The following is a 72,089-nucleotide window of genomic DNA, read 5'->3' as shown; positions in this document are numbered from 1 at the left end:
AAAACTCAATGTATATGATCATAATTTTTTTGCTTTAACTGCTTGAAAATAGAAAGCTGGTAACTCTGATATAGAAAAATATATGAAATCAACAACACATGTAATGTAAAGACTATGAGATATGGTAAATGAAGTTTGGCATTTGGGTTAGTAATTTTTTGTTTAATAAAATGATCAATGCTTGTATTGAAATATGTAACTAGAGTTTTTTTTTTTTTATGGAAACGCTTATATCTTCAACAGATGAACAAACAAAGTAGAGAAAAAAAAAAACATAAGCAATAAAATCTTACAATATCCATAAAAACACTAAAACGACTACAAAAATAAAAAATAACCATAAAAGATATTAAAAACATAAAATAACAAGAAAACATATCTAGTAAATCCAAATCCGTCGAAAAGGATCTACAATTCAATCATCATTTAAGTCATTCTGAACATTCGGATATGAATCCTCTCTTTTGTTCCAACCACGTAGATCCATTGATCCGCGAACAAGCTAAACTGTTTCCGCTCATACTAAATTCGAAAAAGGCATAAAACCTATGAAGCACGGAAACGTTGTTTAAGCAGCGTTTCTACGTTTCCACAAGATGTGGGAAACGGAAACGCCCGGAAACGGAAACGAACTGTTTCCGGGCACGTTTCTGTAAATAAAGAAAATTGGATACGCGTTTCCAAAATCCAAAATCTGAAAGAGATTCAAAACTCAAACCGTTCATACTGAAATTGATCTGCGGACTTAAACGCATGTAACTCCATGGTTTCTTCTTCTTCTCCTTCTTCTGAGTTTTGTGACTTTGAGTTTGGCGTGGGTTTCTTCTTCGTACAGGGATTGTGATTGTTTCTTCTTCGAATGGTTTGATATCAAGTTCCTGCGTGTTGTTCTCAGTTTTCTTTTTTTATGCATTCTTGAATGGTATGATAAAAAGAGCTTTCTAATATGTTTGAGTTGGTTGCACTAACTCTTTATATTGTTTATTATTTTAGTGTTATTTCTTTTTTTTACTCTCTAGCTAAAGACTTTAATTTTACAAGTTTTGATATTTACGCATATTTGTTTTTATTAATTAATTGGTATTTTATTTTATTAAATTGGTAGGTTTTTCATTAATTTGCTTTCATTTTACCAATAATTAGTTTATATATTTATAATTTATGATTATTTTTATATTTATTATATTTTTTAATATTTATAAATATGCTCCTATATTTTTAATATTTACACGTTTCCGTTTCCTATGTTTTTTAGAAATCGCGTTTCCGGTTTCCGTTTCGGTTTCCGTATCCGTTTCCGTTTCCGTTTTCGTGCATCATAGCATAAAACTGTTTCCACTCATGCTAAATTCGAAAAAGGCATAAACAAAAGAATAATAGAGAGCAGATACAATTCAGACGAATAAAGAGGTAGATGAAATATATGAATACAGACTGAAAAAAAAACAACAACAATAAAAAAAACACAGCAAATCTAATAAGGTGGGAGGAGGAAGAAGGAAGACGAACTTCCTTCTTCCTCTTCAAAGTAGATCCACAAAATAAAAATAAAAAAAATTGTGTATTTGATAAATAATGAGGCTCTGAAAAAAGAGGGGATAGAGATGTGATGAACAACATGAGATTGAGCCGGTTTTTTTTTAAAACAGAGAGAACACAAGGAAATCTTTATACATTGTTACCACATTAACATCCTTCTAATGTTGTATATAAATCTTTATACATTGTTACTCATATTAATTTACCACACGTTCTTCTTTAAATAAAATAATAATAATGTTACCACACATTCTTTATAGCTAGTATCAGAGCCTTCACCGTAAACCTAGCCTATCACATTAATTATGTCTAACTAACTCCATTGTTGCCGCCACTGCAACTTCCAACATCAGTAGTAACTTCACAACTCCCACATCCGAACAACCCTTTTTGTCTTCACAGATAATTCAAGAATTGATGATTGAGCAGGGTATCAAGCTTCCTATATTGCAAGACTGATTCATGCAAAAGAAAGGAGGTGTCGGTTGCACGGCGTAAACACTCTAATATCTAAGTTAGTTTGAGTCTCATACGAAGAGAGATAAACAAAAGAAATGAGGCTAGGGTATTTGTTACAGATTTGTTTCGAACAAGTTGATTTTAATCTTAAATCAATAAAGAAGGTTCTTCTCTACCTAACTAGAAGGAGTTAATCCTGGATTTACGGACTAAATCCGTAGGAAATCATAGATTCCCCATTATTGAAGGTTGGAAACCTTAGCAAAAACTTAGAAGAAGATGATATAATTTTTGATTGATTAAAATATGAATATCCTTACAAAGAAATGAGCTTGTATAGCTCTTCAAATAAAATGTAAAACACTAAAAAGCCTAACTACCCTTACCACTCTTCAATTAATTATGTGTAACTCTATGGACCATCCCCGGCCCCTCTCGGTCTCCTCATCACTAACTTGAAGATTCGCCACAACCTTCTCTTACTCATAGCCTACCTTGAATGGAATCTCCCAACGAAACATATCAACCCAATTTGGTGTGATCCCTTGAGCACTCTTCAAAACCCACACATAACCTTGAATTGAACATTTTCGGACTTCTCTTTGCCTTATCCTCTCAATTTGTACGCGTTAAATAAATTTGGTAACTTTTTGCTCTCCCGCAAAACCTATAATAGTTTGCAGCTTATTTGTTTTCAGACAACCATGACAGTCATATATAACTAGCGCATCGGATGATTAAGTACCTTTTGTTATTAAAATCGCTTTTTTCGGATGACAGACTTATATCATCGTAACGCCACACGTAAGTTGAGGTTGTTTGCACTTAAGCTTTCAGATAATATAAATTTATTATAATATCGCGAAAACAGTCAGACGATACAAAAACAAATTTTTATCATATATTTTGTGTTATGTGAAATAGAAAAAGACATGGTGGTTGAACATGCTAGTTATGTGCATAATAAAAATTCATTCAACATGCGTAAAACTGTCAAGATATCATAGTTCCTCGAAAGTAAAATAGTTAAAAAGTTGTCTAACATGACAATCTATATATTACTTGAAGTGTTAAAGCAGTGACATGTTGATAATTCTATTTGTAATAAATGAAGTTTAAATCGTACACATTACTTTATCGTCCAAGTGTAATGTAATGTGTTAAAAAACAAATGATCAATGATTTAATATCTCCTTTTTAAAAGATTAGACTTTTAATGTGTTTAAAATTAATTGATTAGAAATTTAATGTATCCATTTTAAAATTAAAGATCGTAATCAATAAAAATTAAATTGATTGAGTTTAAATACGTATTTTTTCCATTAAATTATAAATACATAAGTTATATTCCTATTAAAAAAAAAAACAGGTTACAACAAATTAATAAATTTTCTTTTGTCCAGAAACTTAGATCACATCGATTTAAGTATATTTTGCATTCTTAACTAATTATTTATCTTTCTCTTTTTTAATTAATAATAATAATAAAAAAAAGGAATGGAATTGATGTCCATGTCTTATCCTGTAATCTATATCTATCTCTAGGATCGAATCAAATAGTGCAAATATGCCACCCACATTGGGAACAGTACACCCATTCTAATATGCTGTAAAACATATCCATTTACTATATATATATATACATATAAAAACAAACAGCTTCCAAATTATGTTTGTTGCTATTTTGGTATTCTCTCATTTCATTTGTCCCTATCTTCCTCGGCTTCAATATATATAATTTTTTTCAATAAAAGTTGACATCTCAACTATGTTGGCACCCCTAGAAACTGAATTGGCCAATCCTTTATATAAATAAAAGAAAAAAGTACAAAGAGTCAGAGAAAACGTAAACTAGGGATATTACAAATATCATTGAAAATAAAATATTGACAAAAGTCAGGAGCCGAGTGCCACCAGATTACGCCGAAGCGCGCCAGAGAGTCTGCAGCCTTATTTCCCTCCCTATAGATATGGGTGATAATGACTTCCATTGTTGCACAACGGGATAAACATTGTAACCATTCCTCACAGACCTACCACGGAACCTTGTCATAGCGATTTCTAAAGCGTTGTACTACTGTCATCGAGTCTGATTCAATCCACAACATGTGCCAATTTTTCTCCCAAGCCAGATCCACATCAAAAATTACTGCATGCAATTCCGCAATATGTGCAAAATTGTCAGGAATTGGGAAGGAAAAGCAGCCACAAGCGAAGCCTCTACCTATCCTGAAAATCCCGCCAGCACCCACGGCATCCGGTGCTCCCACCGCAGACCCGTCTGTGTTTACCTTTACCCAGCCAGCAGGAGGCGGGGTCCAACATACATGGATGTAATCTCGGGCAGGAGGTGGTCGAAATCTGCCCAGAAGGTTTGTGGGGCTTAAACGGCGAGCCTCCCTGACAAAGCTCTGTAGCCTGAAAATTGTTCTTTGGATTGAAGGGAGATCGTTATCAAAAATTGCTCTGTTATGCACATGCCAGATTAGCCAAGGGCAAGTAACCACTACGACATTCCACATTCCAGCGATTGATTTATGCAAATTGGTATTTTGTAAAGCGGTGAAAAAGTCCGCGAATGGAGGGGATATAGTTATCTCCACACCAAATAGAATCCCAACAGTAGCCCAGATAGCAGCAGTAAAAGAGCAGGTGATAAAGAGATGATCTAGAGATTCAGATTGACACTTACAAAGTTCGCACCTGGAGGCAATATTGAAGCCGCGGGCAACTAGAACATCGTGCGTTGCCACCTTGCCATGAAGTAATTTCCAGCATAAAGCCGACCTGCTCGGTGGAATATGATTTCGCCAAATAAATTTTCCCCAAGACATAGTGACACCAGATTCTAGCTGTTTAGCATAAAATTCCTTAACTGTAAAAATGCCATTACTTGCCGGCTTCCAAACACAATAGTCTGAGTCGTCCAGCCCGCGCTTGATCCGCAAGATGTTGGATCGGACGTTAATCGGCAGCCAATCAATGTTGACCCACGCCTCCCCATTTAGGAAATCCTCCACAAAATTTCTCAAGCTTGCCTGAATTTTGGACGGAATCTACAGCTGATCCGCAATAGAGGGGGCGATCCAGGCGTCGGTCCAAAAATTGAGAGTGGAGCTTCGACCAATCCACCATCTGATCTCACTACTGATTTTATTATAACAACGACGATAGGAAACCCATACAGACGAGTTCACTATGTAAGTTTTCGGCTGCCCCGAGTTAGAGAAGAAGCAGTTCTTGAAAAGATTGATGATGAATGAGTTATCTTGGATGAGTTCCCATGCCAACTTCCCAATTAGAGCATAATTGCACAAACGGAACTGTTTAAGGCTAAGACCGTCTTCACTGGTATCTTTGCAGCATACTGACCACGGGACTGTAGATAATTTTCTAGAGTCTTTGCACCCAGTCTAAATGAAATTTCTAATTGCTCGATTTCTAATTGCTCGATTGAACTTGCTTAGAATTGCTTCAGGCCAGCGGTATACCATGAATGAGTGGACAAGAGCACCGGTCAGAGCGGATTTTACCAAGGTCACCGCTTCAATATATATAATTGAATTAATAGTTATCAATTTCTATCATTCTTTCAATATTTTAATCCTGTTTAGTTCAACTATTTAAATAATTATGTTTGGTTAAACTATATGGTTTTCGGTTTTTTATATAAAAAAAACACTTGCATTAATTGATATGTGATTTAATTAGTGTCAGTGTTGTTTTAAGTTTAAATCCTTTTGATGAAACGATTGCGTTTTGCTTTGTAACCGTAAAGTAGAGGTTGGTAAGTGTGGGTTACGTGTGTCAAAATCTTAGGAGTCTGTTGCTCATTGATCGAGGCGCAACGGTCTATTAAGGGCTGCACTTTTGTATTCGATACCTATGAATGAATTTACCAGAATCTCTTTCTCTCTCAAAATCTTGTGTTTCTTATTCTTTTCCCTCATCTCTTTCTTCTTTGATTTATCTGGTATCATTTGGTATCAGAGCGTTCTTTCCTCATCGGAAATATGCTTCTAGTAACTCACTCTCCCGTCGAATCCAAATCACTTCTGATGGCCGTTGGAACTCGAGCTCAGGAACTCAAACAGATTGAGGATAACCTCAAATCAATGGTGAAGGGCATGTTTGTGGAGCACAGCAAGAAGCAGGAACAATGGCTAGAGGAAATGTTGACCCAACAATAGGGCTCCATTGTTTATGAGCTGAAAAATTACATGGCTACTCTCAACACTTCAACTTCATCACACAATAGGCCTGATCGTAATATCAATATTGGTTCTAATCCTAAGCAGCCATATCAACTCTCCACACGATTTGCTAAGGTGGAATTCCTCGTTTTGATGGAACAGAGCTTGAAGGGTGGTTTTTTAGATGTGAGAGATTTTTTCAGATTGATAGTACTCCACCTGAATCGATGGTCAAGCTTGCTTCTCTTCACTTGGGAGGTCGAGCTTTGGAGTGCCACCAGATATACTTGAAGAATAAAGGGTCTCTAACAGATCCGACATGGAGCGAGTATGTGAAGGCCATCAAAGGGCGATTTGGGGAGAGGATCTATGAAGATCCTGTGGCTGATTTGAAAGGGCTCACACAAACTGGTAATCTCCTGGATTATCTTGAATCTTTTTATGTATGCTCTCATAAGGTATCCCTCTCAGAAGAAAATATCTTAAGTTGTTTCCTTAGTGGTCTTAAAGATGAGATTGGTTATCCTCTACAAATGTTAGGCCCTAAAACTTTGCAGCAAGCTTATGCTCTTGCTAGAATGCAGGATAATTATTTGAATGCAGTGAAGTTGGGAAAAACTTCTACTAATAGAGTTACCTCAAACCCCCCATCTGTTATACCTTACAAGCCACCACCACCCTTACTGCCTACCCCAACTACACAAAAGATACCTTCCCATCATCCCTTACCAACTAACAGACCTCAAATTTTTCCACCCAACACCCCAAAACCCAAGGCTCGGAGACTCACTGAAGCTGAGATTGCTGATAAAACATCCAAGAACCTTTGCTTTTGGTGTGATGAAAAATTGACCCCTGGCCATCAATGCAAGAAGAAGTACCTACACATGATCATGGTTCAGGAATGTCCTGAGGACCTAGAAGAGGCAAACCAGGAAGAGGAGGTCTCTAATGAAGAAGTTCCATTGATCTCTCTGTGTGCAATGGGGGGTCCCTCTACTGGATCACCACAAACAATGAGGCTGGAAGGATGGTTCAAGAAACAATTGTTGCATATTTTGGTAGATTCTGGTAGTACACATAACTTCTTGGATTTGTCTATGGCAAAGAGATTGGGGTGTCAATTGCAGTCAATTATGCCAGTCCAGATTATAGTTGCTATTGGCCAAGTAGTGAGGTGCTCATAAGTTTGCCAGAATTTTTGTTGGAAAGTGCAGAACCAGGAATTTGTGGCTGACTTTTTAGTAATGAACTTGGGAGGTTGTGAAATGGTCCTTGGAGTCCAATGGTTGGTTACCTTAGGGGATATCACTTGGAATTTCAATTCCTTAAGTATGACTTTCCAATTGGAAAATATTTCTTATTGTTTACAGGGTGTTAAGAGAACAAGGGTGCAAGTTATTTCTGAAAGCAACATGATTCGATTTCTTAATCACGGCTATGCAGCTTTCCTGGCACAAGTTCAACAGGCTGAAGGATCACCTCAAGGATCTTCTCATTCAATTCCTAAGGAACTGGAACCTTTGCTGTTAGAATTTCACTTCTTATTCAATAAGATCACCTCACTCCCTCCCCAAAGAGCTCAAGATCATAGGATTCCCTTGATTGAGGGAGCTCCACCAGTGAACATCAAGCCATATAGGCACTCAGCTATGCAGAAGGATGTTGTTGAGGCAATGGTGCAGGAACTACTGGATAATGGCACTATCAGACATAGTGTTAGTCCCTTCTCTTCTCCTGTGGTCCTAGTCAAGAAAAAGGATAACTCATGGAGATTGTGCATTGACTATAGGGAACTCAATAGTAAAACTGTGAAAGACAGGTTTCCTATACCTATTATAGAAGAGCTTTTGGATGAACTTCATGGTGTTGGGGTTTTCTCCAAACTGGATCTGACTTCTGGTTATTATCAAATCAGAATGAATTCTTCGGATATTCCCAAGACTGCTTTCAGGACTCATGAGGGTCACTATGAGTTTGTAGTGATGCCCTTTGGATTAACAAATGCACCTTCAACCTTTCAAAGTTTAATGAACTCCATTTTTAAAGATTCCCGTAGGAAATTTGTCCTGGTCTTTTTTGATGACATCTTGGTTTATAGCAAGGACTTGGTATCTCATCTGCAACATCTTAGATGGGTTTTTATGAAGTTACATGAACACCAGCTCTTAGCTAAGAAGAGCAAATGTGTGTTTGGAAGCTCATCTGTTGAATACCTGGGACATGTTATTCAGGGAGGCGGAGTGACTAGTGATCCTAGGAAGATAGAGGCTGTAGCAGCTTGGCCCATCCCAGTTAATCTTAAACCATTGCATGGATTATTGGGTTTGGTTGGTTACTATAGACGATTTATCAAGCAATATGGGGTAATAAGCAAGCCATTGACAGATTTTTTGAAGAAGGATGGATTCCTATGGGGGGATAAAGCTGAAGCTACCTTCAACAGACTCAAATTGGCTCTCACTAGTGCACCAGTTCTTGCTTTACCTAACCCAGATAAGTTGTTTGTAATTGAAACTGATGCTTGTGATGTTGGTATTGGTGCTATTTTGATGCAGGAGGGGCATCCAATTTCTTATATTAGTAAGGCCTTGGCCCCTAGGCATCACCCCTTGTCTGTGTATGAAAAGGAGCTGCTCGCAGTGGTGTTTGCTGTCAAGCACTGGGATCATTATGTTGCTCACAGGCGTTTTCTTATCAAGACAGAACACAAATCTCTGAAATTCTTGTTGGAACAAAGAATTACTACCAGCCATCAACAAAAATACATTGCCAAGCTTTTTGGCTATGATTTCGAGATATCTTACAAGCAAGGCAAAGAGAATACTGTAGCAGATGCCCTGTCCAGGTTACCTGCAGCTGAGTTGGCAGCCCTTACTGTGTCTACTCCAGTTCATAGCTTGCTCCCTGAAATTGAAGCTAGCTGGTCATAAGATCCTCAATCGCAATCCCTGATTGAGGATTTGAAGAAGGGACAACCAGTCAAAGAAGCTTACACATGGAAAATTCTCTCCTAAGAAGGAAGAGGAGGTTAATGGTGGGCAATGACAAAGAACTGAAGTTCAAATTACTACAGTTGGTTCATGATTCCTCCTCTAGGGGGCACTCTGGAGTTCAAGCAACTTACAAGATGTTGCAACAACGTTTTTATTGGAAGAATATGGAGAAGGATGTGCGTAATTATGTAAGAGAATTCCTGGTGTGCCAGACTTGCAAATATGAAACATTGAGCACTCCTGGGTTGATGCAACCTCTACCTATTCCTGAGAGCATTTGGACTGACATAAGTATGGATTTCATAGAAGGTTTACCTAAATGCAAGGGTAAGGAAGTGATAATGGTGGTAGTGGATAGGTTAAGTAAATACGCTCATTTCCTTAGCCTGGGCCACCCCTACACTGCCATTGATGTTGCTCAGTTATTTCTTGATAACATCTACAAACTTCATGGGTTGCCAGCATCAATTGTCTCAGATCGTGATCCAGTGTTTCTCAGTGTTGTGCTGTCTGAGTTATTTAAGTTGCAAGGAGTAGAGTTGCTTAAGTCTACTGCCTATCACCCTCAAACAGATGGGCAGACAGAAGTGGTGAATAGATGTTTGGAAACTTACCTGCGTTGTATGACTCATGAGCATCCTAAACTATGGGCTCATTGGTTCCCCCTGGCAGAATGGTGGTATAATACCACATTTCACTCCTCACTCCAAATGACTCCTTATGAAGCCGTATATGGAGTCTCGCCTCCTCTGCACATTCCTTATTACCCAGGGGATTCAATGATTACTTCTGTGGATCAGTTACTCAAAGATAGGGAGGTTGCTTTACAGGTCATGAAATTTCAATTGAATAGAGCACAAGATCACATGAAACAGCAAGCTGATGCTCACAGGTCAGAAAGGCAGTTCAGCATTGGTGATATGGTGTTTGTCAAGCTGCAACCTTACAGGCAACAGTCAGTGGTGAGCAGAGGAAACCAAAAATTGACTCCTTTGTATTATGGCCCTTACAAGATCTTGGACAAAATTGGAGCTGTTGCTTACAAGTTACTTCTCCCCCCTAGTTCAACAATTCATCCAGTCTTTCATGTTTCTCAATTGAAGAAGAAGGTGTCAGGCAAAGCTAGCAAGTTTACTGAATTACCAGGGTTGATGCAAGAACAGAGCCCCATTCCCATTGCTGTGCTGGATAGGAAAATGGTAAAACGCTACACAAGTCTTAATCCAATGGGGTGGAACTCAAGATGAAGAAACTACTTGGGAATTTGCAGATGAAATGCAGAAGAGGTTTCCAAATTTCAGCCTTGTGGACAAGGTTCTTTAAGGAGAATGGATTGATATGTGATTTAATTAGTGTCAGTGTTGTTTTATTTAAGTTTAAATCCTTTTGACGAAACGATTGCGTTTTGCTTTGTAACCGTAAAGTAGAGGTTGTTAAGCGTGGGTTATGTGTGTCAAAATCTTAGGAGTCTGTTGCTCATTGATCGAGGCGCAACGGTCTATTAAGGGCTGCACTTTTGTATTCGATACCCATGAATGAATTTACCAGAATCTCTTTCTCTCTCAAAATCTTGTGTTTCTTATTCTTTTCCCTCATCTCTTTCTTCTTTGATTTATCTGGTATCATTAATACAAGAAATTAGGATCATTTTGAATGCAAGGTATACAGATAAGGGCAATCCTCAATAAGGATTTCTACATGTGAAAGAGAAATAACCCATGCTGCCAGGTTATGTGCAACCATATTCGATTGGCGCCTTTCATGAATAAAATCAACATGTGAGAATGACTTTATCTCTTTAAGAATATCATTAACAAGCACACTCATCCAGTTATGAATAATTTCTTCTTTGCAAAGAAGACGGATAGCAGATAGAGAATCTAATGCAATCTGAACTGAATTAAACCCAACTTCTCGAACAATACGAACTGATGATAATATGGTATTCGTTGGAAAATAGATTTATAACAATGAAATTAGTTTAAATTTTGATCGACGCTTCCTTTGATGAATAGTCGTCTCTATTTATAAATAGTTATATTCGTTCACGAATAGTAGTGTCAATTCGTAAACGGTCGTGTTCGTTTATAAATAGTCGTGTTCATTCGTGAACAGACATGTTCATTCAAGTTCTATTTATATATGATGGAGTTGCCAAATTTCACTTACTTGAATTCAAAACATTTTCTGAAATTTTATGCTCTATGTACGTTCATATTTTTCTTATTTTCTACTCCAGTGATAATGAATTTACACACTGTAAGAGTTTGTTTGCATAATCTGTTGTGTCATGGGAGATGATGGTCAATAGCAATGAAATATGTCTTAAAGAGATTGTTAATAAAAGACTCAAATTTGTATAACTCTGTTTTTTAATTTCCAGTTTTATTGTTTATATATTTTTTCTGTGTTTTTATTAATTAAAGAATGTTTGGTTCACCTTTGTGGAAGTATTAACAGATGATAAAAGGTACTTAATATAGATTTCGGCCTAATACATCAGCAGCTCCATGAACTTGTCCATAATAGTAGATTGGCTCCCTGAACTTGTCCATAATAGTAGATTGGCTCCCTGAACTTGCTTTTTTCGTATCACCAGCTCCCTAAACTTGTCCATAAAAATTGATTAGCTTCCTGAACTTTGCAAGTGTCTCACCAACTCCCTAAACTTGCTTATTCTGTAACAACTAAATACAAAAACCATAATACTAACTCGGATTAAGGTGAAAAAATGCCTCTAATGTTTTGGATCAGGAGTAATTTTACGCCTAACGTCTAAAATGGTGCAATTTTACCCCTAACGTTGGAAGCCAAGAGTAATTTTACTCCTAAAATTGATAAATTCGTTTAATTTGAGAATAATTCATTAAACTATCTTCTCGGTCATGAATCTTGGCATCTACACTTTACACATGTGTCATTTTATCAGTAACAAATCACAAACATATGTTGGGATGTGAAAAAAAATATACTGTTTTTTGTACGAATTGGACAAAAAAAATCAAAAAATTCACCAAATTTATAAATTTGCTCTTGGCTACTAATGTTAGGGGGTAAAATTGCACCATTTTAGATGTTAGGGGTAAAATTACTCCTGATCCAAAACGTTAGGGGTATTTTTGCACCTTAACCCGAGTTAGTATTATGCTTTTTGTATTTAGTTGTTATAGAATAAGCAAGTTTAGGAAGCTAGTGAGATACTTGCAAAGTTCAGGGAGCTAATCAATTTTTATGGACAAGTTTAGGGAGCTGGTGATACGAAATAAGCAAGTTCAGGGAGCTCGTGAGACACTTGCAAAGTACAAAGAGTCAATCTAGTATTGTGGACAAGTTCAGGGAGCTGGTGATGTATTAATGGCCTAATACATCACCAGATCCCTGAACTTATCCATAATAGTAGATTGGCTCCCTTAACTTTGCAAGTGTCTCACCAACTCCCTAAAGTTGCCTATTTCGTATCACCAGGTCCTTAAACTTGTCCATAAAAATTTATTAGCTCTCTGAACTTTACAAATGTCTCACTAGCTCCCTAAACTTGCTTATTCCATAACAACTAAATACAAAAACTTACTAAACCTAAATTCTAAAAATACATATTCATCTATTTGTGAGGTAATTTTTTCTTTTCCCCCTACCTTTCAACATATTATAAGAGTTAGTGTTGCAGGATTGAGAGATCGAAATGATGAGGATCGAGAGTTAGTATTATGGTTTTTGTATTTAGTTGTTACAGAATAAGCAAATTGATGGAGCTGGTGAGACACTTGCAAAGTTCAGGGAGCAAATAAATTTTTATGGACATGTTTAGGGACCTGGTGATACGAAATAAGCAAGTTTAGGGAGCTGGTAAGATACTTGTAAAGTTCAGGAAGCCAATCTACTATTATGGACAAGTTCAGGGAGTTGGTGATGTATTATGTCTAATTTTATAAAGGTTTAAATCACTATTTGGTCTCGACCAATTTAGAATCTTGATTTTTTTGTCTATTATCTATTATTTTGTAACATTTGGCTCCTAATTTATTCAATACGCTCATTTTTACCCCCTTACCTATCCAAAATTGGTGAAACCTCAACCAATGTGGATGGTTGAGATTTCATTAATTTTGGATATACCATGAGAAAAATGTTATTAAATAATACGTCAATGGGAAAATACTAACATTTTGAATAGTTTATGGAACAAACTTTACCAATAATAACAGTGTTAATATTAAACTTAATTTTAAATAAAGTAAAAAATAATAATTTAGGCAAGTTCACGTGATGATGAGGAAGGAGTCTTCCTTCAATGTATAAGTCAAATGCATTTATTTTGTTGAAGAAAAAAGAACAATAATTTGATAGGTAAAGACTAATTATGGTGTAGGTATAGATTTGTATGTGTGGTTTTTAGTTTGACAAGTATGTGGTTTAAAATTAATTTATCTGGTTTTAGTTATATATATATATGTATATATATATATATATATATATGTGTGTGTGTGTGTGTGTGTGTGTGTGTGAGTCTTCCTTTTGTATTATGTTGTATGAAAAATAAAGTCTTTCTTTTGTATCATGTTGTATGAAAAAATAAAAATTGAGTTGAAGAGTGATTTGTGCCATTTTTCTTTAAATTATAAGTTCTTCAAATTACATATGCAGTCCTCATAATTTATAATTCAGTCATTGATAAATTACAATTTTAGTCCCTCTATTTCAACAAAGTTGTATCACAGCCACGTTATAGAGTCAGTCTTCCGCAAAAATAATTATATTATCTCAAAACCAAGTGTTCTAAAGACCCTATAAAAATGTCAGACGGTCTCAAACTTCCTTATCAATACCATCAGCTCACCAAAATCCTACGAGTTTCTCTTCAAGGGGAGTAGAAAGTTAAAAAAATTCGTTTGCAGATGCTGATAGGAGAATTTGAGACGATGAGGATAAAAGAGACGGAGGCCATTAGTGATTACTCATCCTGAGTAAAATCTGTCGTAAATTAGATGCGGCAGTATGGCGACAAAATTGAAGAGTCTAGAATTATTGAAAAAATTCTGCGATCACTACTACCAAATTTTGATTACATAGTGGTGGCTATGGAGGAGTTCAGAGACATCGACGAAATGTTTGTTGATGAAGTTGTAGGGTCATTACAAGCACGCGAGGAGCGGTTTGAGAAACGAAGAGAAGATTCCGTAGAACAAGTCTTAGCAACGAAGACTGTCTTTAAAAATGGCGAAACTAGTCATTCCGGTAGAAGACGATGACGTAGCAGAAGTCAAGACATAAATGAAAGTGGCATCAACAACAATGACAACAACACTTAATTCACCAAAGGTAGAGGAAGAGGCTGAGGACGGGATCAAGGAAGAGAAAACTGGGGGCCGAATGAAGGACGCGATAAGCCCATTATTCTGTGTTATAATTGCTCCAAGTATGGTCACTACGCGGTAGAATGTTGGAGTCATGCTAAGGAGGTAGAGGAGACTGCCAATAATATTGAAGATGAGGAAGTAACTGGCACAATGTTACTTACCTATCAAAGTGAAGAAAATCACGAAAATAATATATGGTATCTTAACCATGCGGCAAGTAACCATATGTGTGGTGGCAAGAAGATGTTCGTGGAGCTCTATAAATCCGTTCGCGGTAGTGTTGTGTTTGGAGATTCCTTCAAGGTTCCTATTACAGGCAAAGAAATCATTCTTATTCGGCTAAAAAATGGCGCGCTCACCAGTTTATTAATAATGTTTATTATGTTCCTAACATGAAAAGCAATATTTTGAGTTTGGGACAGTTACTAGAGAAAAAATATGAAGTTCACATGGTGGACCCGAAACTACTCCTGTTGAATGAGAAAAAGGAGTTGATTGCACGAGTTGTTGGGGTTTATGTCCTATAGACAATTGTTTTAGGATATAAATATTAATGAATAAATTGTTTATTTAATCATTTGTTTAATCAGATATATAGCATTAAAATGTAACTATATATAAAGGCATAAATCTTTCATAAAGAAAGTAACCCTAAGTTTATTTAAGTAGTTATAAAGTGTTCATACAAGCATGAAGTGAGACTGCACTTTATAATAGACCAATAGACTTAAAGTAAACCCAAGTCAAGTAATATGTTATAGGGGTTGACATATTACTGTTGAGACTTGCATGTAACAGTGTTTTCTGTCGAGACAAAAAGCTGATCTCACAAGCTTTAGATATTCAGATATCTAGACAGTTACATGGATCCGGTGAAGGAGTTCATTAGGATTGGGACCCGACTTGAGATAACGGAATGGATTGATTTATATAATGTGCCAACTATTCATCTCATTGGTATTAGTAGGTATAACTAATCCTCAGACTCAAACATTCGTTAATTAGTGATTCTGGATTATGGAGTCTGATACTTTGATTCTGTGCGAGCACGATCCAACAGGTGAGAGCCTGGTGTGTGTGAGAGTAGGGTTGGGTATCACACAAAGTAATTGCAGAATAGTTAATGTCAAATTGAGCATTCGTCACTCCCGATAAGTGGGAGATATATCCAAATGGCCGCTTGTGGTGAATTAACTGAAATCCTTGCAAGGTGATAGAGTTAAGAGTAGAAATGAACATTTCACTTAACTTATCTTTTCAGAGTGAATTCAACCTGTACAAGTAAAACCAGACTCTTCGTTATATGTAACCTTGACACGTTCCATGGTTATAAGGAATTGACCGATAGGATATAGTTGATGAAGGATCCTATTACACTGTACCTAATGCAGAAAGGTTAACGTCAGTTATCAACCTAACTTCTTAATTGCTCTGGGGGAATATCATAGGTTCTGCTAGAAACAGCTCGCGACGGTATTCCGTTTTATACATGTTGGAATTAATCGTGATGAATAATTTCAAAGGATATATACGGCTAGTGGAAATAAAGAACCTAATGGGTCGCATATGGGACTTGGAATCGGAGGACGAAAATGTAATTAGTGAGACGCTATATATGGGCCGAAATTTACATATTAATTAGGGATAAATTAATTTGATTAATAATTATTATTTGATTATGATTATCAATTAAATTAAAAGATTATCTGATAATATTAATAAGAAGTTTTTATATGATTGAAACTCTAATTAATTATCTCTAACATTAATTAATTATTAATTTTATTAATAATAATTATCTAGATATAATTATTTATTATTTAGATAATAGTAAAGTGTTTATTTAATTATCTAATTAGGAATCCTATTCCGAATAAGATTCCAATTATTTAATTACCTAACACAACTCGGATTAGGGTTTAGAGAAGTCTATAAATAGACTCCCTAACCCCATAAATTCGACCAACATAAAACAGAAGGGCTAGAGGAATCGTTCCGCAATCGTCTCGGCTAATTACAATCTTTCTTACTCCCTCTTTGATCTCGTATCGATTTCTGTTAGAGGCAATCATTGCGATTGCTATTATTAAGGTTGATTGTTGATTAGTTATTCTTTTCTATGTTGTTTGTTTTGTTGTTCTCATGAAAGAAGAAAAGACAAACAAAAGGAGAAATTCGTTTTGCTCCTCCTACATCAGGTTAGTTCATATTTTTGCGGATTCCCGGAGATTGAACCGTCGGATCGTCACGATTTTTGGACAGGAGCTTCTAGACATATTCTTCCTTGTTTTCACCGTTGGGATTTTCATTTGGAGGTCTGGAAGGTTTGTTCGGGGAGGGGCAGATTTGTTGACAAATTCTATTCTTTTGAAGTTGTGGGCACTTCGTTTGCAACGGTAGATAGATCGTCATAAAGTTGTGGGCACTTCGTTTGCAACGGTAGATAGATCGTCATAAAGGTATTTCGTTCTATTCCTCTTTATATGAAATAACAATTAACAGATCTTGGAAAAGGGAAATAGATAAAATAGATAAAATTTTATAATTCCCATGCGCCTAGGCTTGTCTATTTTCCTTCATTGGTATCAGAGCCTATGTTAATCTGTTATTTCATATATGTAAATAAAAGGGTTTTTCAATCAGATTGAATAGATTTATTGTTAGGTTAATTAATTAATCGGTTAGTTTAATTAATCTAAAGATAAATAAGTTTTGATTACTTGATAATTAAAACTGATTATGCATAGTTCCTAATTGTTTCGGTTGATAATCGTTTAAACAAAACATTAAAGGTTTTATGGTTGGATAATTAAAACGTTTTGTTTTATTAAATCTCAAAGATAAAAACTGATATTCTGAAAAAAAAATTGAAATCGTTTTGAAACAATTATATGTATATATAATTTTAAATAAAAAAATATATAAAATAGTAGCGTCGGGGTCGCTGCCACGACGCAGCCACCCCGCGCCACTGTTGCTGGTTGCTGCCAGCGGCAGTGCGACGCTGCTGCCGTTAAGGCGGCAGCACCGCGGTGTCGGCTGTTGCCCTAGGGCAACGGCCTTAATGTTTGGGTCGGGATGATTAAATCGGCCCGGCCCAATCACTGATACGGGTTTTAAAATTGTTTTAAAATAGGCACGAGTTTTAAATATATATATATATGTATATGTTTCAGAATATAATAATTTGTTTTGATTATCAAAAACCAATATATTTAAAAGTTTGTTTTACCTAAATATTTGATATAAGTAATTCAAATCATTAAATGAATTATACGAATTAATTAGGATATGCATAATTAAAATTGGATGTAAATTAATTTAAGTTGTTAATTTGATTAACTCAAATATTACATAAAAAGTTTATGTATTCAACAAATTAAATTTAGTTTAATTGAGTCTATACATGTTTGGCGTTATGGACATATTAGACCCTCTATAATCGTTATTTAGTCTTTTGGTATTTAAATAGGACCTGCTTGTCCTGCCTTCTCTTACTCTCTATTGTATTTCTCCTCTCATCCAAATCCCTTCAACTAAATTGAAGTTTCTTAGAAATAGAATATTGTTGTAATTCAAGGCGCCAAGGAGAAGACGGATGACCCAAAGAGAAATATGTAATAGTTAGTATTTCCCTAGGGTGACCCTTTATTCCGTTTCTGGCTCAACGGAATAAACTTAGAGATATGTCCATAATTGTCAATGTTGAATGTATGAATGTTTGATATGTTCTAAAGCAAATCAAGACTAGGTTAGATTATGAGACTTAAATAAAATCTCTCACTAATCAAAAGTTAAGTAAATAAGCAAGTTATTAAAATCGGTTGCCCCTCCCTAATATTATAATTCAGCCGGCAGTACTGGGGGCCTTTGGGTTGTTGAGTAAACTCAAGCTCGTGGTCTTATGGTAACACCTAAATTATCGAAAAATTGTTTTTCACGAATATGAGGTAATGCTTAAATTAGGATAGAATAATTGGATGAGTAAACTCATGCTGTTCTAACCTAATGGGCAATATGGTTGGGATTGATAGACGACACATATCAGTTACTAATATGGTTAGTAACCCAACAACCTAAAAATCACATGTTTTGATGTGATTGATTGTATGAATCTACCTAATGAATGAAACTAGCTTGTTGAGTAAACTCAAGGTGAAATTTCGGGAGTTAGGATTCTAGCTCACTAAAGGAATTATGAACATCCTTCGAATTAATGTAGAGGGTTATTAATTTGGTAAAATAGTGGGAGCAATTTAAAACATAAAAGTCCAACGTATTTAAATTGTAAGTGAATTAAGCAAATGAATAACATCCGTCACTCTATCTCACTCTCAAGTAAATACTCTGAATCATCATATCTAAAATGGATCTACGTAATATTTTACCGATAACAAATTGAATAGTTCAAAATTCACCAACTATTTTGGCAAATTCAAAATTGTTTTGAGGATTCGAAATGATTGGGTATGTATTAAAATACACTGATACCCATCATCAAAATTGTTTTGAAGTTCGAAAAGATTGGGTATGTATTAAGATACGTCAATACCCAATGTCCTTGTTGATGATGCTCCTGTTAAGAGGATTGATGTTTACCGGAAGCACCAATCAGATGACGAACGTACAGGATGTATCATACTTGCAGTTATGGAATCAGAGCTACAAAAGCAACATGAGAACATGGATACTTATTCCATGGTTATACACTTGGAAGAGGTGTTTTGAGAAACAAACTCAAATGCGGACGCTATGAGATAGCAATGAATGTTTCGCTCCAAGATGCAAGAAGGTTCTTCTGTTGTGGCACTTTGTGTCAAGATGATTGACTACATCACCAAAGCTTTCTAGTATTAGATTTATGATGGATAATGAATTAAGTGTCGACAGTTCTACAATCCCTCCTAGAGATTTATTCATAAGTTCATCTCGAACTGTCAGATAAATAAACTCAGAGACCTCTCTAAAAGAGCTCTTGAATATGCTCAAGTCAGTTGAGCTCAAATCTTAAGAAAGTGATGTCAGTACTTGTTATTGAGGGATCTCACGAGAGAAAGGGAAGTTTCCCAATTCTAAAGATTCCAAGAAGAACAAATGCATTAAACCCAAGTCAATAAAAGCAAGCAGGGAATGCCACCAATATGGTAAAGAAGGGAATTGGAAGAGGAACTGTAAAAAGTACTTAGACTCTCTCTAGAAGAAGGGTCATGATGGTGCTTTTACTTTTAGAACTAAAGGATAGATAATTCAACTTACTTGTGATAGTCACCTAGGCCATGTAAGCAAGAAACACATGTCTAAGCTTCATCAAGATGGGCTTATAGACTCGGTTGATTTTGAATCAATGGGCACATGTAAGTCTTGTTTAAAGGAAAGATGACAAAGGCACCCTTTAGCAATAAAGGAGAATGTGTATCAGACACTCTAAGACTAGTACATTCAAATGTATATAGTCATACGTCAAACACAAGCAAGAGAAAGGTTCAATCACTTCATTAGCTTCATAAGATGATCATACCAGATATTGATCCATCTACTTGATGAAGCATGAGTCAGAAGCTTTTGAGAAAGTTCAAATGCTTCAAGAATGAAGTGAGAAAAAAAACAAACAAGAAAGAATATTATAGTACTTCGATTAGATCGTCGTAGAGAATATCTTTCTAATGATTTTTCTGAATTATCTAAATTGAATATAGGATTCGCTCATGATGGACTCCTCCGTATACAGCCCGATGTATCTGAAAGGAGAAATTGTACTCTATTGGATATAGTACGATCCATGATGAGCACAACCTCTCTTCCAAAGATGTTCTAAGGCTACGCCCTAGAAACCGCCTTATTTACCTTGAACCGAGTATCCACAAAACTGCCAAGTTCTATTCCATTTGAATTGTTCATTGGAAAGGAAACCCAGTTTCTCTTTCATGAGAATTTAGGGGTGTTCAGCACATGTTAAATACATAGTATCAGATTAAGTTAGACCCTAAATCTGATAAATATTTCTTCAGTGGAATTTCGAAAAGAAACAGTAGGATATTACTTCTATCATTCGGATGATCGAATGTAATAGTATCCAAACACTGTATTTCTAGAGAAAGAGTTTTCTTCTAGAAACACAAGTAGAAATCGTGATTGAACTTGAAGAAGTTCAAGAAGAAGGATTAGCTGACATAGCGAAAGTGATGGTGGAACCCGAATCTGTCTCACAAGATGAGACACTGGTGACATTACTAACTCATAGGTCTGGTCGAGTTCATCAAATCCCAAAGAGATTTGGATTTCTAGTGGGAGCCGATAAAATCCCAAAGAGATTTGGATTTCTAGTAGGAGACAACGAAGAGGTTCACGTGTTAGATGATGAACCTACGACTTATGGAAGGCTCTTGTAAACCTATATATGTAAGCTAGTGGGAGCTTGGTTGTTTACTTAGTATTATATATCAATGATATTCTACTAATGGGAACGACGTAACTATACTGCAATCGGTGAAAATTTTGGTTATCGGATAAAATTCTCCATAATAGACTTAGGAGAAGCAGCTTACATCTTAAGGATTAAGATCTATAGAGATAGATTGAGAAGACTGCTTGACCCCTCCTAGTCTAAACACGTTGACAAAGTGCTCAAAGCGTTTTGCACTAGACCTAACATCACTTTTGCTTTAAGCATGACAAAGTCGATTATAGGTCAATCCGAGTGATTGTCACTGGATTGTTGTCAAAAACATTCTTAAGTACTTAAAATGACTGAAGATATGTTCCGGGTATATGGAGATGAAATTTGAAAGTTGGAGACTTTCAGATATAAGTCATCAAACAGATAAAGATGATCTTACGGAATATAAGTTTATTCTGAAAGAGGTACGATTAGCTGGAATAGTTTCGAGCAGGAAATCGTGATCGAGCCAGTAAATTAAATCAGAGTATATATATATGTGGCAGCTTCGGAAGCAGCTAAAAGGAAGTTTGGAATGCAAGTTCATTAATGAACTAGGCGTGGAACCTGACATTGTTAATGAGATTAACAATAGGGCTGTTGCTCTTGCTAAGGGCCCGCGGTCTCATAATACGTCCAAACACTACCTCAGTCGTTACCATCTCTTCCGAAAGATAACAACAAGAGTAGATGTGAGAATTAAAAGAGTGCCCACCAAGGCACAATCTTATAGATCCATTTAAAAGAATGCCTTACCCCAACAGGTTCATGATCGTCATACGAACGCTTATGGGAATGTTTTTAGAAACAATTGGCTTTAGTCCAAGTGGGAGAATGTTGGGGTTTATGTCCTATAGATAATTGTTTTAGGATATAAATATTAATGAATAAATTGTTTATTTAATCATTTGTTTAATCAGATATATAGCATTAAAATGTAACTATATATAAAGGCATAAATCTTTCATAAAGAAAGTAACCCTAAGTTTATTTAAGTAGTTATAAAGTGTTCATACAAGCATGAAGTGAGACTGTACTTTATAATAGACCAATAGACTTAAAGTAAACCCAAGTCAAGTAATATGTTATAGGGGTTGAGACTTGCATGTAACAGTGTTTTTTGTCGAGACAGAAAGCTGATCTCACAAGCTTTAGATATTCAGATATCTAGACAGTTACATGGATCCGGTGAAGGAGTTCATTAGGATTGGGACCCGACTTGAGATAACAGAATGGATTGATTTATCTAATGTGTCAACTGTTCATCTCATTGGTATTAGTAGGTAAAACTAATCCTCAGACTCAAACATTCGTTAATTAGTGATTCTGGATTATGGAGTCTGATACTTTGATTCTGTGCGAGCACGATCCAACAGGTGAGAGCCTGGGGTGTGTGAGAGCAGGGTTGGGTATCACACAAAGTAATTATAGAATAGTTAATGTCAGATTGAGCATTTGTCACTCCCGATAAGTGGGAGATATATCCAAATGGCCGCTTGTGGTGAATTAACTGAAATCCTTGCAAGGTGATAGAGTTAAGAGTAGAAATGAACATTTCACTTAACTTATCTTTTCAGAGTGAATTCAACCTGTACAAGTAAAACCGGGCTCTTCGTTATATGTAACCTTGACACGTTCCATGGTTATAAGGAATTGACCGATAGGATATAGTTGATGAAGGATCCTATTATACTGTACCTAATGCAGAAAGGTTAACGTCAGTTATCAACCTGACTTCTTAATTGCTCTGGGGGAATATCATAGCTTCTGCTAGAAACAGCTCGCGACGGTATTCCGTTATATATATGTTGGAATTAATCGTGATGAATAATTTCAAAGGATATATACGACTAATGGAAATAAAGAACCTAATGGGTCACATATGGGACTTGGAATCGGAGGACGAAAATGTAATTAGTGAGACGCTATATATGGGCCTAAATTTACATATTAATTAGGGATAAATTAATTTGATTAATAATTATAATTTGATTATGATTATCAATTAAATTAAAAGATTATCTGATAATATTAATTATAAGTTTTTATATGATTGAAACTCTAATTAATTATCCCTAACATTAATTAATTATTAATTTCATTAATAATAATTATCTAGATATAATTATTTATTATTTAGATAATAGTAAAGTGTTTATTTAATTATCTAATTAGGAATCCTATTCCGAATAAGATTCCAATTATTTAATTACCTAACACAACTGAGATTAGGGTTTAGAGAAGTCTATAAATAGACTCCCTAACCCCATAAATTCGACCAACACAAAACAGAAGGGCTAGAGGAATCGTTCCGCAACCGTCTCGGCTAATTACAATCTTTCTTACTCCCTCTTTGATCTCGTATCGATTTCTGTTAGAGGCAATCATTGCGATTGCTATTATTAAGGTTGATTACTGATTAGTTATTCTTTTCTGTGTTGTTTGTTTTGTTGTTCTCATGAAAGAAGAAAAGACAAACAAAAGGAGAAATTCATTTTGCTCCTCCTACATCAGGTCAGTTCACATTTTCGCGGATTCCTGGAGATTGAACCATCGGATCGTCACGATTTTTGGACAAGAGCTTCTAGACATATTCTTCCTTGTTTTCACCGTTGGGATTTTCATTCGGAGGTCTGGAAGGTCTGTTCGGGTAGGGGGCAGATTCGTTTGCAACGGTAGATAGATCGTCATAAAGTTGTGGGCACTTCGTTTGCAACGGTAGATAGATCGTCATAAAGGTATTTCGTTCTATTTCTCTTTATATGAAATAACAATTAACAGATCTTGGAAAAGGGAAATAGATAAAATAGATAAAAATTTATAATTCCGCTGCACCTAGGCTTGTCTATTTTCCTTCACGAGTACCCATGGAGAAAAACAGAATGTTCACAATTAATATTCAAACGGACGTAGCCAAATATTTGAAAGCTTGTGTGCAAAATTCCCAGTGGCTTTGGCATCTACGGTACGGGCATCTCAATTTTAGAGGACTAAAGCTATTGGGACAGAAGCAGATGTTAAACGGATTGCCTCATATTGACCAGCCTCATCGACTGTGTGAAGGATGTCTTGTTGAAAAATAATTCAGAACCAGTTTTCTAAAAGAGTCCATGTGAAGAGCAAAGGCGCCGCTTGAGCTAGTTGACACGGACGTGTGTGGACTGATCACTCCATAGTCATTGGGTAAAAATAAATATTTTCTACTTTTCATTGATGATTAGGGTAAATTACATACGTGGTGTACAACGTTTACCCTAAATCACACTTTGGTGTACAACCAAAATTTTGTCACACTAAACCGTACGAGCTTCAATTGACCTTCCACTAAAGTGTACAGCCGATTTTTGTGACCGGTCAATGCTGGTCAACTATGCCATGTCAGCATTTTTAATTGTAGAATTAAAAAAAGTGGGACCCACTCTTTATAAAATGACTAAAATACCCTCATCTTCTTCCCTTCTCCTATTTCTCTCTTCTTCTTCCCCCAAACTCTCAAAAACCTCAACTCCCCTAAATTCCCTTTAATCCAGCAAGAAATCCTCCCCATCTTCAACCTCCACCACCATAGCTGCGACAATCTTTCTCTTTCACTACCTCGAATCCTTGAATTCGACTTTCCTCGCCGCCTCAACAACATCGGCGTAGCTTATCAGGCCAGGCAACGCATCTCCTGGTTCAATTCCTTGAATGATCTCCTGGTTCTACTGGAATCATTTGCCTTGTATTTATCGGTTGTGACCCAGGCAACGCTTCTCCTGATACTCATTAATGGTGAAGCCAAGGTTTCTTGTTGAGGTTGCAGTTCGCTGGGCTTTCCTGCAACTTCATTTGGCACTTGGGTAGCAACTTCACTTCCCGCTCCCACTCCGCCTATGTTCATCTCATTGTAATTTCTTTTCTTCGAGTTTGAGTTCGATTTTTCTTTTTCTTTCTGACCTTCATTTTTGTCTTCTTTTCCTTTTCCTTTCTTTTCGTTTTCCTTAGTTGACTGGGTTTCAACATTTTGTGGAGGAAACAATGGAGGTTCCTGGCCGCTTAACCAATAAAAAACTCTTTCAACAGTTTCACTTATTTCTTTCCCCAGTCCATTGCCGTCTAAAATCAATTCCCACACGAAACCCGATGCCTACTCCAACACCGGAGTTCTTCTAACCAACAACATAATATCATAAGAAGTGAAAAAATGCATGTAAACTGTTGATCAAAGAGTGAGCAAACGCACTATCAAGACAAGTTTTGGGGAAAAGAACAAACAATAGCATTGAGCAGAAGAACATAATCATATCTGCTATTTTTCGGAAGATAACTGACTCGAAAGGCATGTACAGGACAATGGTGCAGATTCCATCTTAACCATATAAAGGCAATAAAGAAGGATATAAGATCATAATTCTAGTAAACGCTTGAAGCATAACTGACTGACTTCAATGCGTTGTTGAGGCGGTGAGGAAAGTCGGATTCGAGGTAGTGAAGGAAAAAGATTTGGCGTTACCGCCGTCGCAGCCATGGTGGTGGATGTTGAAGATGGGGAGGATTTCTTACTGGATTGAGGAGAATTTGGGGGAGTTGAGGTTTTTGAGAGTTTAGGGGAAGAAGAAGAGAGAAATGGGAGAAAGGAAGAAGGTGAGGGTATTTTAGTCATTTCATAACGAGTTGGTCCCACTTTTTTTAATTCTACAATTAAAAATGGTGATGTGGCATAGTTGACCAGCGTTTACCGATCACAAAAATCGATTGTACACTTTAGTGGGAAGTCACCTGAAGCTCATACGGTTTAGTGTGACAAAATTTTGGTTGTACACCAAAGTGTGATTTGGGATAAAGGTTGTACACCACGTATGTAATTTAGCCTTGATGATTATAGTAGAAAAACTTGGATGTAATTTTTTAAGGAAAAAATAGAAGTTTTTGAGACATTTAAAAAAATTCAAAGTCCAAGTGGAGAAAGAAAGTGGTCATTTTACTAAGGCACTCAGATCAGACAGAGGCGATGAATACATGTCCATCTCTTTCAAGCAATTTTATGAAGAGCATGGAATCCGTCATTTCCTTTCAGTCCCCAGATCACCTCAGCAAAATGGCGTAGTCGAAAGAAAGAACAGAATGGTGCTGAACATGGTGAGGAGCATGTTAAAAAGCAAAAATTTACCGAAGGAGTTATGGGCCGAAGTAGTAGACTGTTTTATCTACCTGTTGAACAGATCGCCAACTGTCAGTGTTTGGGATCAAACTCCATAAGAAGTATGGAGCAGAATAAAGCCCATTATTTCTCATTTGCGTGTTTTTGGTAGTGTTGCTCATGTCCATATACCGTATGAAGAACGCAAAAAGCTAGATCATAAAAGCAAGAAATACTTGTTTGTGGGCTATTCAGAACATTCCAAAGGGTACAAAATGTTCGATCCTCAGACTCAAAAAATCATCATCAGCAGAGATGTCACCATTGACGAAAAAGCGGTTTGGGACTAGACCGGTGAAAAAGAAAACAACTACAATTTTTATCCTTTCATGGATGAAGACAATGATCAGGAAGAACCAGCCACATACGCAGTCACAACACCAGTAACCAGTTCGACATCAGCAAGCTCATCCAATTCGATTTCGAGTTCGAGTTCGTTCTCGAGTGATGAAGACAGTTCAGATGAACATCCGCTCGGAAAGCCAAAAAAAATCATACCTATTAAAGATCTCTATGATGTAACAAGAAATCTCAATGATGAATTAACTCTTTATTGTCATTTTATTAATGATGACCAACAGATCCGGAAGAAGCAATGAAAGATGAAAAATGGAGAAAATCATGGAAGAAGAGATTCATTCGATCGAGAAAAATAAAACATAGGAGCTAACATCACTTCCGAACGGTCAAAAACCCATTGGAGTTAAATGGATGTTTAAAGCAAAGAAAGATGCAAACGGTGAAATTGTCTGATATAAAGCAAGATTGGTGGCGAAAAGGTTCAGTCAACGACTTGCTCCTATTGCCAGAATGGAGAGTATCAGACTGGTAATTTCTATAGCTGCTCAAATGAGTGGAGAATCCATCAAATGGACGTGAAATCCGCATTTCTCAACAGATATCTGGAAGAAATTTATATCCAACAACCACTTGGGTATGTTGTGAAATGGCAAGAAAATAAAGTGCTAAAATTGAAAAAGGCACTTTATGGTCTTAAGAAAGCACCACGAGCCTGGAACAGTTGCATTGACAAATATTTTCAAAAAAAAAATGGTTTTGTTAAATGCCCACATGAATTTGCGACGTATGCAAAAGTGAAAAATGGAGATATGCTACTTGTTTGTTTGTATGTGGATGATCTCATTTTTACAGGGAACAATCCTAAGAGGTTTAAGGAGTTCAAGAAGACAATGACTCGTGAGTTCGAGATGACTAACATTGTTCTAATGTCATATTATCTTAGCATTGAAGTGAAGCATAATGACGATGAAATTTTTATTTCTCAAAGTGGTTTTGCAAAGGAGATCTTAAAGAAGTTCAAAATGGAAAATTGTAATTCCATCAGCACGCCAGTCAAATGTGGGATCAAGTTGACTGAAGATGAAGGTGGAGACAGAGTCAACCCGACATTATTCCCAAGCTTGGTCGGAAGTCTCAGATATTTGACATGTATGAGACCGGATATTCTCTATGCAGTCGGCTTAGTAAGTCGATACATGAAAGCTCCAACGGTGTCACATTGGAACGCAACAAAAAGAATTCTCCGTTACGTGAAAGGTACAACTAATTTGAGATTACTTTATTAAAAAACAGATGATTTCAAATTAGTTGGATTATGTGATAGTGATTGGGCTGGTGACAAGGATGACCGAAAAAGTACAACTGGTTCTGTATTTTTTCTGGGTGATACTGCATTTACGTGGAGTTTGAATAAGCAGGCAATTGTGACGTTGTCAACTTGCGAAGCTGAATATGTTGCTGCAACCTCATGTGTGTGTCATGCGATTTGGCTCCGAAAATTGCTAGAAGAATTTTAGATGAGTCAAAATGATCCAACATAGATTTTTGTTGATAATAAGTCTGCTTTGACATTAGCAAAAAATCTAGTGTTCCATGACCGGAGTAAGCACATTGACACGAGATATCATTTTATTCGTGAGTGCATTGAGCAACAAGAGGTGACACTAAAGTATGTGAAGACATAAGATCAAATTGCATACATTTTTACAAAGCCGTTAAAATACGATGTCTTCAGTCATTTAAAAGCTCAACTAGGAGTCATGAAAAATTAAGTTTAAGGGACATGTTAAAATATTAAACTAAAATTAAACTTAATTTTTAATAAAGTAAAAAAAAAAAGATAGTTTGGGCAAGTTCACATGATGATGAGGAAGGAGTCTTCCTTCAATGCATAAGTCAAATGCATTTATTTTGTTCAAGAAAAAAAACAATAATTTGATAGATAAAGACTAATGTATGGTGTAGGTATAGATTTGTATGTGTAGTTTTTAGTTTGACAAGTATGTGATTTTAGTTATATATATAAGAGTCTTCCTTTTGTATCATGTTGTATGAAAAAATAAAAACTGAATTGAAGAGTGTTTTGTACTATTTTTCTTTAAATTATAAGTTCTTTAAATTACATATGCAGTCCTCATAATTTACAATTTAGTTCTTAACAAATTACAATTTTAGTCCCTCTATTTCAACAAATAGATCAGGAGCTTAAAACCAACATTTTGAATGTATCAGACAAAAAAGTGCTTTAATCATAGATATTAAACTTTATTTGGTATAAAAAAGAGTACAACCTTATAAAATATTAAAAGTCCGTCTTATTTTTTTTTTTTACACTTAATTGCAATTTTTATTATGCAAATAACTTTATTTATGGCGCTAAATAGTCAATTAGCATGCTAAATTAGATAGAAATATGTCACACTTAAACCGACAGACCACAAAATCAATTTGATATCCTATATTTTACTTAATATCGTCCATGTCCACATACCTAACCGTATTCATAATCACAAATTATACCAAAGTTCCTATGTGTCACATTCTCCATCTTTTTTTTTCAAATTAAGTTTATTAGTACTATTGTTATTATTTTCAACACTCCCCCTTAAACTTAATTTTTCATGACTTCCAATGGAGCTATTAGTTGACTGAACAAATCGTGCCTTAACGATTTCGTGAAAATATTTGCAATTTGATCTTATGCATTCACATACTTCAACTTCACCTCATTTTGCTCAATCCATTCTCGAATTAAATTATATCTCATATCAATGTTCTTACTTCGATCATGAAACACTGGATTCTTTGTTAGTTCCAATGTAGATTTATTGTCGATAAATTTTTTTGTTGGATCATGTTCATTTATCTGAAAATTCCTTTAACAATTTTTGAAGCCAAATTGCATGATACACATGAGGTTGTAGCCACATATTCAGCTTTGCAGGTGGACAATATTACGACCACTTATTTCTTAGAACTCGGAGTGAATTTCGTGTCATCCAGAAAAAATGCAAGGCTAGTTGTACTTTATTTTTATCATTATCACAATATCTAACTAATATGAAATCTTCACACTTTGAATAAAGTAAACAAAAATTAGTTGTACCTTTAACATAACGATAATTCTTTTGGCTGCATTCCAATGTCACACTTCAGATGCTTCCATGTAATAACCCATCAAACCAACGATACAGAGAATGTTCGGCCTTGTATAAGTCAAATATCTGAGACTTCTGATCAAGCTTCATAATATCATAAGATTGGCTCTTTCTCCATCTTCATATTTTGTCAACTTGATTTCACATTCAACTACCGTGTTGAGGAATTGCAATTTTCCATCTTAAATGTCTTGAAGATCTTCTTTGCAAATCCACTTTGAGAAATGAACTTCGCATCTTGATTTTTTCATTAATGCCAAGATAATATGGCATGAGATCAATGTCGATCATTTCAAATTCATAAGTCATTGTCTTCTTGAAATCTTCAAACGATTTTGGATTATTCCCTGTGAAAATAAGATTATCCATGTACAATCAAACAAATAGAATATCCCAACTGTCACCTTAGCATACAAGGCACCATGTGAGCATTTGACATGACCATTTCTTGAAACTATTTTTCGATGCGATTGTTCCAAGATCTTAGTGCTTGCTTGAGATCTTATAGTGCCTTTTTCAAATTTAATAATTTTTCCATATCCTTTGACAGTAATCCATATGATTGTGAACATAAATTTTTTCTTCTAGAATACCCGTTCAAAAAATCTATTTGACATCCATTTGATGGATCTTCCATTCGTGTTGAGAATTTACCGAGATCACCAATTTGATGTTGTCATTCTTACAACAGGAGCAAAAACTTCAATGTAGTCAATGTCAGATCATTGACTAAGGCCCTGTTTGGGAATTAGCTGTTAGCTGATTACATTAGCTGATTTGATTAGCTGTTTGTGTAGACCTGTTTGGTAAAAATTAGCTGATTGATAATAGCGGTTTGTGCAAAAAGACGAATAAGGGCATTAATTTTGGCGCAGGAGAAGAGGGAGCCTATCTATTAGGATTAAAGAAGTCCATTAATTTTAATATTGCAAAACGCTAATTGAAAAAGCTCCTTTTAAGAGCTTTTTCTAAATTATCGTTTTCATCCCAAAACTCTCTCCCAAACTTCTCTCCACCAAACACTCCAATTAGCGGTTTCAGAGGTCAAACCTCTAAAGTTGGTCAAAACCGCTCTTTTTATCCCAAAACGCTCTTTACCAAACAGAGCCTAAACCCTTTCGCAACCAATCTTGCTTTGAGTCTTACAATTTCTCATTTTGCAGCCTTCGTTGCCTTGAATAACCATTTAACGTCAATTAGTTTTCGACCAGTTGGAAGTCAAGTTAGCTCCCATGTTTTGTTATTCTTAATCGCATAAACCTCCTCTTCCATGGATTCTCTCTATTGTTCATCTTACATGGCTTCTTCTGCATATAGTATCCCACTATTTGCAAAAATGACAATAAATAGTTAGTTCATCATCAAGATTTCATGTTACATCATAAAGATCTTCAACACATCTAAACTTGTAAGGCCTTTCTCTTAGAATATCATTCAGACGGTCTCATTCACTAGAAGATATTCTCAAACTGGATGTCATTTTTGTATTATGCTTGTGATTGGTTCCTTATGATCATTGTTTTTATCCATGGTGCAAGGATAAAAACTGTAGTTCTTTTCAATTCTCCAATCCTAAACTGCTTCTTCGGCAATTGTGACATCTCTACTAATGATGTGTTTTTTGTAATTATGGATCAAACATCTTGTATCCTATTGAATGTTCTAAGTAGCTCACGAATAAGTATTTCTTGATTTTTTTGTTAAGCTTCCTTATTTCTCTATCTAGTACATGAACATGTGCTACACTTTGAAAGACTCCCAAATGAGAAATACTTGGCTTTCTCCCACTATATGCTTCTTGAGGAGTTTGATCCCAAACACTTACTATTAGAGATCAATTCAATATGTTACTGTAAAATCTATATTGCTTTGGCCCGTAACTCCTTTAGCAAATTTTTGCTTTTTAGCATACTTCTCACCATGTTAAGCATTGTTCAATTCTTCCTTTTAATGACACCATTTTGTTTAGGTGATATTGGGCTGAAAGGAAATGTCAAATTGTATGTTCTTCACAAAATTTCTTGAATGGGTTAGACATGAATTCATCGTCTCTATCAGATCTTAGCGCCTTAATAAAATGACCATTTTCTTGTTCTGCGAGCGCTTTTAATTTCTTGAATGCACCAAAGTTTTCATATTTTTTCCTTCAAAAATACACATATGTTTTTCTACTATATAATCGTCAATAAAAAGTAGAAAATAATTATTTTTTTCCAATAACATTAGAGTCATTGGTCCACACACATCTGTATGAATGAGCTTAAGTGGCGCCTTTGCTCGACATGGGTTCTTTTGAAAAAGTTGTTCTGAATTGTTTTCCAACAAAACATTCTTTACATAATTGATGCAGTTGATTAATATGAGGCAACCCACTTATTATCTTCTGCTTCTTATGATCCAACAACTTTAGCCCTCCAAAGTTGAGATGTACATACCATATAGATGCCAAAGCCAATAGGATCTTTTCACTCAATGTTTCAAAGATTTTGCCACATTCATTTGTATTTTAATCATGAAAATTCTATTCTTTAAAATATGTACTCTAGCGATCAACTCCTTTTCACTCAACAGAAGAACTTTCCACTCCACCATATGAAATTCATAATTTTCTCAATAGTTATCCCAAGCTCAAAATATTACTTTGTATGTTTGGAACATAATAAACATTATCAATAAACTGGTGCGTACCATTTTTTAGCTGAATAAGAATAACTCTTTTACTTGTGATTACAACCTTGGAGGAATCTACAAATACAACGTTACCTCTTACAAATTTGTTCCATAAACATCTTCATATCTCTACAAATATGATTACTAGCTGAATTATCAAGATAACATGGGGTAAATTGTATACGTAGTGTACAACCTTTACTTCATATCACACTTTTATGTACAATCTTTATTTTCACACCCGAATATATATATATATATATATATATATATATATCACTTTATAGGTGACCTCCCACTAACGTGTATAACCAATAAAAATGACCGGTAAACTGTGTTAAACCTGCAACTCAATCCATTTTCAACTCCTCCTTTAAAAAATATAGAACCCACCTTATGTTCAATTACCATTATACTCCTTTATAATTTCAATTGTAATTTTTTATTTACCTTCTCTCTCCAGCGATCCTCTCTTTCTAAATCTAAATTTCTCTCTAACTCTTTAATTCTCCCATTCTTTCTCTTCACTTTTCTCTCTCTTCCATGACCTGCATCTTGTGGTTAGTTTACTTCCATCATTTTTTTTGTGCTCCTCACCTGCATCCTAGCCTTCGTAAACTCTTACCTGGCTACCACATTCTGTCATGGCTCTGCCTGACCCAACAAAGCCTAATCTCATTCATTGTTTAATAGGGAAAATCTCCAAAACTATCTTCAAGGCGTGATTGAAGTTGATGTGTCCATATTTATATACATCTTTATATCTTAATTCTCTATAGTTTAATGTTAGTTTTACTTTATTAGTGCTTATTTATCTTGTTTTGTGTTTTATGGGTGTTTTTGGAGATTCAATTAAAATTGGAGATTAAAATGCTAATTTTATGGAACTTAAAGTGGAATTGGAGAAATCTGTCAGGTCTTAACCCATGTCCATGGCTTAGGCCATGCTGAAGAAGGAAATTATGAACTAAAAAGCTGATTTGTCCTAACCCATGCCCATTGGTAAAGACAAGTCTGAATTTAAGAGTTGAGTTGTGATTAGAAGACTTCTATTTTAAGATTTTTACTCTTTGTAATTTTTATTATTAGTTTTAAATATGTTAAGACATTACTATAGGATTTAATTCTATTAGGATTTCATAATATAGAATCCTAGTAGAAGTTTAATTCTATATAGAATTTTATTATTAGATTTTTATAAGCAGTTATTTAGTTTTCTCCTGACAGAACAACGTGGAAGGTGGAAGAGTGGGAAGAGTGGGTTTATGTTTTTAAAGAGACAAGCAAGGACATCGAAGGATCATCATCTTTCATCATCGACATCTTTTTCTTCAATCAACATCGATTCTTCTTCAAGCTTCTTCATCTTTGGCTTTTTATTCTCTCTTCTATAGTGAATTAAATTCCAACTTCTAGCTAGAGGATTTAGGTCTTGCACAATGGAATTGTGAGATCATTCTGTACTTCATCTTTTTCATCTATTTCAAGTAATTGATTTACATGCTGTTCTTATTCCTATTGCGTGATTTAATTGAATCATTGATTTAATTATTTACTTGCAATCGTTTTGCTAATTAGATGTTTAAATACGTAATCGTTTAAATCATCTGATACAAGTAGCAAATAACATAGTTGATTGTGGACAAACTTTGAACCTATATTGTGAATTGAGATTGATATGCTTTAAATAATCCCGCTTGTGTGGTTGTTGAGTAGAATTAGCATCTCTTTTATATTTAATGCTTTCAATCAAATTAAATTCTAAAGCTTGTTTAGAACTGTTTGATTGATTAGAGGTAATTAGTGAACTTTTCTTGATTATCTAAACGGTAAGAAGAGATAGGTTGTTAATGCTTTTTAATAACCATAGATAATTTATTTGAAGGGTTGAAACTTATATTTTCTGTGATCGATGATTAATTGGTTCAATTCAAGACTCGAACCTAACCTCTGGCTAGAATCTTTCTCATACATATTTCTCATTTATTTAATTATTGATATTTAATTTTTACTTGTTATCTTATATTCAATTCCTTCCACAAACCAAACCCCCCCTCTTTACTTTTAATTGTTAGTTTCAAAAAGTTATAATTCGACCAGTCTCTGTGGATTCAACCCTACTCCGCATTTACTACAGTTTTCTAGTTCCAAGAGTAGGTATTTATTTTTGGTGAATTCGACACTCATCAGAAGCCGAAACTTACGATTGCTAGAGCCCGGATGCCATGATAAAATTAAAGACAACAACTTAAAATGAGGCTATGTATATGCAGAAATAAAGTCTAAAAATGAGAGTCTTTGCTAGTTAGGGAAAGAAAGATGTGGATAAAATAACTTATTTATTTATTTATTTTGAGCCAAGTGACTTATGAGTGGATGAACAAATAAATTGTTCAGTTTCAATCATTTAGAGTTGGGTTCATGGCCTACTGGAATGTTCTTGCTAGTTAACGATTGAAATTGACATGGAGAGAGCATGAAAAATTGAGCATGGAAAAAAAGTAGAGGAGGTTGAGAAATTAAAATTAGAGGAAGGGGAAGAGGAAGGAAAGTGAATCTGAAGAAGAAGAAGAAGAAGAAGAAGAAGATGATGATGATGATGATGATGATGTTGGAGATGATGAAGATAGAATGTGGGTGTCACCATTTTTTGTTTAGTTGTTAGACTGTTAAAAGTTAAAAATAGAGGAGATAGAAAGAGAAAAAATGGAGGAGAGAGAAGGAAAAAATAGAAGATAGGTAGAGTTAGGAGAGAGAGATTGTGAAGGATGAGAAAAAGTAAGAGATAGAAGATGAGGAAGGAGAAATAAAGGTATAAAAGTAATTCTCTTATTGGTGGGGCTTATGTTTTATTTTGAAAGAGTGAAAATCATTGATATAGAATGTTGACCAGGGTTGACCGCTCATTTTTTAATTGTGTACAGTTTAGTGGGAGGTCACTAATAAAGTGATATGCATTCATGTGCAAAAAGGAAAGTTGTATACCAAAAAGGTTGCACACCAGATACCATATGTTGTGCTCATGATTTACTTCCCCTTCATAGGTAAGTAACATTGTGACTGTTACTTCCTCATCTGGGATATTGTTAGTTGTCTCCTCCACCTCATTGGGAGGACTCCAACATTCTGTTGTATAGCGATCGTACTTGGAACAATTATAACATTGATGTTGGATTTGTTGCGTTCTTCATCAACCTCTAGTTGGCTCTTTCATGACCACGACCTCTGCCTCTTCCTCTTATGAATTGAGTGATTTCTTCGTTACTGATATATTTGTTGTCACTTCTTCCCGTATGTTGACTTTTTCCATGTCATCGTCCTCTTCCATTTCCTCCTCAACCTCTATTGCTTCCTCTTCTAGATTGGGTTCTTTATCGAATGATTATGTTGCCTTTAAAGTCTTTGTTGATAAGAATTTCTTAGCTCACTCTTCTTTTCTCTTCTCGAGCCTTTCTTCACGTGTTTGTAATGCACTATAACTTCATCCTCGATCGTCACATTTATGTCTCTCGAGATTTCTATAGTTACCACTACATAATCAAATTTGGGTAGTAATGATAACAAATTATTATTTTTCAATTCTACTCTTCAATTCTTTTGTGATATTGTCGCATTATATTCATGATTGATTTTACTCGGGATGAGTAATCAGTAATTGCCTCCATCAACCTTTTTTACTCTTTCTTCACGTTGAAGAGAAACACGTAGGATTTCTCACACTTGTTTGGAATCCAAGCATTAATGAATGAGAGTACACGTCTTTTGATCATTTTTGTGATTTTTCTACAGGTTGTCTTTTTCCATCGGGGCTACCTCTGATTCGTCTGTTGGAATTATGTAGCCTTGACATTCGAGTAAGGATTTTATTCTAATGCACCAACTTGTATAGTTGGTTTTTATAAGATGAGCATATTGGAAGGAGATGTTGGAATTGTCTGCCATCTTTGAAAGTCTCTCAAACACTCAATTTATGAGAATAAAATTCTCACATCTCTCGCAATACCTAGGCTCTAATACCACCTTGTTGGAGCTAGAGGAAATAGAAGTATATAAACACACAATAGACTTTATTTCATTCAGGAAAAATACAAACTTTACAAAATACTCAAACTCTTTCTTATTTTTCTTTACATTCAATTACATATTTTACAATGCAAATAACTATTTATATTTATAGTGCTAATCAACTAACACCACAGATTTCCCTCAAAAAAAAAAAAAAAAAAAACTAACACCACAGATTATATACAAATATGTCATTCTTCATACAAAACATAAACTCAAATTGGTACCATATAGTCACATAACACCATCTATGTCCTAAATGGTGCCTAACACTTTCCATAACCACAAATTATACCAAATTCTATATGTATCACATTCTTCATCTATTATTTTTCCAAATTAAATTTATTAGTATTATTGTTATTATTTTCAACAGTAGCTGAATAGTTTTTATTGAATATTTAGACTTACTCATGTGAATTTATTTAAAGCGACCTATACGACACTTTCGCCTTCCTAAACCATTTCAATTTGTCTAAATCACTACTTTACTCTACAACAACAACAACATCAAAACCTTAGTCCCGAAATGATTCGGGGTCGGCTAACATGAACCATCATATAAAACCGTGAAATCAAGTCGTGTCAGCGACACAAATTCGCTCCCTCTCACTCCGTCCTATCCACTACCATATTTTCCACAATTCCTAGTAAACACATATCACTCTCTATCACCCCCCTGCAAGTTTGCTTAGGTCTTCCCCTACCCCTCACCACTAAATCCTTTTGCCACTCTTCGGTCCTCCTAACCGGCACATCAAGCGCTCTACGTCTCACATGGCCAAACCACCTTAGTCGGTTTTCTCTCATTTTATTCTCAATAGATATAACCCCTACTTTTGTCCTAATTATTTCATTACTCACCCGATCTTTTCTCGTATGACCACACATCCATCTAAACATACACATCTCTGTCACTGACATCTTATGGATGTGACAGTGTTTCACTGCCCAACACTCCGTACCATATAACAATGCTGGTCTGATTGCCGTGCGGTAGAATTTTCCCTTCAATCTATTAGGCATGTCGGGGTCACAAAGGAAACCTGTAGCACTCTTCCACTTCGACCAACCAGATTTAATCCTATGAACAACATCTCCATCTACTTCTCCATCCGTTTGGATAATAGATCCTAAATATCGGAAGCAATCTGAGGCCTGAACAACTCTCCCATCTAGGGTGATTGTCTCAGCCTCCCTACTCCTATGGCCGTTAAACTTACACTCCAAATATTCTGTCTTACTTCGACTCAACTTAAAGCCTCTAGATTCTAGAGTTTGTCTCCATAGTTCCAACTTCCTCTCCACTACTTTACTCTACCACTTAAAATTTAAGAAATTAATCTAATACTTTAAATAAATTTAGAAAACTAATAATATATCTATAAAGTTCAAAACATCAACCGAATCCTTTAGACGAGTATAGACAAACATGATATATTAATACATAATTCAAATATAATGTTTGTTAAAGCAAGAAAAAAATAAATAATGGAACTTATAAGATTATAATAATCCTGTAAGTGACTTTAAATTGACCAAACACATGAGCAGTCCATATTTCTTAACTCATCTGCAAAGGTGCTCAATAAGATCTCCTAAATCATTTGATAGCGACGAAAAGCTGCTCGAAAAATATATCCCTAATCTATTCTCATTATCCAACTAATCATTAAATAAGATAAGCAATTATCTGATTATATTATGTTTCTTTACAGTTTGATTTGATTGTGCATATGCTTTAATATTTTAAATTGAATGGATAAATTGGATAAGTAATTCAACACACTAAAACATTCTTTTTGACCCAGTCTACATTTTATAATCCTAATTAATCATGTCCTCTACAACTTTCTCTTATCGAGGGATGGATCCAGAAGGATTGAGATTAAACATTCGTTGATCCCCCAAAAACTTAATTGAAAATAATATGTATGAAAGTCTTGAGATCTAATGAGAATTAAAAAGTGTGTTATATAAAAAGTTGATAATTAATAAATAATTTAGCCATGAATGTTTAAAGACTAGTCAATAATAAAATTATTATGATCTCTGACTATGACTATACGAAATATATATTATAAGATATTAGGATTTGCATTACAAATTTTGATGCCACAGAAACTATTTATGGACATAACAAGCCTTGTCTGTTTTGGGGAAGTAGCTAGGCTCTACAGTTTAGAAGTGGGATTTCCTGGCAGGAGCACTAGTTTCTCCTTTTTGGTGGGGTAAATGTGCTAGTGTTCCTCCATCAATTTAATATTTTATTAACTCAAAATATATTCAACTGTCTTTGTCTTTTTTAAATTTTTTAAGCAATTTTATAATCTTATTTATCTCTTTAAGAAATATATTTACCTGGAATAACTAAAAAAACAAGGCTAGACCACTGTTGCAGATGGTTAAGTTAAAGGCCAAAAGAAAAAGAAAAACACAAGCAATTTACTAATTAATATTATTTAACGATCAAAAATATTTGTTTAAATTTCCTTTGTAGAAAATCAAAACACACAGATACTTAATCTAAAACAAAATCAAAACCAGGAGAAATCTTTCTTCCAATTAATCTCATCATTACTGAAATAAAAGCCATCTTCTGTGACTAACCAAGAACATTTCCTGAAAAGGCTGCAGCGATAAATATCTCTTGGAAATTTGAAGGCATCAAATTTTCTTCTCCTTTCTTCCCATTTCATGGTGCATAAATAATGAGTAGTTCCCCAGAAATTAGTCTTGAAATTCCAGCTGAAATCATCGCCTTCCTGGAGAGCCCGGCCACCGAGTTCACCGCCCTCGGCAGTGCACCATATGACTAAAGGCAAGGAGGAGTTGTTAGTGAAGCCATTTATAACACGGACTTCGAATTCCAGACATGCAAATCTTTCTGGTTTTTGTACTGAGAAGAAAGCAATTACTGAGGCAAAGGTAAGTATGCTCAGAATTTGTGTTTTAATGCTAAGTTTCTTCATATCTTATGGTGGAGAAGGTAGGAGGAGATGTGTATGTATATTATATTATATATATATGGAGAATATTGTATTATAATGGAATCCTTTATGCTGTTCTGTTTTTTCCTTTTTTCAATTTTTCTTTTAAGGCAAAAAATCCTATTGTAATATATTTACTTCTTTATTTGTTATGCTGCAATTTGCATATCATTAATGATTACATTATATGTATATTTTGACTTAATATATCAAGGTTTTCTGTATTGATCCAAAAAATGGGAAATACAATTCAAAAAATGAGAGAGTAAAATTGTATAAATGTTGTATATATTTTTGTGTGTTATAGGAGAGGGGTGATGATAAAAGGAAATAATATAAATATGAATTGTATAAATGGAATGAAGATTAATTATAATAATGTGAATGGAAGGAAGATCAATTTTGATAAATGTGAATGAGGTTGGTGAGTCCAACAATATTAATAGTATTATTAAGAGAAATTTACATATAAATTCACTTTTTTTTTAAATATGTATAATTATATCAAATAATGATTTTGAATTATGTCAAATCAATACTTTTAATATATTTTAATAATTAAAATTTGTAAATTACGAATTTAAAATATATTTTCTAGTGTTTATAATTTATAAATTGGGGTCTAGAATTTTTAAATTATGGTGTAAAATCATAATATATAGAAAATAATGATATATTAAGAATTAAGTCTGGTGATATGATTTTCATCAAAAAAATTAGTGATATAATTTAGTTATAATTTTATACTTAATTATGATATTCATGTATTTGACCCTATTATTAATATCATAATTGGTTAACACTTTGAATTTGATTTAAAAATCCATTTAAAATGTGTTAGTCTTTTGAATTTATTTAAAATGATCTTAATATTAGTAGAAAATTTACAAAACTGACCCAATAAGTAGATTCATTTTTTTAATTGAAATCTTGGTGTGTGGGAAAAGAGTTAGACAGACATCCCAGCTAGGCTGGCACCCCCGCCCGGAACCCGAAACCCAGAACCATTATTATAAAAGAGGAAAGAATAAAAAAATAGTTACAAGGAATGTAAAAGAATGCGAGAAAGCTACGTGAAACGGTAATCAGGCCGCTCGCTTAAATTACAGAAGTAATCCGAAACACAAAAGGCAAGGATACTATCCCACCTAACCGAATCAGGAGCCGTGCGACCGAAGTTTGCAAGGCGATCCGCAACCTCATTCCCCTCCCTATAGATGTGAGAAACGAACACTGACATTGAGGAAAGATGTTGAAGACATTTTAGCCAATCCAATCGGAGAGACCAAGGCACCGATCCGGAGCGGGACTGAAGAAGTTGCACGACATAAACGGAATCGCTCTCAACCCATAAACGGTGCCACCCTTTTTCAAAAGCAAGGATGATCGCGTGGATTGATACTGATAGTTCGGCAGTGTAAGAGAAGGATTGTTGAATCGGGTAAGTGAACGCCCCCATGAACAACCCGTTCTGTGATCTAAAGATCCCTCCACAACCAGCAGGCTCGGGGGAGCCCATTACAGATGCGTCAGTGTTAACTTTAACGCAACCTACGCGTGGGGGCAGCCAATAAACAGAGATTATCCTTGGAGCATGGTGCCGACGGATATTCAATCCCAATTCATATATAATCTTAGCCTCCACAACCGAATTCCACATTTCGCCATTTTCCAAACGATCTGCGTCACATATTGAACACCAGAGACGATACAGAGCGAGGAATAAGCATGGAGCCTCGCCTTCAAAAATTACTTTATTGCGTGTAGTCCAGATTATCCAAAAGCTATTGGTGATTGTTGATGCCCATAATGCTGCGATTTGGAGACTGAAACGCTGTCTTGATGCGTCATTTATCAGTGCTGCAACAAACTCGACATAGATCCTCCTGCCAAAAAGCGATTCCACACCTTTCCAAATATTTCGTGAAAACGAACAGGTAAGAAAAAGGTGATTCGCTGTTTCCATCGATGCACTACAAAGGCTGCATTTGGAAACGATATTTAAGCCCTTATAGCTCAACCGTTCATGAGTGGGCAAATACCCCTGAAATTCCCGCCAGCAAATAGATGAGTGAGAAGGAGGGATATAAGCCTTCCAAATAAATTTACACCATGAGAAAGGGACCGCCTGGGGTCTCAACCAATTGTAGAATAACTTAGTTGTAAAACATCCACTCACCGAAGGTTCCCAAATGCAGACATCATGACAATCTGAACTACGACGAGTGGAAATAACTCGCAGTAGCACTTCCGACAGCAGAGGCGGCAGGTTCTGCCAATCAGTATCAGTGAGGAAGTCTTCCACCAGATCAGTACATTTTTGCTTAGTTGTAATGCCCAAGCTAATTGGTCTGCGAATGATGGATGAATCCGGTCACCGTTCCAGAAATTTTGATTGGAATGTCGTCCAATCCACCAAAAACAGTGTCGTTTTATCAAACCATGAATCCGCTTTATGGATCCCCAAATAGAAGAGTTCACTACAACCTGCGGCAAACCTGTAGAGCTGATAAATCGTGTTCTGAGCAGCGAGAAGTAGTAAGAGTCGCCTTGTAAAACACCCCAAGCCATTTTCCCCAATAATGCAGTGTTCAGAGTCCATATATCCTTGATACCAAGGCCCCCCTCCTTAAGCGAATTACAACAATAACGTCAAGGCACAGTGACCAACTTGCGGTCATCGATTGAACCGTCCAGACAAGGTTCTTCATACACCGAGAGAGACTCATTTACATATTTAGACTCATTCAGATACATGCTGCCAAACTAAACTCCTAAGTTTCCAGAATATCCATAACACCCCACGTGCTCCCTAACCCTTCTCATTCTCTTCTCTCTTGTGAACATCTTCTCTCTTGCGAACACAAAAAAACGACTGGTGAATGATTGGTAAATCGAGCAAGAATAAGGCCCAAGATAGCTCGAAATCAAAGGTATGTCCCTTTAATATCTGTGTTTGTTTCCTTCTTCTTTATTTCGAATAGATTTTAGGGTTTATGCATAGACTTGATGTGATATGTTTGGGTAGGCGTAGGGTTTAGTGTTTAATTGTTGCATTGATGATTTTCAAACTATAGTAAAACCTCTATAAATTAATAATGTTGGGACCATGGAATTTTATTAATTTATAGAGTTATTAATTAATCGATAAATTAATAATTATTAATTTATAGGGTGATTTTAAATTTTTTTAAAATAATTTTTAAATTGCTAATTTAAATAAAGTTTTTGTGTAAAATCAATGAACAAATAAAATTAATTGTGCATTATATAAGTTAATTGAACTTGGAAGTTCATTGTATTTATGTTAAAAATATTCAATGTATCATAGTTAATGAATTACTATATAAATTTATGTGGAGTGTTAGTTTCAAATCATACCGAAAATAAGGATGAAGCTGGGGATAATTCGGTACTTTTGAAACCAGTTAAAGGAAAAGAAACAATTATAGCATCATCCACTCTTTACAATTTTTTGTTACAATTTGACAAAGATACACCAGAACTTTTGAATGCACTGAAAATAGTTAGAGATAATTATCCTAAGTATGTATATCTACATATTTTTCGTATATGTATTTGAGAAATTATTAATTTTTAGAGGTAATACAATGTATTTATAAAGGGTTGTTCCAGAAAATTATTATCTTATTAATTTATTAAAATTGATCATTTTTTGAACTGGCCCAAGTCGGGACCAGAAGAAATTATTATTTTAAAGAGTTTATTAATTTATCGAGTATTAATTTATAGAGGTTTTACTGTAATTTGAGTTGTATATGTGTGTTGAATGGTAAATAACTTGTAATTTCTGGCTTTAAAAAGTATTTTGCGACTATTCGCATTTTATGAATTTGCATCGCATTTCATAAAATGCGAATAGATAAACCCTTAAACCCCGAACGAGGTAGTCGCATATCTCCAAATGCGGTTACTATGGTGATATGTGAATAGATAGACCACGAACGAGGTAGTCGCATGTGATGAAATGTGATACTCAATACATGAATGCGATTCACATTGAATTTTCTGCATCGCATTTCTATGTAAATGCAAAAGATCTGTTTCACATTTAGTGAAATGCGATGCCATTTTTATTAAATGCAAATAATTATGTTTTGTATGAATTGTAATAATATATTATGTGAAATGCAATTATATTCACTGAAATGCAAATTGTTTTTATTTTTACATATTCTAGTTGTCAAGATAAAAGCAGTAAAAGCGGATATTCTTCGTCGAGTTTGGACTATATATATCGTTAGGGCGATTCGGCTTGTTGACATGGATAAATAAAAATAAGAATTTCTTGACTAGAAGAGATAAAAATTAAAAACTAAAACGAAATTATAGAAATTAATTTCCAAACTCGATTTTCTCCTCTTCCATTTTGTGATTTTCAATATTAGAATCGCCAAATTGATATTCGCATCTCCTAAACTCGATGGAAAAGTTAAATAAGAGTCAAATCCATAACAAAATCAATGATCATGGGCTCAATGTGGAAAAAATAATTAATCAGGGGGCTTGGTCCTTAAAACAAAAAAAAAATTCAAAAAATTTACCAAATTTATAAATATTAATCGCAAATTCTATTGTTAAATCATAAAAAAAAACATGAAATCTTTTGTTTAGAACGAATTGATATGCAATTGGTAAATATTTGTTTTTCTAATAGGTGTAAAATTGATCCAAATTACCAATGCTAGGGGTAAAATTGCTCTTAACCGTCAACGTTAAGGCTAAAATTGCAACATTTTAGATGTTATGTGTAAAATTATTCTAGACCCAAAACGTTAGGGTTATTGCACCTTAACCTAAAAAATTATAAATAAATTTTTAATTTATAACAAAAGAAAAGAAAGTATTTATAAATTGATTTTTAAACAAAAGCTTAAAAATATACATGCCTGTGTAAAAATTAGTGGGAAGCAGTAGGATTTTAATGGGTGTTACTAGTCCAATAACTCTCCTCATTCTGTAACACTTCAAATTTAAAAACTAAGCCATAAAGTAGGATGTTTTTTATAGTAATCAAATATTAACTTCTCCATCTAATATTATTATTATTATGAATTGTAACCAACAAACTCGAACCGTCGCCAACTTAACCTACCATTTCCATTCCTCTCTCAATTTTCTCAAACTTTAAGGCCCAAAAAATCACATGAATCATTTGATCATTTCAATAGCAAGAATTCTCAATCACCGTATATATAAATTTGTTTAAAATTCCATGTAGAAAATCAAAACACATAGATAATTAATCTAAAACAAGAATCAAAACCAGGAGAAATCTTTCTTCCAATTAATCTCATCATTACTGAAATAAAAGCCATCTTCTGTGACTAACCAAGAACATTTCCTGAAAAGGCTGCATCGATAAATATCTCTAGCAAACTTGAAGGCATCAAACTTTCTTCTCCTTTCTTCCCATTTCATGGTGCAAATATAATGAGTAGTTCCCCAGAAATTAGTCTTCAAATTCCAGCTGAAATCATCGCCTTCCTGCAGAGCTCGCCCCCCGAGTTCACTACCTTCGGTAGTGCACCATATGACTAAAGGCACAGAGGAGTTATTAGTGAAGCCATTTACAACACGAACTTCATATTCCAGACATGCAAATCTTTCTGGTTTTTGTACTGAGAAGAAAGCAATGCCTGAAGCAACGGTAAGTATGATCAGAATTTGTGTTTTAATACTAAGTTTCTTCATATCTTCTGGAGGAGAAGAGAAGGTAGGATTAATGTCTAAATAAATATGTGTTTTGAAATTTTGATTTGTTGGAGCAAATATATAGTACATAGAAAAGGAGAAGCAAGGTACATTGCACCACCTAATCCCAAAAATCTGAAACCATAAAAACTTGTCAAGTAAAAATTTATATTGAATTATGTTTCCATAAACACAATAATTCCATATCAACCGTTTCTTCTCTTCCTTTTTTGAAAGGATACGTTTCTTCTCTTAATAGTAACAAATTCTCATAGAATATGAGCTAAATGCAACGACTCATTTATAAGTACTATTTAACAGGGTTAAGGTGTAAAAATACCCCAACATTTTAGGTCAAGAGCAATTTTACCTTTAACGTTTAAATAGTGCAATTTTACCACTACAACAACAAAGCCTTAGACCCTGTTTGGTAAAGAGAAAGAGCAGTTTTGACCAATTTTAACGGTTTGACCACTGAAACCGCTGATTGGAGTGTTTGGTGGAGAGATGTATGGGAGAGAGTTTTGGGATGAAAAAGCAAATTTAGAAAAAACTCTTAAAATGAGCTTTTTCAATTACCATTTTGTAATATTAAAATTAATTGACTTCTTTAACCCTAATTATTTTATGTATATTTTTATGTATTAAAAAAAGAAATGCCCTTATTCGTCTTTTTGCACAAACCGTTATTATCAATCAGCTAATTTTTACCAAACATGTCTACACAAACAGCTAGTCAAATCAGCTAACGTAATCAGCTAACAGCTAATTCCCAAACAGGGCCTTAGTCGCGAAATGATTCGGCCAATTTTACCACTAACGTTGATAATTTAGGTCAATTTCAGACACTATTATAAGATACTGATATTTTTGTTCCTTAATTTACACCAATTGCATATCAATTCGTTCTAAAAAATGATTTCATGTTTTTTTATAATTTAATAATAGAATTGGAGATTAATATTTATAAATTCGGTGAATTTTTTTGTCCAATTCGTATAAAAGACAATATATTTTTTTTACATCCCAACATATGTTTGTGATTTGTTACTGATAAAATGACGCACCTGTGAAGTATAGATCACAAGATTCATGATCGAGAAGACAGTTTGATGAATTATTTCTCATATTAACCCAATTTATCAATGTTAGGAGTAAAATTGCTCTTGGCTTCCAACATTAGGTTAAAATTGCACAATTTTAGATGTTAGGGGTAAAATTGCTCCTGGCCCAAAACATTAGGGATATTTTTGTACCTTAACCCTATTTAATACGATTATTCATAATTTTAATTTATATTATAAAAATAACTTAAATTAATTTTTAGATGTTGTCTGGAAATTACTAACAAATAAGAATATTTAACAAAATATCAACAAGTCAAAACCACAAAAGTTGATTGAGAAGAAGAATGAATTTGCATTATCTAAACCCTACAATTACTATCTATTTATACACTAATGACTAACTCACCCCTGACTATTATGTTTAATTACAATTTTACACCTGTTACTAATCTAGCTTATTCTATTACCTCACCTTAAGATAGAGTACTTATAGTAAGGACTCCAAGCTTGTTGACAAAGAATTTAAATAATTTGTGGTAAAGCCTTTGTGAAGACGCATGCAATCTGATAAGCAGTTGAGATAGCCAAAGGTTGAAGGCCTACCTTCTGCTTTTTCCTGATAAAATAGCAATCTAATTCTATGTGCTTGGTACGCTCATGAAAAGTGGAATTGTTTGTAGATTATATAGTAAAAAAGTTGTCACGGAACAATAGAATTCGCTACTTATGACTGATTCTTAAAGCCTAGAGAAGATAAAAGAGTCATTGCACCTCGATTGTAACTAGAGCTCGATATTCTTCTTATGTGGGATCTGGAAACTGTCACTTGTTTTTTACTTTTCCAATTGATCAAGGATCTCTGTAAGAATACACACATCACAGTAACTGACCTCCTGGTATCAACACATGTGGCCCAATCCGCATATGAAAACCCCTTTAATGCCAATTCTGAATTGGTTGGGTAAAACAAACCTTATCTTGGATGCTTTTTGATGTATAATAACACTCTTCTTGCAGCTGCATAATCAACATCAATAGGCCTAGACAAAAACTGATTTGATGTATTGATATAGTATGTTATATCTAGCCTAGTATTGGTTGGATAAATTAATCTATCTATCAACCTATAATATCTCACTTTCAAGCACGAGAAAAGGGAATATCCCACCAGGCATCACTCCCTTCGACTAAAGGCCCATCAAAAAGGTACCTCGCCTCGACTTGCACAGTCGACCTTGATGCTTTTCCCTACAAACCCTTCCCTGGACAGTGATCTCATGTTGACTCAAGCCGAATAGTGAAGAGGGGACTATGATGAAGCATATGGAACCTTCTGACATCACCAAATCTGTCGCGTATGGACACGTCTAAGGGACGTTCTTGGCCCGTTTAGCACGCTAGGGACATTTTGGGCATTCAGCGTCTCTAAGCCCAAAACTTATAAATAGGAGGACTACACCCCAATAGTATGGGGCTCTCTCTCTCTCTCTCTCTCTCTCTCTCTCTCTCTCTCTCTCTCTCTCTCTCTCTCTCTCTCTCTACATTTGCATCCTTTTTTACTATTCATATATCTAACTTGACCGTATGAGTGTAGGATCGGTCCCAACACAGGAACAGGAAGCCGACATCTCCAATCTCATCTTCTCATCACATATGTTTGTGATCTGTTATTATAAGTGATAAAATGATGCATATGTGTAACGGAAATGACATATTCTTGACTAAGAAGATAGTTTGATGAATTATTTTCCAAATTGACCCAACTTGCCAACGTTAGTGGTAAATTTGCTTTTGGTTATCAACATTAGAGATAAAAATGTATCATTTTAAATGTTATGGGTAAAATTATAAGATTATTTTTCACCTATCCCTTCATAGTAAATGACTTTATTTCCAATGAGACTTCTTGATTTTTTCTGGCTAATCCAAGGACCAGGACTTTTTCTGAACCATCATATTCAGAAACTGACAATGGCTTCTAATAGATTCACAGTGTTTAGATTATTTTGTTGTCCCTATTACAAAGAAATGCTTTTATCTCGCTTAATTAAATGAATAAAAGATAGATAAAGAATAACACGATTCATTTTTGTTATGGCCATAGAACATGACGGAGCCAGGATAGAAAATCCCTTTCTAGGGGGTTTTCAACGGGACCAGAGGGTTGACCGACTCCTGGCTAGAGGCCTAAAATCTCCAAAGACTTTGAGGATCTTGAATCTTGAGAGCTACAACTAGAGTAGTCACATAACGTGTATGTGTATATTGTATATAGAAGAATATTAATCATTGACATGTCGTTTCTTCCACAACAAGATTAAAGGGTGTTTGGTACTCCTTTTCATGCACATAAGCTTTTCCGAATAGCAAACAGCAAACAATAACAGCAACAACAAACAGTAAATAAAACAAACGGATCTTAAATTGACTAGCAATTTTATGAATTGAGAAATTGATTATAAAATTTAATTTAAAGAATTTGCTTTAAAACGATGGTAAGAAAAAAATTCATATACAAAAAAATGAAAAATACATTATGTAGTATTTATAATGTTGAAAAGTTGAAATTAAAAAACTCTTAAGGCTTTTTACGTGCTAAACTAGTCCTCCGATTATTTTTACAATGGAACAATAACAATATTCGTCATGTCAATCCGTCTAATTGCTTGCTGATGTGGCATCATCTCAGTCGTAAACTAAGACTAATCTCTAATCTCACTTCACATTAAAATTTCTAATAATACAACTATACTCAAAACTCACATGAACACTTTTCTTTTAGAAACACTTTTTTTCATATATATAGTTGGAGGAACACATTTCAAAACTATACAACGACTGAGCCAAAAAAGTAAACGATGGTCTACTTTAATGAGGAAAATCAAATTTTGACCTCTCCATCTAAACCGTCACTTGTATGTGTAACGAACGAACTCCAACCGTCGCCAATCTAACTCACCATTTCCATTCCCCTCTCAATTTTCTCAACCTTTCACATCACAACAGAAGAAACGATGACTCGGAGGCACAAAAACTCAAATGAATCATCTGATAATTCCTCCTCCGACAACCATTTCAATAGCAAGATTTCTCAATCACCATACGAATCAAACGAAGATGATGATAACGATGATTCCGTATCCAATTCTACAACAAATTCCCCCATTTTCGACGACCAATTATCTTCCAATATCACCAAAACCCCCTCTTTAAATCCACCATCACATCAACCCCCAATTTCTTACATAAACGTCGCACCATTACCGATCTTCCATGGAAATCCCGACGAATGTCCAGTCTCACATTTAAGTCGTTTTATTAAAGTTTGCAGAGCAAATAACGCTTCTTCAACCGATTCAATGCTCAGAATTTTCCCCATCACACTCGAAAGCGAAGCATCCATTTGGTACGATCTGAATATCGAACCGTATCCATCACTTTCTTGGGATGAAATAAAGGCTTCTTTTTTAGAAGCATATAGTAAAACAGAAGTAATCGAAGAGTTGCGATCGGAACTTATGATGCTTAGTCAAAGGAGTGAGGAAGCAGTTCGATCTTATTTTTTGAGAATGCAATTGATTTTGAAGAGATGGCCGGATCATGGGTATTCAGATAATGTGCTTAAAGGGATTTTTGTGGGTGGATTAATGGAGGATTTTCGAGAATGGGTGAATTCAGAAAAGCCTGGTTCGTTAAATGAGGCATTGAGTTTGGCGTTTAGTTTTGAAAAGATAAAGAGGATTAAGGGAGTGAAAATGAAGGATGTGAAATGTGGGTTTTGTGGTGGTTTCCATGAGGAAAATTTGTGTAAAGTTAAGGAGAGGATGAGAGAGTTGTTTAGGAAGAAGAAGGAAGAGAAAAATAACAAGAATGGTGAAGTAGATGAGGAGAAAAGGAAGTGTCAGTGTTCAAAGCATCAATGCTGGAGCAAGAAACTTGAGAGGAATATCAGTCTCTTGAGTAGGAACTCTACTGCAGATCAATAGATCGTTCTTTTGTTTTTGCAATTTCGTGTTTGAGTTTGTGTTGTTTACGATTTGCTCAACTAGTGACATTTATTATGTAGAAAATGAAAGTTTATTTACATTTGATAGATCAAAATAAATGACCCTAAAAGTTTATTTAGGCTTAATACGCTCATTTGTGCTCAGAATTTGTCCAAATAGCTTAATTGGTCCTCTGAACTTTCAAAGTATCCCGAAAGTCTTCTGAATTTATATAAAATGTTCAGTTGGCCCTCTAAACTTGCCTAAAATATAATCAATTGATCACTCGGTTATAAAAAAATTAACTTAAATGCGGAAAATATATTACACGCGTCTTAAAAAAAAGTAAAACAATCAAGATCGGGATATTACATTTGTAATATATAAGGTTTACAGTTAAGCAAGTAATAACTTCATTTTTACTCTATTCTTGAATTATGAAATAACATTCTAAGACACATGGAATACATCTTCTGCATTTAACTTACTTTTTTGCAATGATCAATTGATTATATTTTATGCAAGTTCAGGAGATCATCGGAACACTTTGAAAGTTTAGTAACATCAAGCTAAATAATCTACGTCACTTCATATGATTACATCTAAATTTAAAATTTTAAAAAAATATTAGTATCAAATTTTATCCTTATTTCATGGAATGGGTTAAATGCACAATTGGTCACTGAACTTACACAGTTGTCTTAAAATGGTCACTCAACTTCAATTTATCATAATAAAGTCACTCAAGTTTTTGTTTTGTCTCAAATAGGTCATTCTGGCGATTTCAGTGATTAAAAGTATCAGAATGATGACATAGGTGGCATGTCAGCATGAGTCAACTCATATTTTTTTATTGAAACTACATATGACATCCACGTATACGCCACCTGACTATCACGTGTCGATTATTTTTATGGAAAAAAAAACAAAATTTATTTTTACACGTGGTTGTGTCACGTTTCGTTTCAGTCAAAGATCTGAGTTAACTCATGTTAACATGTTACTCATGTCATTATTTTGATGTCTTTTAACCACTGAAATTTGTGGAAACCTAATTGAGACAAAATTTAAAAATTGAATGATTTTATTGAAACAAATTGAAGTTGAATGATAATTTTAAAATAACTATGTAAATTCAGTGCAATGGTGTATTTAACCAATTAAGTTAGATCTTAGAATTCCTAAGATTAGTTACGTATACGCTTTTTTTTTTTTTGCTGGAAAGATTAATTCATTAATTGGAAAATAAGGCATTACAAACGAAAGGAGGTGGCTCATGTAAGCACACCACATGGTCAGAACTAGAAACTACAGCCCGAGCAAGAGTGCGGGCTACGGAATTTGCTGACCTGTGAACAAAACATACAGAAGTATCTAATATATCCTGTAATTTACAATCATCAATAATCAAATCAAGGACCAAATTGTCGCTAGTTTCTCGCATAAGACCATACACTAGAAATTGTGAATCCGACTCCAAAATCACGCTATTCCAATCCGTTGTCTTCAGCCAACTCAGTGCCTCTTGAAAGGAGAGGGCTTCAACTAGAAACGGGCCAAGATGATATCAAAGCAAGCCATTTCCTGCAGCTAAAAAAGACCCTGAGTTGTCCCGACATATGAAACTGTATCCCGCATGACCTTCCTGCACAAAAATAGCTCCATCGACATTAAGTTTGATCTGACCCGACGGTGGCCATATTCTCGGGTGTGAAGTTGACGTCGGCCCAGCTGATGTTCGTTTCACCTGTGCAGAGGACCAATGGGATAAGTATGAGTTAGCCGAACTAAAGAGGATCGCTGGAGCTGTCTGTTTATTCGACCAGACTTGGCTGTTCCTGTTAATCCACAAAAACCAACAGCAGACTGCAGCTAGCTCGAGCCGTGATCTTAACCTGTCCCTCACCAACGACCAAAAATCATTAAAATTACTACATCTTGCGCTAATGTCAGAGATTAGGGTAAAATTCCAGAAAAATTCTTGGTCGATCTGCACCCTACGAGTATATGGAAATCATCCTCGTCTTCAACATTGCACAGCGGGCATAGAGTGTTAATAGGTACATGGCGTCCGATGAGGGCTACGAGGGTAGGCAAGCAACCAGCCAGAGTCCGCCATATAAAGTTTCACACCCTCGGGGGGATTTTCAACGTCTAGATTAACTTCCAATCCACCAATCGGTTCTGCTTGTTACCCGACTCCTGCTGCATCGAACAAGCGTAATTGTACGCACTTTTCACACTGAAGTTTCCCTTCAGGTCATGGGACCATTCCGACGACGGCTAAGCGGGATGCTCCGGATTAGCTCTGCGTCCCTGTCAACTGTGCCTGTCAACAAATAAACCATTAATGTAGAATGTGAATATAATTTTCTCTAAAAAAAATTATGTAAGTTTAATGTAGAACTTATCACCGAAATAGAACCATGGAACGAATAGAAATACAAAACACAAAAAAAATAATAATGTAGAACTTATCACCGAAATAGAACCATGGAACGAATAGAAATACAAAACACAAAAAAAAAAATACACAGACCAAAGTAACAATTCAATAGGGAAAAGAAAATAATTAAGGACAATCTTTTTCCTTGTACGTTTTTCATTTCTTAAGGAAAAGAATTACGGTTTTGATATATGCAACTTTTTTTTTTGACAAGGAAGATTCATCTATATTAAATATCAGAAACAAGAGCAGTACAGACACAAGGAGGAAGTTCTGAATTCCAGACCATCCTCTCGAAAGCAGGTGTAGCTGCAAGGGCTAAAGAGTGAGCAGCGGAATTCGCTGACTTACGAATAAAAGAAATTGACACATTAACTATATCCTTAATAAGGATTTTGCAGTCTTCAATAACTAGATCCAGAGCCGAATTGCTACTAGTTTCTCGCTGAATAGCATACTGATAGGGGTATTTTACCCCTATCTTTTAGCGTGATTTACGGGTTAATTTTGGATGAAATAAATAAGTTTAACTACAAAAATAGAGTGTTTTAATAAAATAACGAAATAAAAATAAATTCCGTGCTTTTGGTTAATTTTCCTTTTTTTTATTGATTTAGGAAATAAAAACGTCAAGCTAACTCGACTCTCGAGATTTGTATTTCAGGTACGAGCAAGGAGTGAAAATCCACTCCATACGCGGGCCGTACCCCAATCTACGCGGGGCGTAGATGCAATGATGAGCCCAATCATAAACGTCAAACTGCATTGTCTCCTAAGTCAACCATCGGTACGCGAGGCGTGTTTTAGGATACGCAAGGCGTAAATGGTGTATTTCAAGCAATAAAACGCCAGGAGCTCAAACACGCGCGGCGTATATCACTATACGCGGGGCGTGGTCGAGACAACAAGACCTGAATTAAGTCCACATGCAGGAAATTATTGAAGGAATGGGTCATTATGATCATGTTGCTCCATGCTTTGCTCCATGCTTGTAGGAATGGGAAATATGCACAAAATTATGTTGCTCCATTCTTTGCTCCATGCTTGTACTTTGTAAAAATACAAATCTACCCTAGCTTGATGTGTATAAATAGGAGTGACTAGCACTCATTTCACACACCCCTTTTGATATACAAACTCTTGTTATATATTAAGTTCTTGTTATTATAGTTTTAGATTTTGTTTTTAGGCTTTATTTTAGCAAAACTCTATCACCTTTCGGGCTTGTTCGTTGATTCCGGCATTCCGTCAAAGTTCCGTTCCTTCTCCGTTCACCAAGCTCGAAAGCTCCACCTCCAAGTCCTAAGAGACGGCCTTGAGTCCGGTTAGCTAGTTCCGAGGGTGGATTCTTCCCTTTTCACTTGCTAATTAGCTTGTACTCTTCCTATGTACTAGGCTTGGTTGTATTTCATATTTTACATTCTCCATATTTATAATTTATTATTCATAATCTCTTTCTTTATATTTGTGTTGATGTTTGCCACTTGTTTTGATATTCGTAATTGATTATTGTGTAGGAAGAACGCGATTTCCGATGCCATTCGGGCTATCTTTAGGGATTCATATAGGTGTTGCCTTACCGGAAGTGACGCTCCGGAAACCGTAGGAATTGACAAACCACGGAACTTACGGGCCCTAATTTCTGGTCCCAAGCATTAGACACGCCTTGACTAGGAACCACGTAGTCTAAGTACTTCACGGGTCGGTCACACTACACGTAGTCGTCATTGCAAGAGCAAATCGTTAACCGTATATACTTTAGGAGTCATTATTTGTCATATTTATAACTTATCGTCATCCATATCATTTCGTAGAGTTTTGTTATATAAATTTGCCTCTAGTTAGGAGTAGTTTGTAGTTGGTTCCCACATCAACCTCAAAGTATTTACAGCTTAAATAACGTATAAAATCGAGTCGTTTAATACTTGCAGTTATAAATCCCGCGGATTCGATACCCGGTCTTAACTGGATTATTACTTGATACGACGGGGTACACTTGCCCCTAAGTAGTGACGTCTAGTGAATTTAGAGCATTTAGAAAGACCACATCCATAGCCTTAAAGCACTCATCATAATATCCATATATCCATCGTAGAGAAATATGACCGCTAGACTTTACGCTATCAAGTTTTTGGCGCCGTTGCCGGGGATTTATAATTTCTTGCAATATTAGACAAAAACGTTTTATTGTTAGTTTAAGCATTCCTTTTGTACAAATTGTTTATATCGACTTCTTTTTCTCTTTTTGTGAATAATTTATTTTGTTGTTATTAATGATCTTTTTCATGGTATGATGCCTTATAGTCGTCATCTGTGGGATGACCACAAGGATGACGGATGTTCGCACCAACAATCACCCTCGCAACTCGATGTGGTAATCTCTATGCTTAAAGATATTCATGTGAGATTATCTAACACTGAGGTATTTTGTAGGGATTTGGGAAATCAAATCGCTAGATTGAAGTCTCGTATCGATTCAACCGCGGACGAATCAATTAGAGACGCTAATCCGGATGATCAAAATGTGGTGCTCGAGTTAATTGAGCCTTCTCAAGAGAGCCCCCCAAATTCCGAAGGCCGCCTCAGTTGCGAGGAACCGGAAATCCTAATCGATGCGCCGGTTGCGTGTGAACCCATGGAAAAGTATCCAAAGCTAGAAGAGTTTGAGGGTTATTCTAACTCGGAATATTTCACTCTTTTTGAACTACCAAAAGAGTCAAAAAGGGAGCAAACGAAACTCTTCAATAATTTCTGTAAATATAGTTTTTGGTTTTTGTTAAATTTTTTTGAAGCTAACAATCCGTTTTGTAGGTACGGATTGTTTATTCAAGAATTTGCATTCCTAACGCGAGTGGAAGCATACACCTAGGATGAAATGCTAAGTCGAGCTCACCGACTATAATGTAGCGCTTCTTGGGAGGCAACCCAAGCTCGAATAAAGTTTAATTTTATCTTTAATTTACCTTTTTAGTTTTTGCATTTAAGTTATTATTGTGTGATTAATTATTTTTTCTTACATTTTATTAGGTGTTCGTGTAATTTTGTCGTTTCGGTGGGACGAGTTGGAAGAGAATTGTAAGTATTGACGTTGGCAAAAATAAAACAAAAATGGAAAAAATGGAAAAAATGAAAAAATTATTTTATTTTTATATATAATATATTTATGTTGATTTTATAAAATTAAAAAAAAAATAATGCTGATGGCCGCTGCGGCACGTGGGGCGCGAGGCAGCACGCTCCGCGCGCCAGCGCTGCCGCAGCTCCAGGAGCTGCAAGACGCGGGGCGCGCGCGCATCGCTGCCCAGCGCTGGCAGGCATCGCTGGGCACCGCCGCTGCGCGACGCCCGCCGGCCGCAACGGGTTGAAATTTTATTTTCTTTATTAATTTTTCTTTTTAACACAAAAAAAAACATATTTATATATATAAATAAATAAAAATAAAATAATAATAATAATAAAATAATATATATATATATATATATATTTACATTAATAATCTTTCAATCTAATTTAAATTTTAAATTTTAATAAATGCCAACCGAGTTCGAGAATTGATACCTCGAACACTTCACACGTCATTACTATCGGGAGCGGAACATGTCATATCCACCACCATCGGAAGATGTTTGAGGGAGTCTTCTCTACCTTACTCTTTTTCTTTACACTTTGTGCTTCAAATTTATTTCGCAATGTTGGAACTTATTGCGTTTTTAAGTGTGAGGAGGGATAGGGTAGATACCCCTCTATCTTTCAATTTAAATTCTATCTTTCTTTTTGTTTTTGTTTTCTTTTTGTTTTTGTTTTCTTTTCTTTTGCGACGTCCTTGGAATAGACATCATTTTAATAACGCGGAGGGTCGTGCAACCCCGCACTCATCGTTTGTTTTGCACTAACAAAAACAAAAATAAAAATAAAATAAACAACAAAATGATTAAACTAATTTATCGAGTCTTAAATTTTTCCCGACACACTCACCGCCCTCGGAATCAATTTAAATGTTCCGTTGTTTGTCCTTAAATGTAAATACCGTCGGAGCACAAAGGATCGGTTTTAATAAGAAATTTTAGTCTTAATTTTGAAGTTTTAGAATTTATGCAAAGCCTAGATTCGTACCAAACAAAAGCATTGAGTCCTAACCCACATGTCATCTCCATAATGAAACTTAAAAAGGCAATAAAAACGGGATGTTTGAGAATTTAGCGAAGACTCGATAGTACACAATTTAAACCCGAATTTTTGTGATGTATTTTTGAGCCTAAAAGAGTTCGTACGAGAACTCTATTTCTTTCACATCTTTTCGAGAGCTTTGACTTCTCTTGACTCATAGAGTTTGCACCTAATGCCGGGATTAGTACACTTATTTTGATTAAAATGGCAATAGATGATGAAACGAACTCACTTAGTCTAATTCTTTTCTTAAATTATTTTTCTCGTTTTCATTAACCTCTAGGAAACCCCCTCGAGCCTATTAACCGACTTTTTGTTGTTAATACCCTTTTTAACATTTAACCCTTTTTCCTCTTGTTTAAATACCAACAAGATCAAATCACACCAAAATTACCCGAAATAAGCCAAAGGCCTTGACAAATAAGCACCAAAAGCTTTCGAAATTGTTTTTGTGCCGCTCTCAAACGAAAAAGAAAAATACAATAAAGAGCAAAAAGGCATTCTCAAGCTCTACCCGAGCAATTTCGAGTTATATCTTATGAACTCGCCAAGGCCAAAATAAAAATACGGTGCGATCATCAAAATGGTATTTAAACGCGAGTTTCCAAAAATTAACCACTAAAAAGCCACCCACATTACAACCCCCTCCGGGTTCATTTTTAATATTGCCGAGACCATAACATAGAAGAAAAAACCCGAATGAAAATGCAAACTCAAAGTGACTTCGAGTAAGTGCAAAGAAGAGTGCTAAAACACCGACCCACCAAAATTTGAGCGAAAGAGTGAAATCCCTTGGTGAGGTACTATCGGGTTCTCAAAAGATAATCGACCCCCATTAATATTGCCTATTAACTTGGATCATGGAGGTTTCAAACAAGTTTTGGTCACTCGTTTGCATGCGTAGGTACTTACCAAAAACTTTGCATAAAACTTTAACTTTGAAATCACGCACTTGGTAAAACCAACCAACGGTTTGTTTCTTAATAATCTCAATCCCTTGTCTTTCGATTTCTTTTACTTGAGGACAAGTAAAACTTTAAAGTCCGAGGAGGTTTGATAGGGGTATTTTACCCCTATCTTTTAGCGTGATTTACGGGTTAATTTTGGATGAAATAAATAAGTTTAATTACAAAAATAGAGTGTTTTAATAAAATAACGAAATAAAAATAAATTCCGTGCTTTTGGTTAATTTTCCTTTTTTTATTGATTTAGGAAATAAAAACGTCAAGCTAAATCGGCTCTCGAGATTTGTATTTCAGGTACGAGCAAGGAGTGAAAATCCACTCCATACGCGGGCCGTACCCCAATCTACGCGGGGCGTAGATGCAATGATGAGCCCAATCATAAACGTCAGACTGCATTGTCTCCTAAGTCAACCATCGGTACGCGAGGCGTGTTTTAGGATACGCAAGGCGTAAATGGTGTATTTCAAGCAATAAAACGCCAGGAGCTCAAACACGCGCGGCGTATATCACTATACGCGGGGCGTGGTCGAGACAACAAGACCCGAATTAAGTCCACATGCAGGAAATTATTGAAGGAATAGGTCATTATGATCATGTTGCTCCATGCTTTGCTCCATGCTTGTAGGAATGGGAAATATGCACAAAATTATGTTGCTCCATGCTTTGCTCCATGCTTGTACTTTGTAAAATTACAAATCTACCCTAGCCTGATGTGTATAAATAGGAGTGACTAGCACTCATTTCACACACCCCTTTTGATATACAAACTCTTGTTATATATTAAGTTCTTGTTATTATAGTTTTAGATTTTGTTTTTAGGCTTTATTTTAGCAAAACTCTATCACCTTTCGGGCTTGTTCGTTGATTCCGGCATTCCGTCAAAGTTCCGTTCCTTCTCCGTTCACCAAGCTCGAAAGCTCCACCTCCAAGTCCTAAGAGACGGCCTTGAGTCCGGTTAGCTAGTTCCGAGGGTGGATTCTTCCCTTTTCACTTGCTAATTAGCTTGTACTCTTCCTATGTACTAGGCTTGGTTGTATTTCATATTTTACATTCTCCATATTTATAATTTATGATTCATAATCTCTTTCTTTATATTTGTGTTGATGTTTGCTACTTGTTTTGATATTCGTAATTGATTATTGTGTAGGAAGAACGCGATTTCCGACGCCATTCGGGCTATCTTTAGGGATTCATATAGGTGTTGCCTTACCGGAAGTGACGCTCCGGAAACCGTAGGAATTGACAAACAACGGAACTTACGGGCCCTAATTTCTGGTCCCAAGCATTAGACACGCCTTGACTAGGAACCACGTAGTCTAAGTACTTCACGGGTCGGTCACACTACACGTAGTCGTCATTGCAAGAGCAAATCGTTAACCGTATATACTTTAGGAGTCATTATTTGTCATATTTACAACTTATCGTCATCCATATCATTTCGTAGAGTTTTGTTATATAAATTTGCCTCTAGTTAGGAGTAGTTTGTAGTTGGTTCCCACATCAACCTCAAAGTATTCACAGCTTAAATAACGTATAAAACCGAGTCGTTTAATACTTGCAGTTATAAATCCCGCGGATTCGATACCCGGTCTTAACCGGATTATTACTTGATACGACGGGGTACACTTGCCCCTAAGTAGTGACGTCTAGTGAATTTAGATCACCTCCACTAAAAAAGGGTCTAGAGAGGATTAAATAGTACCATTACCTGCAGCCTGGAACCCGCCACTGCTGTCCCGCATGATGAATCCGTAACCGGCAGTACCCAAGGCAGAAAATATAGCCCCGTCAATATTGAGTTTAAACATACCTGGCAGGGGTTTGCACCATTTCTGAGTTACATCAGCAGTCGTCACAACCACATCACGTCCCTGACTCTGAGCAGCTTTCCAGCTTAAGATGAACTGCATGGCAGCAGAGAAGAGAATGGTAGGCGGCATAACTTGTTTTGACCATACTTTATTGTTTCGATTAAGCCATAAGAACCAGCAGCAGACTGCCACCATACCAGTTTCCGACGGGAACAATAATCCCAGCTTTTCCCAGAACTCCCTAAACGAAGAGCAAGAATCTCCCAATCCTGCAACGCTAGTCAGATCCCAGAAAAGTCGAGCCTGACGACAGCCAACTAAGGCATGGAAATCGTCCTCCTCCGATTGCAGGCATGTCGGACACATGATATTGATCGGAACCCTTCGAGCAGATAAAGCACACAGTGTCGGTAAGCATCCAGCCAAAGTTCTCCAAATTAGATTTTTTACCTTGGGCGGAACCTGAAGTGCCCACACCGAATCCCAGTTAACACCGACAATTGTCAATGAAGAATTATTACCATATTTTCCAATCCACATGTGTTTATACGCACTTTTCACACAAAACTTGCCTCTCTTTCCCCAGTACCATTCCCACGCATCAGACACCAAACGGAGACTTAGAGGAATCCTCCGTATAAGTTCTATATCCCGATCCATAAAGATCCCATTGATTAATTCCAAGTTCCATTCCCCCGTAGATTGTCGGATGTTATTCACAGTTTCCACTTCTAGACCCGAAAGGCGCTCACTTTCGATAAATGGATGGTCAAGGTCAGGTAGCCAAGGGTCTTCCTAGATGTTAATAGACTCACCTGTCCCAACAACGCGTCTAGCACCAGAAATAACAAGTGACTGTGCGGCATGTATACTTCTCCATATAAAGCTGGGTTGATTACCAAGATCCGCCTCTAGGAAGGAAGAAAAGGGAAAGTACTTAGCCTTATATACTCGTGCAATTAATGAATCTGGGTTAGTTAGGATCCTCCAGCCTTGTTTAGCTAGGAGAGCAAGATTAAATAGGTGTAACTTTCGAAAACCCAATCCTCCTAAGCTCTTTGGGGCACACAGTCTCTCCCATGACTTCTGATAGCGTGCGGTCTAGTGGTAGAGTTTTCACGACGAAATGTATATATTGTGAGTGCGGACTCTATGTCTATGGATGTGTTCTTTATAAATTGCTCTTAACTCTACTAGACGTTACGACTACTTAGGGGCAAGTGTACCCCATCGTATCAAGTAATAATCCGGTTAAGACCGGGTATCGAATCCACGGGATTTATAATTGCAAGTATTAGACGACTCGATTTTATACGTTATCTAAGCGGTGGATACTTTGGGTTGGTGTGAGACACAACTACAAACTACTCCTAACCTATTGGTGACACAGATTTATGTAATGGAAAACTCCACGGAGTGATATGGGTGACGATAAGTTATAAATATAATATGCAATAACTCCGAATATATTCGGTTGACGATTTACTCTTGCAAAGACGACTACGTGTAGTTCGACCGACCCGTGAAGTACTTAGACTACGTGGTTCCTAGTCAAGGCGTGTCTAATACTGGGGATCAAAAACTAGGGCCCGTAAGTTCCGTGGCTTGTCAATTCCTACGGTTTCCGGTTTGTCACTTCCGGTAAGGCAACACCTATATGAATCCCTAAAGATAGCCCGAATGGCGTCGGAAATCGTGTTCCCCTACACGATAGTCAATTACGAGTATCAAAACAAGTAATAAACATCAACACGTATATAGAAACGGAAATTGCAAATCACGTATTATAAATATGGAAAGCATAAATGAGGAATACAACCAAGCCTAGTACATAGGAAGAGTGCAAGCTAATTAGCAAACGAAGAGGGAAGAATCGGCCCTCGAAACTAGCCAACCGGACTCAAGGCCGTCTCTTAGGACTTGGAGGTGGAACTCTCGAGCTTGGTGACGAAATGATGAAGCGGAACGTTGATGGAATGCCGGAATAACCGAACAAGCTCTCGAGGTGGGAGAGTTTTATTACATAAACTGAATCTCTTCTATCAAAAGAAAATAAGAGGTAGCTATGTACAAGGTGTCAAGAGATATCTAATTGAGTGCTAGTCACTCTTATTTATACATCAAGCTAGGGGCAAAAATGTAACTTCACAAGGTGCAAGTATGGAGCAACATCATTGAGTGCAGAAATCCCATTATACGCCCCGCGTAAGGTGAGGCACGCCCTGCGTGTTTGAGTCTCTGAAGTTTTATTGCTTGAATTGAGGCTTTTACGCCGTGCGTAGTTGAAGTACGCCCCGCGTAAAAGAGTTGACTCAAGGGGACAGCGCAGTCTGACTTTCAGGATTAGGCCAATCATTTCCGACATATGTCATACGCCTCGCGTAAGGTGTCATACGCCCCGCGTATGCTGAGTCAGTTCTACGTGGTGTCTGCGGATAAGACAATTATTTCTGACACCGTGTTTTACGCCCCGCGTAAGGGATGTTACGCCCCACGTATGGAGTGGATTTTTGCTCCTTTCTCGTACCTGAAATACAAATCTTGAGAGCCGAGTTAGCTTGACGTTTTTATTTCCTAAACTAATCAAAAACGAGGAAAATTAACTGAAAGTACGAGATTTATTTTTATTTCTTTATTTTATCACAACACTTTATTTTTGTAATTAAACTTATTTATTTTATCCAAAATCAACCCATAAATCACGCTAAAAGATAGGGGTAAAATACCCCTATCAAACCTCCTCGGACTTTAAAGTTTTACTTGTCCTCAAGTAAAAGAAATCGAAAGACAATGGATTGAGAAAATTAAGAAACAAACCGAAAGTTGGTTTTGCCAAGTGCGTGATTTCAAAGTTATGGTTTTGTGCAAAGGTTTCGGTGAGTACTGATAGGGGTCAAAAACCCCTATCTTTGGGTACGGTTTTAGGATGGGTTTTAGCGTTATTTAGTTAATAAGCAAGCAATTCTCGCATTTAAATGCTTTTGTGTGAGTTAGTTAGAAATTGGAAACGTTTTATTTACTTTTCATTGTTTAGGCTCGTTTTATGATCAATTTAGGCAAATACGGCCAAAATGGCATGCATATTATAATTCCGTTATCTTTTGAAGCTAATTGATCCGTCAAAAGTCGCACCAAACGAAGCGTTTGCCCAAATAAGCGATTGGCGGGTCAATTTAGCCCTTGGACTAATGTTGTTTGGAGTTTATGTGCGTGTGCAGGTTAAAACATAATCAATTTCAGGCAAAAATCGAGTCTCGGGGACCCCCGGCAGTCGCTCGGCGAATAGAGCATCGGCGCGCAGCCCGGGCGCTGCTCAGCGAGCAGCCCAGGCACCGCCCAGGCACCGCCCAAGCACTGTGCCTGCTCGCCGAGCAGGCTGTGCCTGCTCGCCGAGCAGGCCACCAGAGGCCTGCTCGAGCGAGCAGGATGCCTGCTCGCCGAGCAGGCCGCCAGAGGCCTGCTCGCCGAGCAGGGCGCTGCTTGTCGCGAGTAGCCCTGCTCGCCGAGCAGCTCGCCCTGCTCGGCGAGCAGACCTGCGGGAATTGGTCAAAAAGACCAATTCCGCCCCCACGAAGCCACGATGGACCCCACGACTTCCTACACCAATAAGGACACGAAAATAGGTCAAAAAGAGGGCCGAGCCACGCCTATAAATAGAGTTTTTCCAATGTAAATTAGATATCTTTTATCTTTGTAATTTTCTTAGTTTTCCTCTTGAGAAATCCTCTCCACCTCCTCCATATCCTTCAAACCTCCATTGAAGACACCTCCGAAGCTCCGTTCACCGAGGATTGCTCAAGCTCCATCCTTAAGTCCTAGAAAGACGCCTGCATTGGTAGACAGGTTCCCTGAAAGGGATTTTTCTTCTTTTACATTCTGTCTAGCCTCTGATACATGTTATGAATTCTAGGCTTATTGTAACTTCGTGACAATATTCTCCATCTTTGATATATATTATAGTTCTTGTTCATTCAATTGTTTTAATGCTTTAATCTTTGTCTTACGCTTTGTCTGATTGGTTTAACTCATTCGATAATCCCAAAATCAAGTTGGCACATATTGCGAGCTGAATCTGACCTAGTCAGTGCCTATAGGATTGATGACCCTATAGAAGATTAAGCCCAAATTGCTGAGCCTTAGAGCTAGTTTCGGCCTTACAAGGGAATCACGAACTAGGAACTTTAAGAGGATAGGTCGGGTTAATCGCCTTGGACACAAGTGACTTAGGTTTTAATTCAATTGCTTAAACATTCTATTTTCATTATCATCGTATCCCTTCATGTTCCTTCGGATAATTGCATTGGTAAAAGATCACTTAGGAGTAGTTTAACTTAATTAGGGGTAGAGTAACTTAATTAGGCGTAGAATAACTTAGTTAGAATCAGATAACTTAGCTAGGAATAGTATAATTCAACTTAGGAGTAGATTAACTTAGAAAAACCAACTCAAAACCCCCTAAGCCTAGATAACACCTGAAACCAAGTAACTCGATACTTGTAGAAATAAATCCTGTGGACGATAACCTGGACTTAACCAGAAATTTATTACTTGATAACGACGGGGTACACTTATCCCTTAGTGAGTTCTCATCTCTAACTTAGGTGAGGGCGCATCAAGTTTTTGGCACCGTTGCCGGGGATTTATTTCTTCTGCAATATCGAACCAAAGGTCGATTTGTTAGTTTAGGCATTCCTTGTTATTATCCTTTGTTTATAATCGTTTATACTTGTTTATATATAATCCTTTATACTTTTCTTTTTGTGAATATTTGTTTTAAATTTTTATTGTTATTTCTAATGATTCTTCTTTTTTGAGAAAATGGCTAGAAACAATGGAAATAAGGAGTCTATTACGCATTTGCTTAACTTTCTATCTACTCACGAAGATCAAACTGACAATTTGTATGCCTCAATTAAAAATTTATGCATACAAAAAGGGATCCTAGTTGATTCAACCGCGGACGAATCAATTAAAGAACCCAATTTGGTAGGTCAGGTTGATAAGGTAATATCTTTTTCCATTAACAATGAAGAACTGATCCCTAATTATGAGAAACCAAAAGTTTCAATATTAATTGAGGAATCAGTTGAAATTGAGCCTCTAGAGAAGAATCCAAAAATAGAAGAGTTCGGTTTTGCTCCATGTCCAGAAGATTTCATTCTCTTCGATCTACCTAGAGAATCAAAAAGGGAGCAAACTAAACTTTTTCATAATTTATTTAAATTTGATCCTTTGTTTTTATTAAAATTACTTGAAACTGATAATCCGTTTTGCAGGTACGGATTATTTATTCAGGAATTTGAATTCCTAACGTGAATCTCAGCATACACCTAGGCGGGAATTCTATGTCGAGCTCACCGACTATAACGTAGCGCTTCTTGGGAGGCAATCCAAGTTTTAATAAAACTTTTCAGGTTTATTTTATTTAGATTATACATTGATCTTTTAGTTTAGTCTTTTTAGTTTTCTTTTACGTTTTTTTTTTAAAAAATGTTCGTTTAAAAAAAATAAATAAATAAATAAATATTTTTTTTAGTTGTTTAGCTTTCTTTTATTTTATTTTATTTTATTTTATTTTTATTTTTATTTTAAAGTTTTCAGGTTTAATATAAAATTTAAAAAAAATATATATATTTTTTTGGCCCAGGAGGCCCGGCTCGCCGAGCTGGGCACTGCCGCCCAGCTCAGCGAGCAGGGCCCTGCTAACCGCGAGCTGGGCGCTGGCGCCCAGCCCGCCGCTGGGCACTACGCCCAGCACGCCGCCAGGCACTGCGCCCAGCCTGCCGCTGGGCACTGCGCCCAGCCCGCCGCTGGGCGCTGGCGCGCAGCCCGCCGCTGGGCACTGCACCCAGCCCGCCGCTGGGCACTGCTGCTCGGTCGCGATAAGCAAACTGTTCGAGATTTTTTTTAAATCCCGAATGGAGCTGAAAAATAATAATAAAAAAAAATTGCACCGCAAATCATCAAATTTTTGGCGATTGCGATAAAATCCGTAAGTTTTCTTCTCCACCCTAACTTTTTGCACTTGTACTTTATGGTTTGTGATGCAATGTTGGAACTTATTGCATATTTTTAGTGTGAGGAGGAGGGGTAGACAAACTTACAAAAATTGTATAATTTTTAAATTTTTGTTGCGTCGTGTCTAGTTTAGTTTAGCGTTTTCGGGTTTTATTTATGTTCTCGCATGTTTAGGATCTAAAACCGTGAACCTCCTTCGAATCTAAACTTCGTTAGTTGCCCTTGAGGGCTGAGAACCGAATCTAAGATTGCATGACAACTAGTTTAGGTGTAGGACACAATCCTTGTATCTGTAAGAGCATGAGCTAAAGTTTGCATTTAGACCCTACTTTTAAAGAAATGCTAAAATCATTACTTAGGTAGATAACTTAAGAATTGAAGGCATGTGATGTTGAACTTGAGTTTGGGGAAAACTAGTAAACACAAAATTGAAACCCAAAGAATTGTGAGTTGAATTTGAGCCTAAGAGCGAACATCAAAAAGCTCTTTTTCTTGATATTTTTGTGTGAATGCTTTGACTTGTGGAAAGATTACAGATTTTGCACCTAATACTGTGTTGAACCTACATGCAATGATTTGAAATGATAAACGATGAATCAGCCTCATTAGAATTAACCCTTTTTCTTTACCTTATTTTCTCTTTTTCATCCACTCTAGGAAGCCCCTTTGAGCCTATATTTTTGTAGTTGATAGATTTTTCTTTCGTTCTAACCTATTTTTGCAAACCACAACTTGGTTTGCTACTTAACCCAAGTTTTTTGCAAATCTCAAATTGAGCCTTTGCTTTCTCCTAGCGCTTTTTCTTTGTTTATGGCATTATAGTAGCAAGCCAAAAGGCTAAGAAGTGAATGAGCATCACTATCCCAAAAAAAAAAAAAGAAAAGGGAAAAAGAGAAAAACAGAAAAAGAAAAGGAAAGAAAAGAGACGAACAAAAAGGGGAGAACTTCATTCCCCAGTTCTTAAAATAAAAAACGTCTCAAGAAAACATCCCAAAAAGAGAATAGTGAATAAATAAAAAGCTCAGTCACTTCATACTCGCTAAAGCCATTTTAACTTTGTTTTTCTAGCGCTAGAACTATTAACCCTTGTTGTACCTTTAACCCTCTAACCACATTACAACCCCAATTAGAGGTTGTTTTTTATATCATCGGAGTCATATAGCATAGTAGAGGAACTCGGATGAACGTGCAAAATCAACGTAATCCTAAGCAAGAACATAAGCCGAGAGTAAACACTTTAGCCACCAAAATTGTGTGAATGAGTGAACTACCTATAGTGAGGTGTTCTACTTAGCGATCCCCTCAAGCTCGTTTAATTGAACATGTGTCCTTTTGCTTAAAACTATGACCTATGATAATTGAAATGCGGCTTTTGGATATCGTGTCTCTACTTTGTATTTCCGAATGCATGTAATTACAGATGCTCGAAATTGTGTCAGGCACCTAGTCAAAACCGGGAGGTTTTCTAGCTTGCTTGTGATTACGGGTTTAGTTTTTTAGTTTACTTGGGGACAAGTAAAGTTTTAAGTGCGAGGAGGTTTGATAGGGGTCAAAAACCCCTATCTTTGGGTACGGTTTTAGGACGGGTTTTAGCGTTATTTAGTTAATAAGCGAGCAATTCTCGCATTTAAATGCTTTTGTGTGAGTTAGTTAGAAATTGGAAACGTTTTATTTACTTTTCGTTGTTTAGGCTCGTTTTATGATCAATTTAGGCAAATATGGCCAAAATGGAATGCATATTATAATTCCGTTATCTTTTGAAGCTAATTGATCCGTCAAAAGTCGCACCAAACGAAGCGTTTGCTCAAATAAGCGATTGGCGGGTCAATTTAGCCCTTGGACTAATGTTGTTTGGAGTTTATGTGCGTGTGCAGGTTAAAACATGATCAATTTCAGGCAAAAATCGAGTCTCGGGGACCCCCGACAGTCGCTCGGCGAATAGAGCATCGGCGCGCAGCCCGGGCGCTGCTCAGCGAGCAGCCCAGGCACTGCCCAGGCACCGCCCAGGCACTACCCAGGCACCGCCCAGGCACTGCCCAGGCACCGCCCAGGCACTGCCCAGGCACCGCCAAGGCACTGTGCCTGCTCGCCGAGCAGGGCGCTTCTCGTCGCGAGTAGCCCTGCTCGCCGAGCAGCTCGCCCTGCTCGGCGAGCAGACCTGTGGGAATTGGTCAAAAAGACCAATTCCGCCCCCACGAAGCCACGATGGACCCCACGACTTCCTACACCAATAAGGACACGAAAATAGGTCAAAAAGAGGGCCGAGCCACGCCTATAAATAGAGTTTTTCCAATGTAAATTAGATATCTTTTATCTTTGTAATTTTCTTAGTTTTCCTCTTGAGAAATCCTCTCCACCTCCTCCATATCCTTCAAACCTCCATTGAAGACACCTCCGAAGCTCCGTTCACCGAGGATTGCTCAAGCTCCATCCTTAAGTCCTAGAAAGACGCCTGCATTGGTAGACAGGTTCCCTGAAAGGGATTTTTCTTCTTTTACATTCTGTCTAGCCTCCGATACATGTTATGAATTCTAGGCTTATTGTAACTTCGTGACAATATTCTCCATCTTTGATATATATTATAGTTCTTGTTCATTCAATTGTTTTAATGTTTTAATCTTTGTCTTACGCTTTGTCTGATTGGTTTAACTCATTCGATAATCCCAAAATCAAGTTGGCACATATTGCGAGCTGAATCTGACCTAGTCAGTGCCTATAGGATTGACGACCCTATAGAAGATTAAGCCCAAATTGCTGAGCCTTAGAGCTAGTTTCGGCCTTACAATGGAATAACGAACTAGGAACTTTAGGAGGATAGGTCGGGTTAATCGCCTCGGACACAAGTGACTTAGGTTTTAATTCAATTGCTTAAACATTCTATTTTCATTATCATCGTATCCCTTCATGTTCCTTCGGATAATTGCATTGGTAAAAGATCACTTAGGAGTAGTTTAACTTAATTAGGGGTAGAGTAACTTAATTAGGCGTAGAATAACTTAGTTAGAATCAGATAACTTAGCTAGGAATAGTATAATTCAACCTAGGAGTAGATTAACTTAGAAAAACCAACTCAAAACCCCCTAAGCCTAGATAACACCTGAAACCAAGTAACTCGATACTTGCAGAAATAAATCCTGTTGACGATAACCTGGACTTAACCAGAAATTTATTACTTGATAACGATGGGGTACACTTATCCCTTAGTGAGTTCTCATCTCTAACTTAGGTGAGGGCGCATCAACTACCTACGCAAACAATTGAGTACGGAACTTGTTTGAAACCTCCATGATCAAGATTTAATAGGCAATATTAACGGGGGATGATTATCTTTTGAGAACCCAATAGTACCTCACCAAGGGATTTCGCTCTTACGCTCAATTTTAGGTGGGTTGGTGTTTTAGCACTCTTCTTTGCGCTTACTCGAGATCATGTTGAATTTGCATTTTTATCCGGGTTTTTCCTCCTAAAATATGGTTAGGCAATATTAAAAATGAACCCGGAGGGGGGTTGTAATGTGGGTGGCTTCTTTAGTAGTTAGTTTAAAGGAACTCGAGTTCAAAAATACTGTTTTGTGATTGCACCGTATCATTGTTTATTTCGGCCTTGGCGAATTTTACAAAATATACTTCAAAATTGCTCGGGTGGAGCTTGAGAATGACTTTTTATTTTTATTGTATCATTTGTCTTGATAGAGGCACAAAAACAATATTTTGAAAACTTACGGTGCTCATTTGCTAAGACCGTGACTTATTTCGGGTAATTCGGGTACACTTTGATTATGTCGGTAATTGAACAAGAGGAAAAATGGTTAAATGTTTAAGAAGGTATTAACAAAAAGGTTGGTTAATAGGCTCGAAGGGGTTTCCTAATGTTCAATGAAAACGAGAAAAATAAATTAAGAAAAATTAGCCTAAGTGGGTTCGGTTTATCATCTATTTCCTTTTTACCACAAATAAGTGTACTTAACCCGGTATTGGATGCAAATTCTATGAGTCGAGTGAAGTCAAAGCTCTCGAAAAATTGTGAAAGAATTAGAGTTCTCGTACGAACTCTTTTAGGCTCAAAAATACCTCACAAAGATTCGGGTTTAATTTGTGTACTATCAAGTCTTCGCTAAATTCTCAACCATCCCTTTTTTATTGCCTTTTCAAAGTTCATTATGGAGATGACATTTGGGTTGCGACTCAATGTCTTAGTTTAGTACTAATCCTAAGTTTTGCACAAATTTCCTAACTTTAAGATCAAGACTAAAATCTCTTAATTGAACCATTCCTTTATGTTCCGACGCTTTTATTTTTTGATGACAAATAACGGAACTTTAATTAATTTCCGAAGGAGGGATAGTGTGTCGGGAAAATTTAAAAGAGTCAATAAATTAGTTTAATTATTTTGTTGTTATTAAATTTTTATTTTTGTTTTTGGTAGTGCAAAACAAACTAAAAGTGCGGGGTTGCACGACCCTCCGCGTTATTTAAAATGACGCCTATTCCAAGGGCGTCGTAAAAAGAAACTAAAACAAAAACAAAAATAAAGCTAAGGAAGGGAAAGAAGAAGACCCTTAGTGGTCAGGGGCCCTACGCGAGGCGTGCCCAGGGGGCGCACCGCGTAGGGTAGCATTTTTAGTGTTTTTGGAGTCAGAGACTCAAATACACGGGGCGTAGGAAAAGGGCGCCCCGGGTGTTTGAGTTTCTGAACTCTTTTTTACGCATGAAAATGAGGGGTACGCGGGGCGTACTATGGGGTACGCCCTGCGTGGTGTTATTCTTAACAATAAAAACGAAAATAACGAAAGTACAAAACACAAACGGAACTTAACGATTTAATTAAAAACAACAGCGTACATTAAAACATAAAACAACATAGGAAATAACAAAAGAAAACACATAAAGAAAAGAGAAAGAAAAAAAGAAACTATTGTGGTGGAGGCGGACTTCCGTGGAGGTTGAAGTATGAGGCGAAGGAGTTGGTGAGGGCGTCGAATCGAGCATCGAGATGGACCCGATCCTCCCGTTATTATGCTTCGATGGAGTCGAAGCGGGTGTTGAGGGTGGCGAATTGGGAGTCATAATGAACCTGGTCCCGGCGTTGGTTATCCTCCAAGATATCTAACCGAGCATAGATGGCATTGAAGTCATGGTTAGGTGGAGGGCTAAAGTTGAGACCCAAATCTGAATCTGAATCCGAACCCCCTTCCTCGGTTGCATGAGCCGCCCCGGAAGTCTCTCCCGGGCCCGAAGTGGGACGGTTAAGGGACTTAAAAGCATTTTTCTCCACGGGACGAGGCAAAAGGCTTGGGAGGCGAGCAAGGGTAGCCTCGCCAAGAGCGGAAGTGGCGAAAAGAGTAACTAGATGGCCCAACCCGATCTTGCCCCACTTTCGGGTGGAAATGTGGTGGAGTTGGACGGTCACAAGATAGGAGAGGTCATAGGCACGGTTGTTGACACAACAATAGAGTGCCAAAAGTTCGTCCTTGTTGACCTTGGTGGATTCCGACTTCCCCGAAAAGTAGACGGAGATAAAGCGGTGGAGAAGTTGGAGGATTGGATCACGAATGAGAGAGGGGCGGAGGTTGGAGACATCATAATCCTCGGACCCGGTGATGGAGGTCCAAAAATCACGAGCGGAAACATCCTCGGGCCAATGGGAGATACCATTTTCCGCTTGTTTGGTGAAGTGATTGCGGAGCCATTGGGTATCAATGGTGAAGGGGTGGTTGTAAAGGCGGAAATTGAAGAGGGCGGCACCGGGGTAAATGTGGTGCCGAGCAAGAAAGTGATCGTACCAAGAGAGGGCACGGAGGCACTCCACGAAAGCCCCGCCAAGGCCGAAGCGGTCAAAAGTGTTCCGCTCAATGTATGGGAGCTCCATAAAGTGGGCGGCGGAAATTTTTTGGTAGTGCTCGGCCTCCCCCTCGGTTAGGATATGAAAAGGAGCCCGGTGTAGGCAGGTAAGTGGTGGTGTTCCCTCCCGCTCGGGTGATGGTGGTGGTTGTTGATTTTGTGCGGAACGGGAAGAACGGGCCCTAGTGGACCGTGGGGGACGCATGTCGGTGGTATGTTTTCGCCTAACCATGGTGGTGAAAGATAGGAGAGGAGTGGATGAGGGGTAGAGAGTGTAGGTAGGTTGTGTGAGTGAGAAAGAGAGGGAGAAGAGGGGTTTAAATAGGGGAAAAGTGGGAAATCCAAGCAAGGCTCGGATTCCTAGAGGGGTACACGAGGCGTGAAGGGGCCACGCTCCGCGTATCCCTCCCCCTGAGCTTATTTTTCGTAAGAATTGGTGCGGTACGCGGGACGTGAAAGAGGGCACGCCTCGCGTATCGACCCTCCTGCCCCTTTTTGGTGGAAAAACGGGCTAGGGCGCGGGGCGTATATGAAGGTACGCCCCGCGTAAGAGGGGAGGTGGAAGGATTTTTTTTTTCGGTTTTTTAATCATTTTCTGATTTTTTTGGACTTTTGGATTTATGAGTGTTTAATGATTTTTAATTGATTTTATGATTTTTATGTTTTATTTATGACTCTTTTTAATTTTTTTATTAATTTGTAATTAAGGAGGTAGTTAATGAAAATTTATTA

At 36.5% G+C, this 72,089-nt stretch overlaps 1 protein-coding gene across 1 annotated transcript; it reads right to left on the bottom strand.

Annotated features, from left to right (window-relative positions):
* Nucleotides 1-38,889: 38,889 nt before the first annotated feature.
* LOC136217366 (S-protein homolog 24-like) lies at nt 38,890-39,324 on the bottom strand. The gene has a single exon (XM_066003966.1). It carries the CDS (start codon nt 39,322-39,324, stop codon nt 38,890-38,892), a length of 435 nt encoding a protein of 144 aa, XP_065860038.1.
* Between the last annotated feature and the right edge of the window lie 32,765 nt (nt 39,325-72,089).

The sequence above is a fragment of the Euphorbia lathyris genome, chromosome 2 (genome assembly GCF_963576675.1).
Source record: "Euphorbia lathyris chromosome 2, ddEupLath1.1, whole genome shotgun sequence".
Lineage (NCBI taxonomy): Eukaryota > Viridiplantae > Streptophyta > Magnoliopsida > Malpighiales > Euphorbiaceae > Euphorbia > Euphorbia lathyris.
This window is presented reverse-complemented; position numbering and strand designations above follow the sequence as displayed.

What these genes read in the sequence shown, in the direction of transcription:
- LOC136217366 (XM_066003966.1), bottom strand. Translation starts at nt 39,324, where the DNA reads ATGAAGAAACTTAGCATTAAAACACAAATTCTGAGCATACTTACCTTT.